Below are 71,514 nucleotides of genomic sequence, written 5' to 3' on the forward strand. Positions count from 1 at the left end.
GGCTCCACATTGTCATCTGAGACTAAAATGACACACAGCTACCTTAGGTGCCCCTTTTCCTTACATCTAATATCAGGCCATAAAAAAGCCTCATTTACCACTAAATGGTAGATTTAATGATTTTTGCCCATCAATTCCCACTAATTGAGAAAAACCCAACTTGCTTGTGATGCTCTAGCAGTTCTCTGAATGTTAACACATTGTTCCTCTTTGGAAAACAATCCAGAACCACTTTTTTCCCCAAAGGTCCTATGCCCACAAATACATGGTTACAACACTTGGGCAAAAAGCATTCAATTGTTGCTAATTCCAACTTTCCTGCATTTCTGATCATCTAATTTGCCAATACCATTGTTTAATTAATCTATGGTCCTAACACATGATATAAACCCTTAATTCTACCTTACTGTTTGCTACCCCAGGGTTTAAGAGTTTGGACACTTCCAGTTGTAATGGTAGATCTGACAAAAAATAAATATTGCCCTACATGATCCAATACAAGCCTGCCTTTAACCAAAACCTCAATTCAGAATTTAAATAAATCTTTTAATGAAATAAGCACCTGTGGCTTTTGGGGAAAGGGAGGGAGGAAGCATTTAGTTAGCAGTTTGTTTTCCAAAGTACTTCCTTAAAATCAAATATAGCAAGACTTGAATAAAGAGTTATGGATAAAAAACTTTTATTCATTTGTAGTTAGGGAAAGGACAATTTCAATGTCAATTTGTCACCTAATCATAAAATTGTAAACTACTTACAGGAATTACTCCACTAAATACACTGAACCTATTGCCTTTGACAACACAAAACCAAATCATCTCCGTTTCCTATGGTTCCAAACAGTTCCTGGTGAAATCCAATTCCATCACTGCTTATAAGGAAGGCTAACTTACTAACAGCAATATGGGGACAAATCAAAGCTAGGAAAATATAAAGCAAATTTGATAGCCCTTTGGAGAATGAGAAAGAATACTTACTCCAGAGGACAGAAGGGAGGAAAGGGGGAAGGAAGGGGAGAGAAACCCAGCAGTGTGGACAAAACCAACACAGATTAGGGTTTAACTTGATCGCATAAAATAAATTTCAGGGATGTAGAAATCATTCCTCTTATATGACAAACTTGCTTCAAATAGGCCAAAAGAACAAACTTGACATTTTAGGTCTAATAAAGATCATAATCTACAGGGGGAATGTATTTGTGGGCATATAAACATTTTTAATACAGACCCTAGTGAAGTCAATTAAATGTCAAGCTAAGATTTGAGTCTCTATACTTGAGAGCTATAAAGGCCAGATAGTATTAGGAAGCCCTCCTAGAACTTACATAGAATGTGTCACATAGATACTGCTTTGTTACTAATTACCACATATACCTCCCCCCCTTTAACTGAATATGGTAATGCTTCACTACTCACAGCACATGCACTATTAATATCATTTAAAAATGGAAAAATAACCTTTATTTAGAATACAAAACAATACATGAGTTTATGGGATTTACTATTATGACTTTTCCTAAAAACTTGCACGACAAAAGCCGTTAACTCTACTAAAGCTTTCCAAGTATGTGTTCCAATAGGAAATAGCTATTTATGGTTTGGCAGTGGCAGTGACATAATGCACTATTTCAGAGTACAATTCATTTACTTACAACTCTATAGTGAAAATCTTGCCCAGATTAATCTTTGATCCAGTTTCAATGGACATAGAAATATGCAATTTGAATTACACTCACATTCAATGCAAGTGTCAAGTAATCATAATAGATGAGTGGATTTTTGTTTTGTCATAAATAGGCTCAAAGCATCTTGTCAACTCATAAAAGCAATTACTTATATTAATGATGCCTTATTTTATGATGTTTAATAGAAAAGGTGTTCCTCTTGAAAATAAAAGTCAAGGGATTTATGGCCCGATAGAAACAATTCCAGCTATTCACAACATGCTGAATAACACTTCTCATCATACAAAGATCCCAAGAATGCATGTGGGGGACAAATACTGTTTAATTGCATGGTAGCATCTATGGTTATTTTAAACATGGACATGAACCTTTAGCATAGACCACTCTCAAGGGAATTAGGAAACTAAGGCAAAGTTTGCTGCTCGCTATTTATAAAGGACCACTGTTTTTCCCCACTGTCCACAACTCCTAGAAAATAAACTGTGCCTCAATTATTGCTTATTTAAAATTACATTTTTTTTACAGAGCTATTTAGTACCTGACACAGAAAAACAATCACAAGTAATTTATTTTTGAGAATCATTTAACATGAAATTATACAAATAAAATTTGTATAAACACAAATCCACATTTGTCATAACACAGATGGCAAAGGACAAAGCAAAAACAAGAAAACTAAATCGGCCGCTATATACAATTGGACACAGTTGTGTCATGTACACTAAAAGTCTTTTACAAAATAGTCATCTCAGATCAATAGAAGACCACTCTCCATTCAATGTCGTCATCCTGCAAGATAGGCTGCTGTAAGCATCTGCACCTAAAATAAAACAGAAGACCCATCAGATTTGTGCAATTGCCACAAGGTTTTAAAGGTCCATTTTCATGAATTGCTTTAAGTCCTCAATTTATTCTTTTCTTCAATAGTTAAAGATCATATGCATATGTACTGGAAAAAAGTTATTACAGTTTTAAATGCTGACCTGGGGGTCTTCAATTCAATGTTATTTAAGTTGTTCTGATCCCAGGAAGAAGAACTTTTGAAATTCACAAGCAATATCAGTATATGAGCTTTATTTAGAAGCATCTCTAGTTAATAAAAATTTTAATAATGTTGGTTAAACATCTACATTTTCAGTAGACATATTAAAATTTGTTTGTGCATATGATCTTTAATTTTTTTCCCCAGATTTAAAAGTTGTTTTGGTTTGCAGATTTCACTATTAGCTATAAAAAGAAAAAGCAAGCATTAAATCTTAAAGAATACACACTTAAAATGAGGCTCCACAATTGAAATACAACACTAAACAGAAGACCAAAATGATTAAGCTGTAAAAAGGCATTTATGTACTTTAACTCCTGTAAAAAACCATTTAAGTTAAGAGACTTAATCTTCAAAAAGATTAAAAAAAGAAGCCAAAGTCTGAAGTTTTCCACTTTAATCTTTACGCTGGTACATGAAGTTGGAAGAGACCATACCACAGGACAGCGTTTTCTGGTGTGTGCCTTGCGCTCTGCCCGCAACGTGCGACCCCCAGAGAGAGACGTGGTCAGGGTGACACACGGCCTGCAATGAAGTTCCCGCTGGCGGGTACAAACAAGGTATAATGTCAGAGTTAGAAGACAACATTCCTGCTTTCCTTAAGTTGTACCCATTTCAGTACTTTACCTGTTAATAGCTCTAAAAAAGTTTAATTATTCCTTTAGACCACCTGGCACACAAAGCGAACAGAAAAACTCTTAAGTTTTTCTGAGTACTAAGGAAAGCGAGATCAGATTTTAAAGTTAAAGATCTATAGACACTTTAAAAAAATACAAGTTTTTTTTACAACAGTTTTAAGTTAAACAAAATTTAGTAAAAAGGCTACATAAAAACATACTTTCACCTATTTTTGTCTATTGATCTTTAAATTAACAATAAGTATTTTATATCTTTCTTGCATTTTCACACGCACCTGTTTTCTCCAAGTCCTCTTTTAATATGGCTGGTAATTGTTTTGGTGATTACCACCTCCTCGGGATGCTTTGCCATACGTGCTTTGTTGACCTATTTTGAAAAGAGCAAAAGAATTAGATGTGTACATAATTGGGTTGTGCATGATTCTACTAACAATAACATTGCTGGAAAAAGTCATTAAAGCACCCCACAATTTTCATACCCAAACATTAAGTAATAAAGCAAAAAAGAAAAAAAAAAAAAGAGAAAAAAATTTTTCATAGTTGCTGCAAACTGTCTTTCAAAATGTGCATTTTATTACATTTAGAGCCATTCACTGTCAATTAATGTATGCATTCTAACATTCTACTGTCTTAAAAGCTCAGTTTTTAGTGGAGCCAAACACTTTGATAAAAGGATAAACCTATGCACCAAAACAATTTCAGAGGGGGATTGTACTTTAAACACTGAATTTTAATGCCAATGAAATTAAGTTAAATATTCTTACCACTGTAGTCTGCATATCCCTGTCCATATCCATAGTTCCCATAGTTATACCCAGTATAATCATATCCGCCATAGCCACTATAGTTTTGATCACCACCATAGGCACTATTGTAATTTCCATATCCTTGATCATAATAGTTATTAAATCCTTGGTTCCAGTTTTGGCCCTGACCTGAAACAATGCACAATGATTGTTAGGAAATAACTTCTGACCCCCAGGTCTAACATAAAATTGAGTGGATTGAATTTCTAGTAAAGATAAATTGTCCCTCATTCTACAAATCTTAAGTGGCAGAGTGGGCACCTTTGGTGCTATCTGCTTAAAAGTTATCTTTCTCATTCGACATAAAAGGGGGCAGAAAGTCCAATTGTGCCAGTATCATGCTTCCTAAATTTAATGGAAAACCAGGACAAAATATAGATGGTGGGCTGTTCCACTTAAGACTACAGGACTCCCCCCCCTCCCAAGGAAATTTCAAACGCCATGGTGTACTTAATAACTTTTACCTTTATCCTACTAGTGATGACACTAAATTTCAGTGCAATTATTCCTTTTAAAAAATCAGCTTTTCAAAAAGTAAAAATAAATAAAAAAAAGTTTAAATCACCCATGGAAACAAGCATTTTCTAGTCTCTCTTGGGCTTGCTCAAAATGGCTTTATATCAAGTCCCAGGGTCTTACCTCGGCCACGACCCCTAGTCCCACCTCGTCCGCCAGCTGCAGCGCCCCTCCCTCCTTTCTGTTGTTGCTGTTGCTGCCTGTATACCTCTTTGGGTTGGGCAACTTTGATTTCACACTGCAGAATAAAAGCAAAAATAAAAAATATTGAAGTAATTCAGGCCCGAAATTATGCATTATTGCTATCCAACTATCAGAAAGCAATGAAAAACTTTCACCAAAAAACTTCAAATTACGAATGATGAAAACAGGCCATACCTTCCCAGAACCAATCTGATGATATCTGTTTTCTAATAATTTCTTTACTGGTTCTTCATCTGTATATGTGATAAAACAAAATCCTCTTCTTTCATTTGTTTTTGTGTCCATAGGAAGTTCAATATTTTCAATCTGAAATCAAAATATGTAGTAAATGAACCCCTAAACCTACTAAGATCCCTAAGGAGCACTAAACTTAATATGAAAATGCATTAAATCCTTAAAAAGCTTTTACTTTTCTAAAGATTGATTTATCTTAAGCGACTTGTTTTTTATTAATGGTATTTTAATTCTATAAAATTTAATTTGGCACAAGCAGCACTATTTTAAACAATATAGGCTATAGAAATTACAATTAAACCAATGAATAAAGGCACTCCAAGTTGTTATAACTATTCCAGAATGTTTCTTCCTTTCTCAAAAAAAAGAGATCCTCCATGTTGCTGTACATGTATTTAATAGCACAGGCTATTAAATTAATGAATTTAAAGTGCAATAGAATCTAGCCTAAATTTTTTTACTGTCAGCCAGTCCCCAAATGATCGATACGTTTTTAAATGCAAAATAAATTCCCTGGATAAAATTTTCAAGCCAGTTTGTTTCAATCACGCATCATTTTTATACACAGGCTCCTAAAGAAAACAATTTGACCATACCTCTCCAAACGCTCCAAAATATTCTTTGATTTGTTCTTCAGATGTATCTGGGCTCAGTCCGCCGACAAATACTTTTTTTGGGGGCTCCTTTCCTTTTAAAGCTTTAGCCCTTTTGGGGTCTATCAACTTGCCATCCAGCTTGTGTTCTTTAAGTTCCAAGACCTACAAGAACGGAAACGTTTATTCTTAGAACTCTGAGCTGCCCGCACATGCCCTAAGACCCCGAAGTACCGCACAAGACGCCCACGAACCTTATCAACACTGGCAGCATCTTTGAAAAGCACAAATCCGAATCCCCTCGATCTTCCCGTGACGGGATCTGTTTTAATTGTGCAGTCTACAACCTCTCCAAAACGAGACAGGTATTCAGTGAGATCTTTCTTGCTCGTATCCCAGCTTAGCCCTCCAATAAACATTTTACTGCAAACAAAGTTATTTGCTTCTTTTACAACACGGCCCACAAAGCCCAGCAGAGTCCTCCCTACGGCGCTCCCGTCCAGGAGGCTCCGCATGCGGACACTCTAAGCCCCGGCGGGGGCTGCGGGGGGGGGACGCCCCCCTCCCCCGCTAGAAATTTACCTACAACCCCCGCCATCGCCCCCTTCCCCGCCCCTCGAGGAAAACCCCGCGGGGACGCACAAAGAGGCGGCGGCGGCTGCAGCATGCGGTGCAGCAAGGGCCCCTCCCCCTGTCGGCTCCGGCGGCGCCTGCGCACCAGGGCCCTCGGGCTCCCGCGCCCCTCCCCCACCGCGCGGGAAGGGGGAGGGGAGCAGGACGAGGTTTTACCCCCGCCCCCGCCCCCACTCCCGTGCCCGAGAAAGGACCGGAGGACACGGCGCGCGGAGTGGGGCGCGCGGGCCGTACAGGCACGCGCAAAACCAGGGACGCCGGGGCCCAGCGGGCAGGGACGGAGGCACAAGAGGAGGAAGGAAGCGTGCTGTACCCGTCGTCCTGCTGGTTCTTGCTCGCGTTGATTTTGGAGCCTTCGGCGAACTCCTCCATGTTGCTGTACTCATTCACATCCTCCATGGCGGCGGGGCTGTCGGCCGGGGGCAGGTGGCGCGGAGAGGGAGTCGCAGCGGCGGCGCGTTGTATGGAGCCGGATTTAAAATGGCGGCGGAAGAGATCCGGGCGCCGCCTGCGCCCTCCCTTTATAGACGCCCCGCCCGCCAATCGGGAGGGCTGGGGGGCGGTGACGTGGCGCGGCGCTCGGCGCGCCCCCTGCCGGGCGGAGCCGGAACTCAGCGACGGCAGCAGCGGGGCGAGCAGCCGGGGAGCCCGGGGCCGCCAATGGGAGAGGCTGCGGGGGGCCAGAGCGGAGGGAGGCGAGGGGAACAATGGCGGCGGCACCTGCGAGAGCCGGGGCGGGACCTCCATAACGGCCAACCCTCCCGAGAGAGGCCGCGCTGCACGGGGAGGCGGCGGGAGTGTCGATTAAAACAAAAACAAACCACCGAGCCGAACCGCCGCACTTAGCGCTCCCGATCCCCGCCGTGGGGCGGGCAGCGGCCGCGGGTACCTGGGTCTGCGCGGCGGCGTCCTGTCCAGCCCACTCCCAGCGCGGCGCCGCACCAGCCCCGCCTCTCCTCCTCCTCCCGCGGTCCCCCAGCGCGCGGCCGCTCCCGCCGCCTGGGGCTCAGCTAGGGCCGCTGCGGAGGCCAGGAGGACTGCGCCAGGGGCCCGCTCGCTGCGGCCGGCGCTAGCCGGCGAGCGCGCACGCGTGCTGGGTCCTCCCTCAGGCGGGTTGGAACTAGCGGCACAGGAAGCGTGCGCGCCCGGGAGCGCTTTTCGGCGGTGGCGCGGCCCGGGAGGCGCTTCCGCTCCCACCTCCCCTCCCCCGGCACGCCAACGCGGCAAACCCCCCCTCCCCGAAAAAGTCCCTAGCCCGGACTGCGGGACCGGGAGGCCTCGCGGGGGCTTTTGACGGGTACGGGGGATTGGTGGGGAGGGGGCCTGTCTGAGAACATGAGAAAGGGGAAGGAGGCGCTAGGCGGGAGGGTCATGGGAGCGTCAGAACGAGGGGAGGGGGGAAGCTTCTCTCGGCACGTGCTCCCAGATAGCTCCCGCAGTCCCACGGCATGCCGCGCTCAGCGCCGGCGTGCTCTTTGTTCCCTCCCCCCAGGACTGCTCTGGGTCGGTCCTCGCCTGCCAATCGGCGCTCCCTCCAGCTTCTCTGTGAGGGCACGCCTCCTTGTCCCACGTGGTCTTGGCCGCCCCGCCCCCTTGCGTTTCACTGCGCCGGCGCAAAGAGTTCTCCAAGCATCCCTGGGGACTTCCCGAGCTCCTCCCGCGTATCCCTTCGCTGCCGCTGCCGCAGCCGCTGGGGCGGAGCCATGGTAGTGCTTTCGGTGCCCCCGGAGGTGACCGTAATCCTGTTGGATATCGAAGGTACCACTACCCCGATTGCTTTCGTGAAGGTGAGGGGCGGCCGGGAGCGGGCAGCGCGGCCAGCATCTAGGAAGCGCTTGCTGTGTACCGAGGGTGGGGGGAGGCATCTAGAAGTCTCTGCTGTTTTTCGTGGGGCGGATGGCGGCGCCGGTGTCTAGGAAGCGTTTGCTGTGTACCGGCACCCTAGAGAGGCGCTAACATCTAGGAAGCGCCGTTGGCGTCCCGGGGGAAGGGCCTAACATCTAGGTAGTGCCTGCTGTGTACCGAGAGCTAGGAGAACAGGCGCCAGCTTGTCAGAAGAGTTTGCTGGATAGTGGGGCTTTAGGAGAAGGGGCGTTCATCTAGGAAGCGCTTGCTCTCTACTAGGGTAGACCACTCCCAGTGCACCTTTCTCCTTCCCGACCTGGAGTGACCTCCCCCACTGACTGCTAATAGGTGCGGAGTCTGGCATAGAGCAGGAACTTAATAAATACTTACTGATTAATTCCGACTTTTGGGGTTAGTTGATGCCTGCGACGGACCCCTCCCCTCAGCTTTCCTCCCACCCTCCAAGAAAACCGATGGATACTTCGAGCTCGGGTTCCCAAAAGAAATTTTCTCTCTCCTTTCCCTGGTGTAATTTCTTGGTAGCAAAAGTCCTGTGCCTCCTGTGTGCCAGATGCTGTACTGAGTTCAGGGGATGTCAAAATGCCCTGCCCTCGAAGATCCATGTGCCCAGAAAGGGGTGCCTAGCGGGGGAGAACTCCGGACCCGGGGTCTGGAGATGGCCGGAAAGGAGCAGAGGGACGGTGGGAGGAAGAGCTAGGAGGCCATTGTCACCAAAGGCAGAAATGCAACCATTGGCGGTGGTTTTCATGGTTCTCATCCCTATACTGGTATATCCTTATGCCTTTTTACTTGAGTTGAACTGTGGAGATTGTAATAAACGCCCTTGGTCTTTTATCGATTTACCTGGCCCGGCAACATTGGACCAGAACCGACTCTCCATAACCTAGCTGTGATTGGGGGACAAGCCTGGATCTCAGCATTCAATGGAAGATGGAGGGATTGGACAAAGTGGCTTCTTAGATCCCTACAGCTGTAGATATTTATTACTTACTGATTATTGAAGGAAGAAATAATGTAATTCACCCTACAGAAAACTAAGAAGACAAAGCCTCTGATACACTTTGACTCTTGCTATATGCAGAGCTCTGGTTAGCTTTGTGGCCCAGTGATCAGATACCAGCACCGTCAGGAAGACTTAACTTCCCACCTTCAAATCTGGCCTCAGAAACTCATTAGCTTTGTGACCCTGGGCAAGTCACTTAACCCTATTTGCCCTCCTTTCCTTAACTGTAAAATGAGCCGGAAAAGGAAATGGCGTATCTCTGTTAAATGGGTCATGGAAAGTTGGACACACCAGCAACAACAAATATGCAGATTATAGGGGAAATCATTTTCATTCTACAAATGAATAGCCTATGTTCCTTACACATAGTAGGTTCTTAATAAATGATGCTATGTATTCTTGAACCATTCAATAGAAGCAAGTTTTCTTTAACTGTTTTATTGATGTTTGGACACAAGGTCATCCATCACCCATACGATTTGTTCTCATCTGTGAAAAAAGTTAAACCAACCTACTCACCATAGTTGAAAAAGTATGTTACTTCTGTTTTTCTCATTTACTTAGAATAAAAAAAAGATTTGTATTTTGACTTGAATAACTTGGGACCACTTATTCCTTAGGGTTGTCTTTATTTAAAGATTGATATTGAGTACATTTTTTTGGCTGGAAGTGGGTTATTTTTATCATGAGATCAAGATATTAATGTGTTACTATCTAATTAAGCAAAATCTTGGTGAATATGATTTGTAACTACATGACTGAGGCCTCAACTAAAAGGACAATCTTCTTGGTCTGTGGTGATAGGATATACATGACCTGATCCAACCTCTCATTTTAAAGATGAGAAAACTATGCGGATTTTTTAAATACATGGTATGCTTTCACAAACATATACACTAAAGAGAATTGCTAGATCGGCACCTGTGTGCCAAATGTTTCATTTTAAAAGACCTGACCCCAATACAATGATGATGAATTAAATTGTCTTTGTTTCAGAAACCAATAGATAATCTGCCCTTTTTAAAAATAGTTTCTCAGGACTAGGAATACAAATTTTTATGAATGGTTTTTGGCCTTCTGGTCAGACCTATGGACCTTTTCAGAATAATATTTTTAAACAGTTGAAGAAAATGTCAAAGTTCAATTAGTCAGTAAACATTTATTTTTGCTTTGTGCTAAGACCTAGGGCAATGATGAAAACGGTGGTAATCATGACTTGGCCCCGATCATTACTCTAACTACTTTAAGTTGTTCCATCCTCTAAATAACCCTGTTCTATAGCTAGTTTTGACCAGAAAAATCTGCGAAACTATCATCCTCTTTTTTTGTGTATGTTATTTCTTTGTGTGTAAAATGAGGCTATTGTCCTGAGTGAACATTGAGGTGACCTGTAATTCAATTTCTGAGCTTATTTCTTGTTCAGTCTTACTCCAAGGAAGAAATAGTGGATGGATGATGCAGAGAAGTTTAATGTGGGGAGAAAAGTCTTAATTGTTAGAGGTATTCAGAAGTATGACAGGCTCAGTTTGGAAAGCTAGTGGCTTCTTTTTCCTTCTTGGAGGTCATCCAACAAAGGTTAGATAGCTGAATTAAAGATGCTGTCATAAAGATCCTTGTTCACACACAGCGTTCTGCCAAAGGTTTGCTGAGATCCAGTCTAGGAAGGGCAAGGCCCCACCAGCGAGCACATAACCATACTCTATTAGCTTCTGGAGGGGAGAATCAGAACTATAACAACATTTCTAATAGAAATGCTTGGGAAGGAGACACTGGTGCAGGGAAAAGAAACAGTTGGAGATGGAATTTGTCATGATAAGAAAAGGCAAAAAAAGAGAGAACACTCCCTAGAAGCAGCTTTTTTTGTATCATGGACCCTCTTGGCAATTTGCTAAGATCTATGGACCCTTTCTGGTGATACTTTTAATTGGTGGTTGGACATCCTGAATTTCAGTTAGAATATAGTGAAACATTGCTTCTTTTCTATTTGCTTACAGACAGACTCCCCCTCTTCCCCAACTCTTTGTGATGGACCAAAGAAAACCTATAGATTTTACCATAACTATGTGGGGAAACAGGCTTAGAGAGTTTGACAAAGAGTCACCCAGTCCAGAGCTAGGATTCTGATCCAGGTCTCCAGACTCCAGGAGCACCTGGATTTTAAGGGGACACTAGAGGGGGCAGGCTTTGTCACCTGTTTATCCTGGTCCTGTTAGCCACAATTTTTCATCACCAAAGAACCGTTTGGGATTATGCTTTTTTTTTTTTTAATTTTTATTTAATAATTACTTTATATATTGACACTCGTTTCTGTTCCGATTTTTTTTTCCCTCCCTCCCTCCACCCCCTCCCCTAGATGGCAAGAAGTCCTTTATATGTTGGATATGTTGCAGTATGGGATTATGCTTTTTGAAAAGAAACCTGCAGATACAGAAACAGTAAATCCTTATAGCCATTTCCCTCCAGAAGCTCATTTCCCTCCCTTCTTCCCCCCAAAGAGAGGAAGTCTAGCTGCCAATCGGGGGAAAGGTCTGGCTGTCTAGAGGGCTGGGGCTAAGGAGACTGAGTGCATCTCCTTCAGTGGTCTCTCTATTGATAAAACCATCTCTCTTGGGATGTCTAATTATCTGGCAAAGTTGAGGGAATTTTCTGCAACTTTATTGGCTGCGGCTGCTAAGGAAGTAGGGATTACAATAGCCTGAGGACTGATCCCTTACATTGGTAGGGGGTGTGTGTGAAGGAGCAGAGTTGGTAGGCTTTCCTGAATATGGATGGAACCCATTGCATAATAAAATGCAGTCTTTATTTAGTAGGCAGTTGGGTGGTACAGTAGATGGAACTCCAGACCTGGAGTCAAGAATCCCTGATTTCAAATTCAAACCTAGATTTTCTAGCAGGGTGACTTCCGGCAAATCATGCTACCTCTGCCTTCAACTATCACATGGAGATAAAAGCAGCTGCCTTCTAGGACTCTTGTGATGCTCAAATGAGATATTTGTAAAATGCTTAGCACATGGTGGGTGCTGTTGAAATGCTTGTTTCCTTGGATTTCTGGAGAAGGACAAGCAGAGTAGCAGGGGGAACTATGGAGGCCAAGAGAGGGTACGAAAGCATAAGGGCTAGTTCTTTAAAGCCATTTCAACATAATTGGTTTCCCTGATGATTCTATGTACTTAATTTGATTGCATGTAAAAACTGTGATGCTAAGAAGGAATCCCAGCACCTTCTTAGACAACCCAGAGAACTAAGGACCCAGCCAGAGAAGGCTTTAAATGCTGGGCCACTCAATTTGTATGTGGTCTAGTAAGTTCTTACTAGAAGCTCCATGTGGAGCTGGCGATTCTTTTGTGGTGGTGAAGAATTAGGAACATCAGTTGGTTCTGTGTCCTCAAATCTTCAAGGCTCCCTTTGAAACACTGCTATTTCCAAGCCCACTTTCAAGAGTGCTGTGTGGTTTAAGTATGAAGAAAATAGATTCTCCCCTTGGAGGTTTTTGGTCTTGATTAGTCAACAAGTATTTCATCCTTCTTGCTCTGTGCTCCAGGCACTGTGCAAAGGGCTGGGAACATGAAGAAAGATGAACGCACAGTCCTGTTCTTGAGGTCCAGTGACATATTCACAACTTTCTTGACCATTCTGTAAAACCAAGCCTCCCCCTGCCCCCATCCCTGGGCCTCAGCTGAAAAAGTTCCTCCCTTCCACCCATCATCCCTCTACCCCCCTCCCAACTCCTCCCCCTCCTCCCACTGGAGGGCGTTACCCCTCAGTAAAGAAAAGCAATGTGTAGATGAAATTCACTTCAACAAATTACTCTGCTAGATGTGGCAGGATTCCGTTGCCCTTTATTTAGGAAAAAATGTTTTCATCTGAAAACTCCTTAGCTCCTTAGTTACTTTGGGCTTCTAGAAAGAGTGCTGGAATCAGAAGAGCTAAATGCCAGCAGGCTATAGGGTGTATCCCACATTTTTTAGAGGAAGAACTGACCCAGAGAGGGTGTGATTCTTTTTTTCCTCATCCCACCTCCTCCAAGTCCACTTATTACTATAATATCTATAATCAATAGCTAACACTTGTAAAGCGCCTGCAATGGGCCGGGCACTGAAGTACTCCACAATGATTATATCACTTGACCCTGTGATCCACATTTTATAAATGAGGGAATGGAGGAAACCCGAGATGAAGTGACTTGCCTACGGTCTTATGGCAAGTAGTAAATGTCTTGCCAAATACAAACTCAGGCTCTAATATACTAGTTGCTCCATCAGCTGCCTCCATTATATTTTCTATTTCTGTCTCTCCTCCCTCTCCTTCCATTTTGATGGGTAATATTCAGGTGGCTATATTTGGCACATGAAAAAAATTTAGCACTTTCAAGTTGAAATGCTAAAATGATGTGTTTTTGCAGCAGGGCTATGCATTTAGGAAAGTTCAAGGAGCCATGTGGTCTAGAATTCTGCAGTAGAAATCAGAATATATATTTTGGGGTTCTACTGTAGATAGACTCCATATGTCGTCATAATTGGGGAGGGAGTGACATTGAATAAAATTTATTTCAGTTATTTCCTAGACTAAAAGACCACAACTACAACACTGCACATTGGGCAGGTGATGCCATGCTTTGCGAAATTATTCTTTTTAGAATTGCCTAAAATTTAGAATTATGAAATGAATTGAGACATGAACTATGTGTGGGAGGAATCTTGTCCAGATGTGTGGTTACTCCCAAACTTCTGATTTGCCCTGTGAAGTAAGTGCTTTGGAAGGCTGGGCCATGAGCTGGCCAACATGTTACAGCAAATGACTGCTTTTAGACTTAGCTCTGGGAGGGAGACTCTAGGTGTTTTGGAAACACAAGTGTTTTATTTCTGAGAGGTTTTTTTATTTGGTGATACAAACACCTTTCTCCTTCATCCCTCTTACAAGCACTCTGTTTATTTTTAAGGATTTAGTTAAGTTCAGCCTTACTTGGGGTTGTCTAAATACTTTTTTTCCCCCAAGGAAAAAAATGATCTGGAAAAACTGATATTTGAAAATGCCAGGAAGGGCACAAGTCTAGATCTTGTGGAATTTATTTATTCTGTTTCCATGTGTCCCAGTGAAGATAATGAAGCTCCTTCATTCCAGACTCCTGGTGTCTGCCCCTGGACAAAGCCTTTGTTTCTGACAGGAGCTGCAAAGTAGAAGAGCTTTTCCTTTGAGGGGAGCTGCTTCCAGGTCAGAATTTCGGTGTCCAAAGCATCCCATCCTCTTGGATGCCTTGTCTTTCAAAAAGATGTTTAATCCTATTCTAAGTGCCCAGTGGTTTTATCATCAGGTAAATCCCTATAAACTCCAAAATATATTAATTTTTTTAATACTGCCAGACACCCACTCTTATCTCTTGATAGTTGGGGAATTCCTTGCAGTTTAAGTCTGAACTCTGGCTGATTGTAGAGCCTCTTGAGAAATGTCCTTCAAATAAGAGTGTCTGACCTACTTCAATAGCCCAGCAATCCACATAGAAGGGGCAGTGGCATCTTAAAGGCTTTCTTGTGTTTTTTAGACTTCATTTCATAGAGCCCTACTTCATATGTAGGCAGGTAAAAGATCCTAAGATTTTCAAACTCAGTTACAGTGAGTTTCCTTGTAGCTCTCCCCCCACCCCAACCCCCCAACTAAGTACTTCCTGCTGCTTTGCTGCCCTTCGCCTGATAATTCCTTGGCACTTATTGTCTCTAGCCCTTTGACAAGACTTTGTTTGCTTAAAGATGGCTAACATCCCCAGCTCAGAAAAAGGTAAAAATAAATCCCTTCAGAAGCTCTGGGTGATTGGGGGTGGGTGGGGGTGGGGAGGGGCTGTAAAGATGTTTTCCATTAACTCCTGGGACTTTTCCTGGTTGCCTACCCTCCTATCTCCCCACTCTTTTCAGGAGATGATTGGTACATTCTTTCTATCTTCACTTTGCCTTCCAGTTCTGTTATATCAGGACAGATTATATATGATTTCTTGGGCTATAGTAGACAAAAAATTTTATGATTTCACAAAATCCAAGAATTTAGAAATTCTATTTCTTTGACCTTTCCCTAGATAATATTTTCTTCTATTTTTTAATCTTTTGATTTTTTTATTCTCATATGAATTCTCTGACTTCATTTGATTTAGGTTAATTTTGAGAGTTACTTAGGTAAGAGTTATCATTTTTTCTTCTAAGCCGTTCACCCCCTTCTGTTCTTTCCTCAAGAGCTTTAATTTTTCCTTCCCTTCTTCTTCTTTTCTTCCTTTCTTTATTTAATGTCCTCATTTCTTCTAGTTGTCCTTGAGAAAAAATGTTGTGGGTTTTTTTTTTCCTTTGAAAAATCTAATCAGTTTTCCTAGGTATTCTCTCCTTCCTTCAGGAAATCTCTGAATTTTCCCCAAATGTTTTATACTGATCTCTGGCATTTTCCCTAGCCCACTTATCTCCAGTTTTTGTTTCTGAACTGGGGCTTTATTCTAGGCCCAACCTTTGTCTTCTGCCATGCCTTTGTTGGTCATGCCTTGGATTCCCATTCTGACTTCTGGGATTGGATCCCCTGCATTTTTGAGGTCGAAGAATTTCAGGGCCCTCTATGGCCTCTCAGGACATTGGAGTGCCTCATCCTGTGCCATCTTGGTCTGACCACTGCCAGATAGCTCTGGTCTTTTGGCCTCTGCTTTCTCAGTGGAGAATCCTTAACTCTTGCTGCTTCTAAATCCAGAGTCCTGCAGGCTACCCCTGTGTCTAGATGAGAGGGGAGGCTGCTGACTTGCTAAGTGCCTTCCTTTCTGTTATAGCCTTTGGACTTAGGATTGTCTTGGAATGAATGCAATTCTGGGTAGGAGAAGTTGCTGTAGCTTTTCATTGCATTTCTTAGTCAGGATCCATAGGGGGTGAATTTCAGGTTTTTGCTCTGGTAGGTTTGTAGACACTAGGCCTCTAGAAGGTTAGGAAAGGTCTAACAGTTTTGGGTGAAAGTGATTTTGTACTTTTTTTCAACAAAATATAATTATTTGAACAAATGAAACATTTGATAAATTACTTTTGTGATTGAAAATTAATAAGTGATAAAAGTAGCTTTTATATAGGTCAGTTTAAGAAACCAAAAATATCGTATGACGTGGATGTTTCAGGCTTTACCTTCCCCTTTTTTGTGGGCTTTATGTCATTCCCAGGGACTTCTCTTTTAGCAGAACTCTCCTATGTATTACAGAAGTAGAATTAAGGAAAGTAAAGCAACACCTTGGCCATGTCTGAAGATGTAAATATACTTTATTTTTTTTAATCATGTGTGCACCATTTCACTATAGCAATCACTTGATCATAAAATCAAATCCTACTTGGATTTCTCAGCCCATGTGAAATAACAGTGCTCATCAGCAATCCTTTGTTGTTGGTGTTTGGTTGTTCCCTTTGGTTGTTTTCAGTCCTGTCTAATTCTTTGTGGTTCCATTTGGGGGTTTTGTAGCAAAGATACTGGTGTAGTCTGCCATTTCTTTTTCCAGATCATTTTACAGATGAGAAATCTGAAGCAAATAGGAATTTAAGTAACTTATCTAAGGTCACACAACTAGTAAGTAGCTGAGCTATATTTGAACTTGGGTCCTTCTGATTTTGGGGTCAGTACTCTATTCATTATGCTATAAGTCCCTAACAGAACTCATTCTGAGATATTTTTCTCTTCTGTCAAATAAATGGTTATTTATGGGAGGCCCTTTCTTCTTAAGGTTGTTGAATTGTAGTCTTGTAAAAAAAAGCAATACTCCAGCCACTTGGCCCAATAGCCAAGGCTTACTTAGCTCTGGTTTCTCCCTGAAAGACCTGTATCTCTTGATTTCATTAGTGTGACTGCTTCTTCCAGTGGCACAGACTGTGTGCAGTCTCTGCTGACCATTCAGCTGACTGATGAGGCGCCTTCAGGCTGGTTCTGGATTCCTGTGGCCAATGCTGTGCCACCATGATTTCTGAGAATTGTATTCCCTCCATGCCCTGAGGAGTTCAGTACTTGTAGTTAGTAGTGAGTCCAATTTTTACATCCTAGGGAAATGTCAAGTATTAGGACCGTTTTGTGCTATAGATAGCTATAGACCTATAGAGATATAGATATATAGCACAAAACTGTCCTCTATAAGTCTACATATCTATGTCTATATCTATCTATAGCACAAAACTGTCCTCTATAAGTCTACACATCTATGTCTATATCTATCTATCTATAGCACAAAACTGCCCTCATACTTGACATTAGATAAAACAAAACTTGCCAAACTCGAGTGTGAGGACAAGGTAGACTTTTAGATATATTTAAAAATCCTAGTAATCCAGAGAAAGATACCAGAGTGACTTGCTATTTCCTTTTCCTACTCATTATACAGATGAAGAAACCGAGGCAAATAGGGTTAAATGACTTCCCAGGGTTAAGTAAGCTAGGAAATGTCAGAGGCCAGATTTGAACTTAGGTCCTCCTGATTCCTGTGCTCTATTCACTGAGCTACCTAGCATTTTAATAGACATGGTATTAGGATTTTTTAAATGATATTCATTTTTTTCTGATAGAAAGCTTTATATGTAACCTTCTTACTAAGAAATAACTTCTTTGAGCCTCATTGTTTAATATTTGTATTCAGGTGGCCATCATTCCTTCTATAAATGGAACCCTAGTCACATTTTTAGTAAATGGTCTCAGTGCTAAACTGAGAGGGTGGAAGAAAAACGTGACTTCACTCCTAAGTGTGAGTGCCATCTTTTTGTGATCTTTTTTTTCTCCATGATTATTTTTGTCCAGGACACGTTATTTTCCTACATTCGGGAGAATGTTAAAGACTATCTGCACACTCACTGGGGAGAAGAAGAGTGTCAACAGGATGTGAGTCTGCTGATAAAACAGGTTTGAAACATGTCACCCCCTCCCCTTCTTGGGCCCCTCCCAACCAGCCAGGTGCCCCACCCAGGGGGTACAGCCAGCACCAGGCTTGCCTGACAGCACCTTCTATTCCTGCTTGTGCCCCTTCATTTTAGTGAATGGCTTTACTTTATATAGCATGTGGTCAACCTGTTTCTCCTCTCCTGCTTGAGACATGTGCTTTCTTTGTTGTGGTCCCCATTGCACCCTCTGGACCCAAACTTTGGACCCTCTCTGTCTTTATCTAGAACTTTTATGTTCACATTCTTATCTGCCCCCTAAAAACATCCTCTTCTTCCCTTGTCTCCCATCCATTACTTTGTTCTTTCTTCTGCTCTGGGGAACTAGTGCCTTATTATAAACAAAAGTTCACTTTCTCTTCCCCTCTCTCTCCCTTTATCTCTCCTCTTTCCCTCCATCTTGCTCTTCCTCTTTCCTTTTCTATTTGTCTTTTCCTCCTTCCCTTTTCCCATTCTTTCTTATCCTTTCATATCTTCCTCTTTTCCTCTCTTTTTTCCCCCTTTTTTTACTCTCTGTGATTTTGTATTTTGTATCTTTCCTAAAATAGGGGAGAAAATGAAGAATAACTGTTCTGTTTCCACTTGGAGTTTCCCAAGTCCTGTCCTTCAAGAGGGCAGTATGCTCTGATAGAAAGACAGTGCTCTCGGTGGAGAGTTGGAAGGCTTGGTCCTGCTGCTGACTGAGAGAAACTGTGGCCCTCTCTGAGCCTCTCTTTTTCCTCGTTTATAAAATGGAGAGTTTAAGTAGATGTTTTAAAGTCTCCTTTCAACTTACAAGGCTTCTAATTCCAATAGAAAATGATGTATTTCCATTTGGGATATGAGACTGAAAGTAAAATTTTAAACTGCCTGCTTTGGTTTTCAAGTTTCATTTTGAAAGAAGTTTAACAAAATAAATCGTTTTTTAAAATGACTTAAAGGCAGAAGAGGATTCTCACTTGGATGGAGCTGTACCAATTCCCGTCAGATCTGAACATGGTGTTGACGACACAGAGCAGATCATCCAGGCTGTGGTGGACAATGTCTACTGGCAGATGTCTCTGGACAGGAAAACCCCAGCCCTGAAACAGCTCCAGGGCCACATATGGCGGGCTGCTTTCGCAGCTGGGACAGTGAAGGCCGAGTAAGTGACTACACGAAGAGTTTTATATTTTGTTAACCTTTTCTCTCCACCAGAGGCCACTTTAAATCACTTCAATGTCCTCCCTACATCAAAGAACATTTTAACCCTTGATATTCCATGGTCCTTGAAGAACTGTGGGTGAAGCGTCCACATTTGGCCTTGTCCATTGCCAGCCTTGGGCTTCAGTCTGCTCAGGACTGCTCTCCCTTCCTCCCCCCTTCTCACCAGCCTTTACTGAGCTAAGGATCTCCCGAGAGTGTGAGTAGGCTCCCTCCCCTGCTATCTATGCTGCGGCCTCGAGATGAACCTGGGACATTGAATCTGGCCTTGGAAAGGTTAGAACAAAGATTTTAGCAAGGTTGATGCTTTGGGCTTGGACATAGCCAGTCATATTAGTTTTGTTTTAAAATCTGCTCCTTCTGGGGGATAGATCATTCCAGATAATCAGCAGTGATGTGATTTCTCTCTGTTTTTGTCCAGTATTGAAGTGAAGTGGTCGCTTTGGCCTGCTGTCTCCATTTAGTTCAGATACAAGAGGCATACCTAACTAGGTCTCTAGGGAGTTTGGGGATTAAAACCACACTCACATCGGATTCTGTAGATAAAGAGATTGGAGCCTCTGAGGACCATTTAGGGAAGGTGGAGCAGCTCCTGGATACAGGCTGTTTTGCAAGTATTGTAATCTCTGGAAAGAGAGTAAACTCTGCATTGGAAAAGGGAGTGCGGTGGGGACAAGAGGGGAGCTCTTTTATGGCAGAACTCCATAAACTTTTAAACTAACATTGGAAATAAACTCCAGGATTTCAGTTTTCTCCTGTCTTTAAGAGAGAGAGAGCTGGAATCAGTCCTGGCTTTGAATCTTGCTTTAAGCCTGTGTGACCTTGAGCAATTTAAGGTCTCTCGAACCCTCATTTCTTCATCTGTAAAATAGAGATAATAATTCATATAACAGGGTTGTTGTAAGGCTCAAATGAAATAATGTCGGTATAGCACTTCAAAAACTCTTATTTGTTGCCCTTTTCCTGGCAGCTTTGCCTTAGAGTAGTGAGGTGGCCGAGGTGATGGGCGCCCCGTGGGATGCTGTAATGATGTAAAGTGGGACCCCTGCACTTCTGCAGACTCAGAAAGGAGAGAAGCACTTGCAGACTCCGTTGCTTCTGCCAGATGTGAGCTGCTGCTGTTAGTGTTTCACTGGCTTTCTTTCTCCTTGAATTACATGAGTCTGCAGTGTTAGAAAGGGAAAACATTAAGGAGAAACTTAGCTCCTGATTAGTGAAACATCTGTTACGTAGGCCCTCCATCTTGATACCAGTGCCTCTTCACCTTTTTTCACTCACAAACCCTTTTTGCCTAAGAAATGTTTATGTGATCCCAGGTATATAGGTATATAAATTAGGAATGCAAAACAAACATTTACTGGTAATAAATCGTCAGGAAATTTATTTTGAAACATCTCTTCAGTATACATATAATTTGACCATTTATTAAAATTGCTAGCAAATTTGCATACAAATGAGATGGATGTGCTTGGTTATTTTTACATAAAGAATTAAGTCTTGGTGGAATAGTTGATACCTTTTACTGTTGCCAAATTTTTCATGACTCCCACATTCAGCTAAGCCGCTCATGTAGTTGAGATCCACAGTTTAAGAAGCTGTTCTCTATTAATACCACCAAACCCAAATAGAAGGATCACTGTGGACCTTTATATTGACTTAGAAAACCATATAGGAACACAGTCTGTGTTCTATTTATTTTGTTACATTACTTGCATTTTAATCTGGTTCTGGGGTTGTTTGAGCACCACATGTTTGACAGCAGTTCTTCAATGCTGATGACCTTTCATAAGATGTTATCAGTCATTTCCTCCCATTGTACTGTTTTCTCCTGTCTTTTGGGTCACCTGTAATACTGATTCTACTTCGACTTGGTATTCAGAATTTAAACAGAGCACCACAAAGTGAATGTGTTAAAAATAAGTTTGAGGACCTAGGAGCAGCTTGAGACTGTTGAAAATTCTATCTGCCAAACATAAGCCAGGATAATTAGCTTGGTATCATCTATAATTGTTTTTCTGGCGATCCGTACTCTGAGTTTCTTGAGAAATCTCCAGAATTTAGGAATGGCTGATGTGATGTTTGTGCAAATTAGATTTCTGAAGGGTTGAATAATTCTGGACTAAATTTGAAGAGACTCTTTTCTAGGTCCAGCCCTATTGAGATCTCTTGCATGATCTCAGGCATTTCTCTTTACTTCTGGTTTCCTCATTTATAACATGAAGACTTAGATGAGATGATTTCAAGTGTCTCTTCCCTTCTCCTGATCCATCTCTTTAAAAGTTCTGTGATCATTCAGTAGAAGAAATATCTTATATAAACATGGCTAGGAATCATGCCTGGGGAGAAGGAATCTACTGGTCTCCACCATGGCCATATTTCCTCTGGCTGCTAATCCCCCCTCCCCCCCTCCTTTCCCCCCTACACACTCTCCAAATCGAACTATTAGAAACCATGCCTGGAAGGCACTAAGCTACTAGTCCTTGAGACCCATGGGGTCTCTCAGATTCTGAGTCCTGACTCTTTTCCACCTGTCCACAGCTGTGACAATGGACTGTCCTATTTTTATATTCATCATCTTGGTTACTCCCTGTACCATAACTCCCTTCCCTGTCATGTATAGGTTGTCTTCCTCATTACAGATTTTTCCCCCTTCTAAATTTGAATGTTTTTTGACATACTGAAGCTGTCCTTCCTAATGGTATCTGCAGAGACAGTAATATATTTTTTCACTCCAATTGGAAATGCAAATTTTGGTAGTGGGAGGGAAAAAATGTTTATTGTGTTGAGTGCTTAAATAACACCATATGATCAGAATAGGAACTATTTGGGGTTTGGGATAAAACAAGGCTGCAAAACTTTCTGAAATTAACTAGTATTAATCTAATTTCACCTAGTCATAGGATCTCAGAGTTGGAAAGAATATCAGAAGCCATTTAGTCCAACCTGTCTATATTGAAGCCATGATATTTTAAGTGACATAAAAATTAAGTGGTTATTCTACCTTTTCTTGAGGACCTTAAGTGAAGGCACTCAGAATTCTTCAAAGGCAGCTTTTCTACTTTTCAGTAGCGCTAACTATTTCAAGTTAAATTTGACCCTACCATTTCTATTTATGGCTTTTAGTTCTGCCCTCTGAAGGCAAGTACAATCAATCTAATTTCTTTGGATATTTAGAGAGTTGTAATGTCCTGTCTCATTCCCCCTTCTCCTCTTCTTCCTCTTTTTTTTTTCCTCCAGTCCAAACGTGTCCCATTTTCTTCTTCACCTGATCTCATTTCATTATCTTGAATCCATCCTTTACAATCCTTGTCACTCTACTCTGGATGGATTCCAGTGTAAAAGTGTCTTTTCTCATGGTAGAATTATTTTGTTTCTTATCCAGGTGCATTTGATCTGCAAATAGGTTCCCTTTTTTATCCCTAATTTAAACAAGCCAGTTTGCTTTCTCCAGATTTTCTCTTTTCCCCTGCTCCTCTCAGCACGCTCAGTAATTTGGTTTAAAAAAGGATCAACACCAAACCAGTCTGAATTGTGGAATAGAATAAATGAATTGAAGAAACAAGGCACATAGAAGTATTCATAGAGAGACCTCCTCATTAAAATAGACTATGTGGTCATAAAGAAGTCCTAACATTAAAACAGGCCACACTTCTATCTGCTGTATTCCAAGTTACTGGATTGTTTTTTTTTTTTTTTTTTTTTTAATGTATTTGTGACCTTTGCTTTCTGGAACATTATCTTCCAAGTTCTCCATCCCTTTATGTGGTGGCTGCTAAAATCTTCTATAATCTTGATTGTGGCTTCTTGGTATTTCTTTATTTATTTTATTTTTTCTTTCTCCTTTTTCCTTTTTTTTTTTTTTATTTTTTGGATGCCTAAAGTGATTGATCCTTCACTTTGGAACTCTGGATTTTGGCTATAATATTCCTGGGAGTTTTCATTTAGAATTTCTTTTTTTATATACGTATATTATTTATTAAAAAACAGAAGAGGAATACAAAACAAAACAGAACATTGTGGAGCACTTAGATGGTGCAATGGATAGAGCACCAGCCCTGAAGTCAAGAGGACCTGAATTCAAATCTGGCCTCAGACACTTAATACTTCCTAGTTATGTGACCCTGGGCAAGTCACTTAACCCCACTTGCCAGCAAAAAAACAAAAAACAAACCAAAAACAGAACATTGTTGTGTGCCCTGCAGAACATCTGGGAAGATTCAAAATATATAACAATGAATTATTAATTCAAAAAAGTATAAATATTAGTAGAAGCAATTATATTCACCATTGTGTCTTTTCTTTACTTCCTTGGAAATTGTTCTTTTGTTCTGTGCTGTGCAAATTTTTTACTTTATTCCTTTTTTTCTTCCTTTCATTTCCCCTACCTCCCCCCAGCAGGCTATAGTTAAGAAAAGATATATTTGTGTGTGTGTGTATAGACACACACACGCACATGCACATACATATACACACGTATCTTTAATTCTGCTCCAGAACTAGCCTTACTATTACTTAACCTCTCTCTCCATCCATGGATTCCTTCCTTATTTTCTGCCTTCACCCTTTGCTTCCCCATCCGCGTATCTCTCCCACCTTATTTCTTTATAGATTTTGGAGGGAACTGTACCCTTTATGGTATGTATGTGATGTTGCCTATTTAACTCATTCCCAATGTGAGTAAGTTTTCACAACTATGAGCCTTCCTTCCTCCTCTGATGCCTCTTGTGCCTATTCCTTTCCACCACATTTTTATAACATGATTGCTATTTTTTTCCTTAACTCTGCTCGCATCTTTCTTTTGAGCTACTCTATTGCTCATGTTAATCTTAAACATATATATTTATTTTCCATGTTAAAAAAAGCATAAACAATTTTTCCATGTTAAGTTTCTTGAAATTAACTTTGATTTTGGCTCTTATATGTTACATTTTCTATTGAGTTTGAGTTGGTTGATAGAAAATCTGCATGTTCATTGAATGTCCATTTTTTCTCATTCAATATTATAGATAATTTTGCTGAATATGATAGTTTTGGCTGCAGAACTAGTTCTTTTGATTGTTGGTAGATATAATTCCAGGACCTGCTGATAAGTTCTGTGGAATTTTCATTGTAACTCCAGTCTATTTGAATCATTTGTTCTTATTTCTTGCAAAATTCTCCCTTTGATTTTTGAGGTTTTGAAATTTGGCAGCAATATTCCTTTGTGTTTTCCACAAATTGTTCAGGTGGTAATCTGTGGATTTTTGTTTGTTTGTTGTTTCCCTTTATGTATCACTCCAGGACAGTTTTCTTGGATTATTTCTTACATTATTTGTATCAAAGTTCCTTTTTTGGTCACAACTTTCAGTTGTTGGGGTTCAAAGGAGATTCCCAAAAGGTTGGGGTTCCAGACCAGTGTCGTGAGGAAGCTCTAAAGGATTTGCAAGCCCAGACCCATTTCCAAGTCAAGGGGCAAAGTTTATTACAATCCTAATGCTAATTGTCTGACGGCTACATTCCAAAAGAATTTAGCAAAGAACCAAGAGGAAGAAGATAAATTTATAGGGAAAAGATAGAAAAATCAGATGCTTCAAGTCACCCATATGCTAATTTTATGGCTAAGAGGTAGAATTGAGGAGTGGTCTTAGAGATGGAGCTGCCAGCAGATGGGGTTAAGAGGTAGAGTTGCACCCCATTATCAAATTCCGTGGCTTAGATTGTCTCAGAAACTTTGTTATCATTGACAATAAATTGTTATCTGAAAACCAGCATTGTGGCACTCCCAGGGTGAGGTAGCCTATGGGTTTTTGCTTTTCTCCTCTTGATCTGTTCTCTAGATATGTTGTTTTTCTTAGAAGAAACATTTTGTTCTCTTTTTTATTCTTTTGCCTTTTTTTCATTATTATTATTTCTTGGTCTCTCGTAGCTTCACTGGTTTCTCCTTTTCCCTTCCCTTTTGCTTCCCCCTTTTCCCTTTCTCCTTTCCCTTTTCCCTTTCCCCTTTTCCTTTCCTTTCTTTAATTCTCTTTTCTTTCATAATGTGTGAGTTGGGGTTCCAGATCTCCCTTATCCAGATTGACTACTCAGAAGTATCTCCAGATACAAACAGAAAGCATTTATTTGGGTCTTGCAACAAGTGGACCAAGCATACTACCTGGACATTACAACATGGTGTGTGGCACATGACAGAAGTGGAAAATGGATTATATAGCAGAAAAGATGTGGGTACTCCCACCCCAAATGATTTTTACATTCATTGGATTTGACAACAAAGCTCTACTTCCTGGGAGTCATGTAACTTCCTGAAACTTAGGCTTAAACTCCTACTCTTCACCTGGTCCCATTCAGTCCCCTCTCTTTTTCATCAGTTTTAGGATTTCTCACCCCAATCCTGATATATATTTCTTCCACTAGGGCATCTCTGTGATCTGGGCCTTCAGGCTGGTCCTCTTCAGTACTAACTGTAATCTGCCCCCTGCCATTTAGAACCAATACCTGCCCATCAGTGGAAGCTTTCAGGACCCACTTTAGCTACTCTTGAACTTGGCTAAATTTTGAACTACTCTAATGAATAAGTGCTGCTTAAAACAATGAGCAGAGACCCCGCTTCCACCAACTCCCACTCTTTGCTTTGGAAATCCTGTCATCACAGAACAGATTGGCATCTGGCAGCCATAGAACTACAGCACTCAGGGCCATTGTCACATCCTTCCCACCTCAAGCAGTCTGGACCCAGATTTACATAAGACAAAGGGAAGAGGGGAAAAAGAGGGGAGAAAATACCCCCTTCATTAGCAGGATCTTGTTCCTGGAGCTATGAGACAGTGTAGGAGCGGGAGTTGAGGAATTAAAGGTTGGGAAGTGCTAACCATGTAGTCTAATCTCCACTCCATCCCCGCTTCCCAAAACTGCATTGTGGAAGTGTTTGGGCAAGATTATGTGGAGCTCCATGTCTGTTGCTGCTTTCCCCATTTCTACAGGTCAGGTAGAATTTGAGTTTCCTTACAGTTCTTTAGCATTCTCTTTTCTTAATCTGATTTGAGATAAGAAAACTTGGCAAACAGAGGAACTCGGGCTATATTGATCTTGTTAGCAATCCCCACAACTGAAATACACTCAGGACTCCAGGGAGTGGAGTGTGCTGAGTGATCAGGGTTATGGAGAGGGTGCTCTCCCAATGGAGCAGAAGGGGACTCCGGACAAGATAGGAGTCAAGGAATGGTTAGCAAAATGTCATGGTTTATCTAGTTTGTTCTTTTGTTTGTTTTTTACTGCCTTCTTTCAGAATGGGACACATTCCTGGAACTATCCCCAATCTCTTGCAGTTTTAAAATGACCAATTGCTAAACTTCCCAATCATTACTTTCAAAACTTTGGGAATCCACCAAGATGTCATTTTAGCAGTTTTAATTATCTAACTTTATTTCTATACCCCCCAACTTGGCCAGAGCTGGGGTCCACAGGAAAAAATTTGGCTTTTTCCCTTTTAAGGTAGGAGTCAAGAGTGTTAAGAAATCTTTCCCAGTGTTCTAACTGTAGCATAAAAGTTTTTCTTCTTGCTGGCTGCATTTTAGTTCTTTCCAGGTAACAAAATCTAGTCCATAGAACAGACATGATATAAGACATTCTTTATAGACACAGACAAAAATGACTTATAAGGTTTGTCCCATCCCCACACAAAACAGCAATGTATCTCATCATTTCCTTTTTATCTTTCTCTCTATACTCTGGTAATTCATATTTCAGATTTTTACTCTGAAAATTTGAGTATGGACTGCGCCTTCCCCTCTCCCTCTGGGGAGAGCAGCTCCAATCTCATGGCTTGAAATCCTGTAATACATAGAACTGATCTCTCGACTCAGATCCCCAAGCCCAGAGGGGTGGCCCCCATCCAGCAGTCACCCAGAACCCCGCTGCTCTGTGCCATTTATCAAGACTTCCCTTTCCTTGTATCACCAAGCCTGATCCCAGGATCTCCTTCAGCCCAAGGGCACAGGCAGTGCTCAGAAATAGCCCTGGATTTTGGGCACACAAGTTACCTGACTGTTCTCTTGTCCTCGGGCTTTGGAGACTTTACTCCTGCTTTCTGTTTTCATTTGTGCCTCTGCCTCAGGCCTATTGCTCATGGAGGGTAGCTGGAAGTCTGAAAGTCTGATCTCGAAGGTTGGAGAAAAAATCTCTCAACAGGCGCCTGCCTTTGATCAGACCCACAGCCCTCTCTCCAGGAAGGTTTGTGATCCCGGATGAGCCCTCATAAGCTGGAGGTGCTAGACCTCCCTTCCCAAATTGACTACTCAGAGGACTACTACAAACAGAAAGCATTTATTAAGTTCTTGCAAGAAGCGGGCCAAACATACCAAGTAGACCAATCCAGCATGGTGTGTGGCACATGACAGAAGTGGAAAATGAATTATATAGCAAAAAAATTGGGAGTATACCACCCCACCCCCCCTTCCTGTTGACTTTTAAATTCATTGGATAGACTGAAAAGGAAGTTACCTGACCAGTGGTCAAAAATGTTGTCCATTTCCTGGGACTCACAGACTTCTGAAACTTAGACCTAAGGTTTGACCTTTTCTGTCCTACAGCCCTCTGGGAATAGGGATCACGTGACTTCCTGAAACTTAGCCCTAATACCCAATTCTATCCTATAGTCTTCTGAAAATTCTTCACTTGCCCCATTCAGTAGCTTTTTATTTTTAAAATAAAATACTTTGTTTTAAAACATTCATCCCTGCAAAACCTTGTGTTCCAAATTTTTCTCCCTCCCTTTCTCCTAGACAGCAAGTAATCTAATCTAAGTTAAACCCAATTCTAATTTACAAAGAGTTATTTTCATCTATGAGACTATATCTCCTTTTCTAGTTGGTTAACTTTTTTTATAATCTTGTTTTTCTTGGATGGTTTTTATTTTATTTTATGTTTTTAGTTTTTCTTCAGTGTCTCAACTTTTTTGAATTCTTCGATAAATTTTCTCTGGGCAGGGAGCCATTTCACATTATGCTTTGGGGCAGAAGCTCTTTTTACTCCACTGTCGTCCTCTTAAGATGAGCTAGTAGCGACCCTGACTCCCCACCTGTGCACTCACTGGGTGCTGATTCCATCTTTCCCAGGGCCAAGTCTCTGTAGCACAGCCAGACCGGGCCTTCCTGATCAACTGAGGTTCACTCTGTTTTCCTAGACTCAGACTTGTGAAGGGGTGGTGGAGTCTGAGGGGAAAGTCTGTGGCAAAAACCACAGATTTAGCCTGGAATTGTTTACATTTCCCCGGCTTGGGGTGTTTCTTCAGATCTTCTTGGGTTGTATCTGGGGGACCCTTGTTCTGCCTCAAGTCTTCTTGATTTTTTAACCTATGTTCACTTTGAGGTGCAAATTTTTTCTATTTGTGAAAGAAATCTGGAGAACTTGAAATTTAGCAACCTACTCTGCCATCTTCTCAGAATCCTCCTAGAATTTCTTTCAGAATATGACTTGTACACTTTTTCAATTTTTATTCTCTTCTCTGATTCTAAGATATTTGGACAATTTTTTTTTAAAAGATTTCTTAGAATATTGTATCTAGGCTTTTTTGTGTGTGTTCATGGCTTTCAGCATTTCAATGATTCTTAGTTTTTCTCTCTTTGATCTGTTTTCCAGGTCAGTTATTTTTCTTGTAAGATATTTCACTTTTTTTCCCCCAGTTTTTCAACTTTCCTTTTAATATTTCTTGATGTTTCATGGAGACATTAACTTCTGTCTTGCCAATTCAAATTTTTAGAGTTTTTTTGTTTGTTCATTCTTCTAACCTATCTGTTGAATTGATTATCACATAATCTTGCTGTTGCCGTGTACAGTGTTCTCTTGGTTCTACTCACTTTACTTAGCATCATCGTGCAGTTCTCTGCAGGCCTCTCTGAAATCATCTTGCTGATTATTTCTTATAGAACAATAATGTTCCATAACATTTTTGTACCATAACTTATTTAGCCATTCCTCAACTGATGGGCATCCACTCAGTTTCCGGTTCCTTTTGGCTCATCTTCTAACACTGGGTAGTGGAAGGTTCTGTGGCCCATGCCCCTGGCCAGTTAACCTGGCCAGATATCTATGTCTGTCTCCCTAAGCTGCCTGAACTGGAAAAATGACTCATGATTTTTTTCCCTTGTTTTTACTAATCAGAATTCAGAATAGTACATTTTCTAAATTGTTTTGGAGATGAGTTAGTATGAAGCAAGGTTCAGTTGCTTCCCCATTCCTCCACCTTGATTCATTACCTTTTGTGAGATGATGTTATGCCCCTTCAAAATCAAGGCTGGTTATTTCATTGATCCGAGTTCTCAACTTTTTCAGTTGTTTGTCTTTGTACTTTTGTTGCTATTGTATAAATCATTCTCATTTTCACTTCATATAGAATCACTTTATTCAAGGCTTCCCAGGTATCTCTTCTCCCAGAATTCCATTTCATCATTTTATAATATATCAAAAAAAATTTTTTTTCCATGTTTACTTCTTTCTTTGATCTCTTTGGAGTATAAGCTTATTGATAACTATAGCTGGGGATCAGAAGGTATGTACAGTGTAGTTAGTGATTTCAAGTACATAGTTCCAAATTTCATTCTATAATACCTAGTACAATTCATAGCTCCTTCAATTGTGTTTTAATATGTATTTTTGGTAGCCCTTCCAATATGTCATTATCCTTTTTTTGATATTTTTGCCTGTCTTGATTAGCATGAGGTGTAGCCTCAGAGATATTCCTCATTATTAATTATTATTTTGTACTTTAAAAAAAATATGGCTATTAATAGCATGGATTTCTTCCTCTGAAAACTTCATATTCACACTCTTTGTCCATGTATCAATGGAAGAATGGCTCTTATTCCTATAAGTTTGCTTTTATTTCTTATGTATACTATGTAGTGCTTGCTATAAAAATTTTTTCCTCTCAAGTAACAAACTTGCAGTGTTTAGTTTATGTAAAAACTTGTTAATTTTATGCAATCAAAATTATCCATTTTATTTTCTGTGAGCTTTTCTGTACATTGGTCATGAAGTCTCTAAATCCAAAGGAAAATTTCATCCTTTTACCCATAGTTTGTTTATGATAAAACCTTTTATATTGAAGTCAGGTGTCCATCTGGAATTAATGTTGTCATGAGATGTTGGCTATACTTAATTTTGATCTGCCCATAGTTGGAGACTGAGGTTTTATTGAACACTAGACTATTAGATTTAATTTGCTTCTGTATGTTTTGTGTCTGAGGCAGATAGGTGGAGCAGTGGTGTAAAGTATCGGCTAGCTCGCAGGAGGGCCTCAGGGTCAGTCAGAGTCAGGATAAATCAAAGTCCTTGGTCTTTAGAGGGAGAATGAAGGAGGCAGGCAAGCTGCCCCATGCCAAAGATGTATCCTGGATTCTGGAGTCCAGAGTCTCCAGCCTTTCTACTCCTCGTCCTGCTGCCAAGAGACTCTGACTCTCTCCCTTCACCCTCCAATCCTTACCTATGATTGCCTCACTACCAAACATTCAGCAAGCACCAATCGGGAGGAGAGCCATCATCTAAATATATGCTAATAGAGCCATTGTCTCACATCGAATAGGTAGCCTTATGTGCTCTCTTGTCTGATTCAGAGTTTCAGCCCTCTGTACAATGGGTAAAGAAATCTACTTGGAATCAGGAAGACTTAATTGACTTAAAATCTGGACTCAGACATTTAATAGCTATGTGACCCTGTTTGCCTCACGTTTCTCATCTGTCAAATGAGATGACAATCACTGCAGTATCTTTGCCGAGAAAACTTCAAGTGGGGTCACAGAGTTAGACAAGACCAAAACGACTAAACAACAACAAAACTATTCCTAGTTTATTCTGTTGTTCAACTTCTGTTTTATAACTGGTATCATATTGTTTTGGTGATTACTGCTTTGTAGTATAGTTAGCGTTCTGGTACCTTTTTTTACATTCTTTCCCTTGAATTTATCAACCTTTTGTTTCTCTAGGTGAATTTTGTTGTTATTGTTTTTAGCTGAACAATTGAATTCTTTGATAATTTGATATGGTATGAATAATTAAGTTTGGCGCATTGTCATTTTTATTATATTAGTGTGGCTTACACATGAACAATTAATCTTCCTCAATTTATTTAGAGCTTTTATGTGTAAAGTGACTTTATAGTTAATCATAGAGTTCCTTTGTATGCTTTGAGACTGTCAAGTATTTCTTACATTCTGTAATTATCTCAAATGGAATTTCTCTTTCATCTCTTTTTTTTTTTTTTTAACTAGAGAAATGGTCAAAGGATAAATGAATAGATAAATAAAAGATAAATTATAAATGATCACTTCTACATCTCCAAGTTAAAGAAATGCGAAATTAAAATAACTTTGGTCTTACACCTACTCACTTGGGAAAAGTAAACAAAATTCCATGGTCATGAGTTTGTGGAGAAACATATTTCTGTTGAAACAAAATTTATGGGTTTATTTTGCAGGAGAGACCGGCATACTTATTTGACAAATATTTTTAAGTGCCTCTAGAACATTTGGCTAAATCTTAGAAGACTTAAAAATTTAGAAAACCAATTGTTCCTATTATGCAGTTTACTATAATATACTGCATGACTTTAAAAAATAATCAGAACTTTTAACCCATTAATCTGATTATTGTAAAAATGTTTTTTGTTAATTGAAAGGGGGGAAAAACATTTTCTTTTCAATAACCACATAATTTGTAATGGCCCCAAGCTATAAGCAACCTAAATGATCCATCATTTGTGGAATGAATCAATCATTCTAATCATTCAATCAATCTAGTGGAATATTATAATACTATTAAAAATAAGTATATGAAATGTGAAGGAAACAAATTTACATCTATTGTAGGAAAAGTGAATAAAAGAGGACTGAAAGATAATGTACATGTTGACTAAGAGAGCATTATGTACACAGAGAGGAATGAATCCAAGAAAAATGAAGCAAAGGGACATAGAGCAAAGTGGGTTACTGCTAGTTGTTAAAGATGTCTGCAGTGAGATTATATAAATTCCTTGGCCTGTCACCTAAAGCCTTCCTTGACATTACCCTCCTTAGTCCACCTTATATACTCTCCATTGATCAGAAGCTACTCTTCAGTATTTTCTGAACTTGGCCTCTTTCTCCTTTACTCCCACCCATGTCCAGATGGTCCCCTAGCCTTAGCTCAAGGGCCACCTACTTTTAGAAGTCTTCCTTTCATCCCACCCTATTTCCCCAGTTATTAGGGTTCTCTTCTTTTCAAATTACCTTGTATATACTTATCTGTATATGTGGAGCTCAAAAGAATGGAAATTTCTGGCCTTAGGTACTTAAGGTCTTTATCTTTGGGGACTCCCCATCCACCACAAGGCCTTCCACTTAAGGAACATTTATTGAATTGGTCTCTAAACTCTCGAATGAGATGATAAAATGTAAAGGTATTCTTCCCTCTTCCCCTTTCCCCCCAAAAAGGCAATATAGAAATATAACATTATTATACTAAAACCTTGAAGAATGAGTTGTTTTTAGGGTTTTCTTACAAATGAAAGTTTGCCTCTTTATAGTGACTGTTTACTATGGAAATTTTTTCAGCCATTTAGTTCGTATTTCCTCACTTTCTTAAATAAAGTGTGCTGAATGTTGTGGTACCTTTCCTTGATTACTCCAGTCATCCTTGGGAACATTAGTAATCGTATCATGTTGCCTTTAGGTACTCTTGAGTAAATGGAGATGTTTGATTTTTATGTTGAATTAATAGTCCTTGTTGCTCTGCTTTTTAGTTCATTTGCTTTAATTAAATTACATGTTTTTCCTTCACTCTTTCCATGTTCACAGAATTTTCAAATTGTAGGGAAAACTTATATTCTGCCATATATATCCAGCAAGTGGTCAACTATCTATAGTAGTGGATTCTGGTGAACTATCTATAGTAGTGGATACATCCCCTCTCAAGATAAACCATTCTAGAGTAGAAGTCTAGTTTTTCTGAAATATTTTTCACATGGTGACCCTAAGTTTGTTTCTCTGCAGCATCACAATTATACCTTTTGGCTCCAGATGGAGCTTAGGTAATCCTTTATATGGCATGAACTAAAGGTCTCTCCTTGCTGTCCATCTGGATGGCTGTAGTGGCTACTTATCCTCTACATGATTTAAATCTACTGTCAACCTGGAAAATATGATTATCAGAGTTGTGTAAAGAGTAAATATGACCCGAGTAAGAGACAAAGGAGCTCTCTTAGTAATAAAGAATATCAGCTTTAGTCTTCAGTTTTAGTTGTGAGGGTTAGGTAAATGGAGCTAGGTAAGAGAGTCAGCAACTGACTCGTGGTATGAAGAGGAGAGAGAAAATAGAATAGAATGGAGAGGGGAAGAGAAAGACTATATATAAAGAGACTTAATTCTGATACATAGGGACCCTTGGAAAGATTTGGCTGTAAAGGACTGTCCTGCTCTTTGTTACCAAGAAACCTCTTGTACCCTGGTTCAGATTGAGAGATAAGACGAGTAGAGACATTCTCAATTGTCTCTTTTTTCTAGGTTTTTTGAAGATGTAGTTCCTGCAATCAGAAAATGGAAACAAGCAGGCATGAAGGTATACATTTATTCTTCAGGGAGTGTTGAGGCACAAAAGCTGCTCTTTGGCTATTCGACAGAAGGAGACATTCTTGAGGTGAGCCACATAACTGCTTTTTTCCTTTGAACTACCAAGTTGTGGATGATTGCATGGTGTAAGGCAGCACTACAAAACTCACCAGAATTTGGAGAGCTGCCTTCACAGCTGCCTTTCGAGGTTTGGGGAAGAAAGAGTAGCAAACTGGTTATGCTTGGCATTCATCGCAAGGGGAGGGCCAAGAATGGGTTTCTGTAGTACCAACATTTTAGATGCAGTCTGCATTTCATTCTGACACAGTGCAAAATTATGTAAGAAAGATCCCAGATATTAAGCCAGCATATAATAACCACCTAGTATGTAGTGGATAGAGCAATCAAATCTGAAAGATCTGATTCTAGATCAGTTGATTAGCTTTCTCTGGGTCTCTATCTGCTCATCTTTATTTTATTTTTGCTGAGGCAGTTGGGGTTAAGTGACTTGCCTAGGGTCACACAGGTAGGAAATGTTAAGTGTCTGAAGCCAGAGTTGAACTCACGTCCTCCTGACTTTAGGGTTACTACTTATTTTATTTTATTTAAAAAAAATTAATAATTGCTTTTTATTTTCAAAATACATTGCAAAAACTATCTTTGCAATGTGTTTTGAAAATTAAAAGCAATTATTAAAAATTTTCATTCACCCTTGCAAAATTTTGTATTCCAAATTTTTCTCCCTCTCTTCCCTCAACTCCCTTCCCCTAGATACATAGCAAGTAATCCAACATAGGTTAAACATGTGCAGTTTTTCTAAACATTTCCACATTTATCATGCTGTACAAGAAAAAAATCTTATCTGTTCATCTTTAAAATAATGTTGAGGGGATAGTACCTGGAACCAGGATGATGGAGTAAAGATAGGGACTTGTCTGTATTCATTCATATTTTCCTCCCCCAAAATAGATTCTGGAGCAGTAGTAGAACCAAGAAAAGGACGGGGTGAAACAATTCTCCAGTCCATGACAATTTAGAAAGCAGCAGAAAAGGTCTGTCTCATTTAGGGTGAGAATAGAATTCAGTCCAGCCCAGGCTGCCCAATCTGGGGGATGGAGGTGGCAAGAGAATCAGCAGCCGGCTTCTGGAATTCTGGGCTCATAGAGCCAGGGATTAGACATCTGGTCAGAAGGGAGCTTTACTGGCACAGCAATCAAACTGATAGGTTGTTCTGGATTGCAGTCCCAGGTAATAGTGAGATGGAGTAGATCAGACCACTTTTTAATGAGTTGTCTTCAGTAGATTTTATGCCTCTTTTAATATTTAGCTTATTCTATTTTTTAAAGTATTGCTTTTTTTCAGTAATTTTTTGTCTTTTGTTTACCAAACTGTTGACTCTTTCATGATTTTCTTATGTCATTCTCATTTCTTTTCCCAGTTTTCCCTGCACTTCTCTTATTTGACTTTTAAAATCTCTTTTTAATTTTTCTAGGAATTCTTTTTGGGTCCAAGACCAAGTCACATCTTTCTTTGAGGTTTTGAATAGAGCAGTTTTGACTTTTTTGTCTTCTTCTGAATTTGTGTTTTGATCTCCCCTGTTACCCTAAATAACTTTCTGTGGTTAGGTTCTTTTTTGTTTGTTTGCTCATTTTCCTAGACTATTTCTTGACTTTTAAACTTTATGTTAAAGTTGGGCTCTACTCCTGAGCTAAAGGGAGCATTATCCCCCGTTTATCTTGGTTTTTTAATGTTGTCTCCATTTCTGTTTCTTCCATCCAGCTTTTTGATGGCCATTTTGATACTAAGATTGGACATAAAATTGAGAGTGAAAGTTATAGGAGAATTGCAACGAGCATTGGTTGTTCCCCCAACAACATCCTGTTTCTGACAGACGTCACCCGAGGTAACTCTTCTCCTTTTTAGATACCGATGTTGTGAGGGACATTGTGAACTTCATATACTTGCAAAGGAGTTTCACCTTGTAGGGGTCTTAGTAAATTAATGCAAATATGTCCAAAGAAATTTAAAAACCTAATCTGTTTAACCACTGAGGTTAGTTCTTATAGTGTACAGTTATGGAATATTGACTTTTTTTATTCTTGATTTCAACTTTCAACCATCTTTCCCCTAGTTCCTTTCAGGAAAGGAGTAGCAAATCTAAGGGAGGGAAAAAAGAACTTAAAAGTATGGTATATGAGGAGTGGGTGGAAAGTTGCCAGGGGTCTTCAATGAAAGTTTAGAAAGAATCTTACCCAAATTCATTTACTTTTGGAACCTTTAATGAAAAGAATCTGGGAGTTGGGAGTAAGTTCTTGGTTCTAATTTTGGTATATTCCTATGCTTTTCTGCTCTAAAGAAAATCTTTTAGGCTTTATTTCGGGGGGGAGGGGTAAGAGGATCACACTAATGCTTTCTAAATTAAAAAAATATATATTATATATTTTTTTTCCAATTATGTGTAAAGACCATTTTTAACATTCATTAAAAAAAAGTTGAGTACTTTCCTACTGAGGACTCTGAAACTTCCAAGGTTTTTCTGATGCCTTGCTCTGGCTAACATTCTTGAGTGTCGTGGATGTTTGGACAACCTCAAACTTTTTTTTTTAATTCCCACCCTAAGCTATCTAGTACTTCCATGTTTATTTTGTGTCAAAAATATTTGACACAAAATAAACTAGCTAGGGTTTCTGTGTCTGGAGAGGCAATTTAATTATATATGCATTGATGCCAGAATTTTTACTTTGGGTTACAGCAATTCACTAATTCATTTGTAATTTTTAGTTTTGATTAGCTTCTCTCCTTGCATACTGTAGCATGCATTATCTTCAAGGCCCAGGGATACATCTCCCCAAATCGTCAACATATTGCTTCCCCTTGACCATACTTTTCACCCTTTTGATGACTTGGCACAAACAAGACCTTTCTCTGCTTAGCAGGGAAGCTATTCAAATTCATTTCTCACAGAGGAGCTGGCTGGAGGAGGGCGGGGGGAAGATGTCACCTTTTTTCATATATTTATGAGGAAGATAAGATGAGTCAATGGACTTTAGTGAAGTGTTAAAAGTGAGGAGGATAGAGGAGGCTTGAAGGATACATTCATCTTTCTAATCAGAGTGCATAGCCTGGGAAATTGGGGAAGAAGACAGGGATTGGGGGAAAGATTACACAATGCATTTTTCCATGCAATACAAGGACATACACAGATGTCTGCCTGGGGAACCCTTGAGAGAAATGTTCCTGTTGCTTTATTGAAAAGACAAATGGTAAATTTCAGTTTTTAAGAAAACCTGTTCTGCTAGTTTGCACATAACAATAGATTTCTTTCTTCAGCATAAAATGGGTCAAATATGTTTCTTGTTTTTAAACACTATGCATTCATAAATATGGTCAACATATAAGGTAGGGCAATAAGTAGAAAAGCAGGTTAAGTGGGTTTTAGGTATAGGTAAAGAATTCTCTTTCTACTACTTGAATAAATTTCTGATGTGGAAGTGTGGAGTGTCTCAAAGCCTTAAAATTTATTGTATGGTGACTTGGGGAAAATGGTGCTTTTTTGAAGACATATTTTTTTCTTAGTCAATCCCATAAGCCTATTAGTTAACACTTGTTTCTCTAAAAATATGTGTATTTTTCATTAGCAAGAATCTTCCTTCTTCTCCCACCACTACTTGAGTACAAAAGAAAAATAAAAGCAAAACAAATATCCATCTTGGCCACATCCAATAAAAATGTCCCTTTCTGTACACTGAGTGCTTCACCTCTCTATCAAAAGGTGAGTAGCATGTCTGATCATTAGTCTTTTGGAATCATAGTTGTTCATGACAGTGATCAGAGTTTTTATTTCTTTCAAAGTTGTTTGTTTTTACATTATTGTTTTCCTTGTTCACTTTGTTCACTCTGCATCAATACATTCAAATCTTACAGAATTTCTTCAAAATCATCTTCTTCATATAATTTCTCACAACACAATAGTATTCTATTGCATTATATACCATAATTTGCTCATTCATTCTCCAATTGGACACTTCTTAATTTTTTTTTTTACCATCTCATAAAGAGCCATGAATATTTTTGTCTACCTTTAGTTAGACTTTGTTTTGATATCCCTTAGTCTAATTTTATTTTTGATTCCAACTCCCAACTATCTTTCCCAAATTTCTTTTCAGGAAAGGAGTAGCAAATCAAATCTAAGGGAAATAAAAGAGAACTTAAAAGTATGAAATGGGGAGTGGATCACAAGCTGCCAAGGGTCTGCAGAGTAATTCAATGAAAATGTAGAAAGATTCCTTTCTAAATTCATCTACTCCCTCTTAATTTTCCTTTCTCCTTGTCCCTGTTGATTCTGATTTATATTTGTACCCAACTCTGTGTCTCGTTGTGTGTGTCTATTCTCTCCTGTGACCAGTTCTAAGAAAAGTGAGGGTAAAGAGTTAGATGTTCCTCCCATTCCCTTCTGCTTGTCTCTACAGGTATATCTACTTGTGCATGCTGATTATGTGAGATCATATTTCCTAATCTTCCTTCTTTTCCTTCCCTCCCGAATGTATTCCTGTTCCCTTCTCCATTCTTTTCCTAATAACATCAAGACATAACAGAACCACTCCCAAGCTTTGGACTCTCTTTCTGATCCCTAGTCATGATAGGGATCAGAGAAGACATGAGGATCATCTCCCTATATTAGAATATAAGCAGTTTAACTTGATCTAATCCTTTATCATATTATTCATATTTACTTTTTTATATTTCTCTTAACTTGTAGATTTGAACTTTAGAGTCTTTATGCAGCTCTGGTCTTTTCATCACAAATGCTTGGAGATCCTCTTCTTTCATTAAAATCCATCTTTCCTCTCTAGCCTTATCATCATTTTGGCTGAGTAAGTTATTTTTGACTGTCAGTCCCTCTCCTTTGCCTTCTGAAATATCATATTCCAGATTGTCTATTAATTTATAGTAGTGGCTGTTTTATAATGTGTGATCCTAACTATGACTCCTCAGTATTTTAATTCTTTCTTTCTGGCTGCTTGCAGTATTTTGTCTCTAGCTGTTATATTCCTCAGAGTTTTCATTTTGAGATTTCTTTCAGGAGACACCTAGTATATTCTTTCTACCTTTCCCTCTGGTTCTAAAAGGTCTGGATAATTTTCTTTTCAAATTTCTTGAAGTATGATGCCTATGGGTGTATTTGGTCATAGCTTTAATTTTATATAGAGCTTCTTGAATTTTTTTTCTCTTCTTGCTCCTTTTTCAGAAATGATTGTTTTTGCTGTTAGATGACATATTTTCTTCCAGTTTTTTGTTTTAATTTTTTTTTTTTTTTTTTTCCTGAGGCAATCAGGGGTAAGTGACTTGCCCAGGGTCACATAGCTAGGAAGTATGAAGTGTTTGAGACCAGATTTGAACTCAGGTCCTCCTGACTTCAGGACTGGTGCTCTATCCACTGTGCCACCTAGCTGCCCTTTTAATATTTTTTTGTCTCATGGAGTTAATTGTCTTTTTTGGAATCCATCTGAATTTTCAAGGGATTTGTTGCTTATGCAAGGTTTTCTGCCTCTTGTGTCAAACTGTTAATTCCTTTTCTAATTCTTTCTACCCAGCTCTCATTTCTTTCAGAAGTTTGCCTTTAATACTCTAATTTATTTAAATATTTTTACACTTTTCTTTAAATGCTTACTTCACATCTTCCAGAAATTCCAGTCCAATTTGCATACCCAAGCTATGAATTTCTTTTTCTTTGTTTTTAAATTAAATTATTTTTTTTTCTGTTATACTTTGTTTCAACTGTCTCTCAAATTCCATCCTTCTCATTTCTCAGTAGAGAAGGCCAACATTTGACCCAGAGGGGTGTGTGTATGTATGTGTGTGTAAAATCATATTATGCGCACTTCTTTTTCACTTCTTTCTCTAGAGGTAGATAGCATCTTCTTTCATATAGGGTCTTTGTACTTGATTTGAGTATTTATGGTACTTAGAATAACTTAGTCGTTTATAATTACTCTTTAAGCAATATTGCTATTACTGTATATAACATTCTCTTGGTTCTGCTCATTTTCGTCTTCATAATTTCAATGAAAATCTTTCTATGTTTTTCTAAAAATCAACATGCTTTTCATTTCTTAGAGCATATTAGTCACATCATAATAATATGCCACAATTTGTTCAACCATTCCCCAATTGATAAACCTTTTCTCAAGTTTTAATTTTTTGCCACTACAAAGAGAAATGCTACAAATATTTTAGAATATATAGATTCTTTTCCTCTTTTCAGTGATCACCTTGAGAATCAGACTTAATAGTGATATTGCTAGGCCAAATGGTATCCACAGTTTATAACACGTTTGACCTTAATTCTAGATTGCTTTCCAAAATCTTTGGATCAGTTCACAGTTCCAGCAGCAATATACAAGAGTTCCCATTTTTCTACATCTGCTCCATCATTTGTCATTTTTCCCTTTTATCATTTTAGCTAATCTGATAGGTATAAGATGGTATCTCAGTTATTTTAATTTGCATTTCTCTGTGATTTACAGCATTTTTATATCACTATATATAGTTTGACTTCTTCATACAAAAATTGTGTGTTCATATCTTTTGACCATTTGTCAACTTAAAATTATCCATTTTAGCACCACATAATTCTGTTTCATCTTTATTCATAAATTCTTCCATCTGTAAGTCCAATTGGTAATATGTTCCATGTTCTTTTAATTTATTTATAATATCACCCTTTATGTCTAGGTCATGCATCAATTTTGACTTTATCATAATAAATGGTGTCAGGTAATTGATCTATGCCCAGTTTCTGTCACATTGCTTTCCAATTTTCCCAACAATTTCTGCCAGATAGTGAGTTTTTTTCCCCATAAACTTAAATCTTTGTATTTGTCGAACAAAGAGTTACTGTAATCATTTACTACTGTGTATTATATGTCTTCACTGATCCATGTTTCTGTTTCTTAGCTAGTACAGATAGTTTTGACAATTACCACCTTATATATAGCTTAAAATCTGATACTGCTAAACCTCCTTCCTTTACAATTTTTCATTAATCCCTTTGATATTCATGAACTTTTGTTCTTCTAGATAAATTTTAATCTTTTTCTAAATCAATAAAATAATTTTTGGTAATTTAATTGGAAAGGTATTAAATAAGTAGATTGGGTAGAATTGTCATTTTTATTTTATTGATCCTTGCCCACTCATGAACAATTACTATTTCTCCAATTATTTAAATGTGACTTTATTCGTGTAAAATGTTTTCTAATTATGTTTGTGTAGTCCCTGGGTTTGTTTTGGCATGTATACAGCCATGCATTATATCGTGGTGGTGTTGCTTTTGTCCTTTGTTCTTGAAGAGGATCATGATATCAGGAAGATGCTGCCATGACATGCAAGTGAATTGGATTTAAGGAAGGGCTGTGCAAGATCATCTGCCTCACTTTCTCCTCCCAAGCAATATGGGTCCAAGTAGCCAGATACAGATCAGGGTGATTGGAGATCATGATGCTGGGAACATTTAAAATAGCATATCTCCTAATCTTTTCTTGGATGGTTTTGTTGGTGATACATAGAAATGCTGATGATTTATATGGACTTATTGTATAACCTACTATGCTAAAGTTTTTATTTCAACTCATTTTGTTGAATCTCTAAGATTTTCCAAGTATATCATTGTGTCATCTTCAAAAAGAGAAAGTGGTATTACCCCATTGCCCATTCTTATTCCTTCCATTTCTTTTACTTCTCTTACTGCTTGTATTTCTAATACAATATTGAATAATATTGGTGATGGATGGACTCATTCCCAAGCTGCGTTTTTCTGAGACTTTGCTTGTAAATGTTTTGAAAGCATTCTTATCTTCTTGGCTTGTGACTTGAGGATCCCCATCACCATGGTGCTTTTGTAGTTTGTTCACATGGCTTGTTTTTGTTGTGGTTTATTCCTTCCAGTCTCCTTCCCAACTGGTGTTGATGTTAGAATTGGACTCTGAATATTTCTGGTGAAAAGATCTGGGCCAGTTTGGTTGCTGCTTTTTTAGAGTATTGAGTATTGTTCCCAGACCTCAGTCACGCTGAGGACCTACAATCTTTTAGTGCTCCGGAGTGGTCAGAGCCAAGGCACGATCAGATGGCTCTCCTCTATACTGAGCTTTGCAAGTTCCAGGCCCGGCTTCCAGTCAGCCAGCTGGAGAACACTGCTGGCCTAGATGGGCAGAACTGCAGGCTCCCTTTTCATCTGGGATTTCTGTCCTGTTTATTCCTCTGCTGGCTTCAGACTAGGCAAAGAGCTGGGCTTAAGACCCTATTCCACTCTGGATTCCAAGCCATATCACTGCCAGTTACTTCTGAATTCCTTTCTAGATCAGTATATTGTGCCAGACGTGCCACTTACCCTTTGCCTCAAAATGCCAGCTCTAGTTGCGAGTCCCTTTCTCAGTCTGCCCTGGATCTGTACCTTGAGCTGGATAGTGAGCCTCAGAGCTGCCACTTGGCCCATGTTGCCATCTTCTCTCCACCTCACTCTGCAGTGGGCTGACCTGAACAGTGTGCTCCTAGAGGGTCCCCTGACCTCTCTCCCCCCATTCAAACCTTCAGTAGCAAGAATAATAATAATAATTTGGGTTTTTTCTTGTAATTTCCCATCAGGATTCAATCTTGTGATATTCTAGATCTTCTGTTGGAGCAGAGATTTTGAAGGGCTAGTTTCCACCTCCAACACTGACTTTTTGATTGCATTTTGACTACAAGTGTTTAACTTATCTTCCTATAATCTCACTGATACATAGCTGCCATAAACCTTCATTTCTGAATATTCTATGTGCTTGGAGTAGGAAAAATCTTGATTTTTTTTTAATTGTATGTTGAATTTGGAGAATTAGAGTGGTTAATTCGGGGAATGGTCATTTAAAGGCCCAAACTTTTTCACTTTTCTTAAGAAAAGGAAGGGGTGGGGCAGCTAAGTGGCGTAGTAGTTAGAGCACCAGCCCTAAAGTCAGGAGGACCTGAGTTCAAATTTGGTCTCAAGACACTTAATATTTCCTAGCTGTGTGACCCTGGGCAGGTCACTTAACCCAATTGCCTCAGCCCAAAAAAAAAAAAAGAGAGAGAGAGAGAGAGAGAGAGAGAGAGAGAGAAAGAAAAGGAAGGGGTTCCTCCCAAACTGGGGAATGCAGTAGGCATGGTTGGCTGACGTTGCTTTGAATAATTTTACTTGTACAATAAGATAGTTAGACTAGCTGACCCCTAAGGTCACTTCAACTCTAATTCTATCAACTTGTAAGCCCTTTTTGGATAGAAATCAGACATAGTCTTTAAAAAAGAAAATAAATGACCACATTTCCCAAGCTTCAAGTTACCAGCTTATTTAAGAGTGATTTGGTTCTAGCCCCATTACAGATTTAGGGCAAATAAACTTTAGATAAAGGAACCTCAGACTTCTGGGAGACCCTCCTGAGAGTTAGATTTACTCTAGGACAGGGCTGATTCTGTCTGTTCTCTACATTGAGACCCTCTTTTTCTTCACTTAGACCACAATGCCCTGTCCCTGCAGCTGGCCAGAATCCTTGTCCATAAGGGACGGACAAGTAGGGCAAATAAAAGTTTAAATCAATAAATATGTGTTAAATACCTCAAAGCCTTATTCTATGCTCTTGAAATGATGAAGATACCTAGCAACCTACTGCTCCCCCTTCTCCAAGTAAGATTAGATAACACAAGAGAAAGAAATCCTCCTGTCATATGTGGCTTATTGGAGCTTAGATCCTCTCTGTGTTGTTGGTTACATTTGTCCGAAGAGCTACAAGCCAATCCTTTGTCCATATCATTTTTCTGCCTTAGACTTCTTTCTCTTGTTAAATTGTAATGTCCTTTTAGACATGTGCTGGGTACTTTATCTTTGTTTATCCATCACTTAGCAGATTCTTGTATATTTAACATTTGTTGAACTGACTTAAAAATGTGTTTGTGTTATATACCCATTGAATGACTTATCTTCTTTATTTCCATGAGCATTTCTCTTTCTTGGCCTCTTCTTTTTCTTATAAATCTTATAAATACTTTAGGTGAACACTTTTCAAAGGTCACAGGATATAGAATTTGTTGAAAACAATGGGATCTATAGATTGCAGAAAAACATCCAAGGCAACTCCTTGTCCTAGTATGATGGTGTAAGTATTAACACCAGTCTGAGTTCTATCAGAACCTGTTGGGAAACTATTAAGATCAAGTCCCAAAGTTTTGTCTCATATGAGGGAAAATCTGATCTGAGTTTCCATGATCCATAGTGACTGGTGCATTCATTGCCTGTTTTACTCTTTACCTCTTTAGCACTTCTTTTTAGGGAGGAGGGAGAGTGGTAGCTCATCGAAATCTTAACTAGGTCAAGCTCCACCTTTCTATCCCAGGCCAAAGCTTTCTTGATTCCTGCCACACTGCCCAGAAGCTTTTCAAAATTTTGCTGTGGTTGACCCAAGCTAAGAGCTTGGAAGGAAGAAGTCATAAGTGATGAGTTTGAAGCAGATCCTGCTTTCAGTATTGTAGTGCCAGGCCCGAGAATACATGTCTGGCTCTTATTAGCCAGGAAGTGTTTTTTGTTCTTAATTTTTGATTGGGGGGAGGAGGTGGAAAGGAGAGACCAGTGGGTAATTTGAAATCTTTGAAGCCCATTCAATTTTGGGAGAATAACATTAGAAGGAGTAGCAGAAGAACAAGGTTTAGTACTAAATTCCCTCCACTTCAAGCCATGGTTTCCCTGAATGTTTCTCCCTTTTTGTCCTGAGATCCATTCAAGATGTCCTGTCTTCATTTTTGCATTTGAAATGAGTGGAGAAAAAGGCAGAAATATCTTGTTTTGTCAAGATGATGAGAGCCCCTTTTCACTTCTTTACAATTGTCTAATATGCTAATTAATATAATCTAAATTGTGACATTCAGGTACAGTTGATTCCTATTGTTCACTCCTCAGTTTTAAGGAAGGTATGGTTTTGTTTTATTTCCCCAGAGGCTAATGCTGCAGAAGAGGCAGATGTCCATGTGGCGGTGGTAGTGAGACCTGGAAATGCAGGATTAACAGACGATGAAAAGTCTTATTTCAACCTCATCACTTCTTTCAATGAACTGTTTTTGCCTTCATCAACTTAGAGGAAGAGGTTTTCTTGTTTTTTGAAAGGAAATCAAAACTATTTTTCAAAATTGTACCTCTGCTCTTGTTTTCTGGATTTATTCTACTGATTAAATCGCACATCTAAGGAAAATTATATATTCAAATCACCTTCCGCAGGGGTCCTTAAGGGAAAGGGAAAAGGGAATTTTAAGTCAATGAGATGAAGGCCTATTTTTAAAAAATTATGAAGATAGGAGTTGTTGAGAGGGTGCATCACTAAAATATTTGCTCTGCTGTTAGGGTGCTAAGTGCAATAGGTATAATTACTGAAAAAAGGGAGACTATTTGTCTGCTTGCTTTAGCTGGCAAATTAGCAGAATGCTAATTTGGAAAAGTCATTTGGAAAGTCTCATTATTCCAAAACCACTTCTTGAAAATGTGCTACGATTTTAGAATCTTTCTACAGTGTCCTGTTTATGGTGATGGGAGCAAATATTTAGTGGTGACCAAAGTGTATCCATTATCACATATAAGAATGCCAAAAGTCTGTTGTTAGGTTGTAGTAAAGAAGAAAATTAAGAATGAAAATCTCTCGCAGGCCTTGCGTAACCAAGTGTTGATGTTCTCATTAGGATATAGCTTGTAATTTCCATGGATCTGACAATGGCCCTGAATAATCTTACCTGTTATTAAGGTGCAAAATAAAAATGTGGTTTTAACCTTTAACTCTTAAGAAATATTAATGTCAGTATCATCCTAGGCTTTAGTACTTGGCACATCATCCCTAAGATCAAGAATACGTTGTAAAGGAATCATTTCCCTCAGACTTGTTAGAGAAGAAATGCACATTGTAGAAGTACTATTTATCCCAGTTCGGTTCTGATATGTGCATTCATGTAATATTTCATATTGTGATTAATTAAAAAAATTTTTTTAATTAATAAAAAATGTGAAAAAAAGTACTAAAAAACCAGTTTCCCCTGCTCATTTATTTATGACCCTAGTGACTGATTGATTTGCGTTGTCATTTACAATCCAAATGCTCATCATGCTAGGCAGTATGTACAGATGCCCTCGAGTGGCCAGTAGAACAAAGGAGAGGCCAGAGTAGATTGGCAGCAGGGGCTGAGGACAGAGCTACTCCAGCAGTCAGAGGGAGTCACATCCTGCTGTCTTGTAGCATTGGGTAAGTCACCTTTTGAAGTACAGTTTGCCCACATGAATCTTTCAATACTTTTTATGTTATGGATGAATCTTTTATTTTTGCTTTGTTGGAGAGAATTTCTCTGAAGAAAGTTGCCCACAGTAATTAAATTATAGGTCTGAACCAAAAAGAAAAATTCCCCATTTTTTAAAATCAGAAAGCTTTATATATTTAGACCCTTGGAAGACGAAGAATTTCACTGGTTTAGATTCTTAATACCAAAGTTGTTTAGTAAAGAGTCTTTAGGAGTTATAACAGGAAAATTGCTCAGCCTGTGGTCAGTGTGCTGATGACCCTCTTCCAAGTGAAGCATCCTCAGGAGACCTTCAGCTGGAGTTATTCTGGCCTGTGGAGCTACCAGAATATATGACTTAAGGGTCACCATCATCCCACAGGAGAACTTTTGTGGGTGACCTTTATACTAAGGTATATTCCATTCCTTAATTTGACAATTAAGCCAAAGCAAATTCTGTAAGAAAAGGAGCTGTGAGTGCAGAATGAACATTTCCTAAATATCTCTAAATATGAAGGTTGAGTGGGGTGAGAAGTATATGATTAAGAAAGAAGACAATGACATTAAAGAAAAAAAGCTAGTGTCCGGCATCAACAAGAGAATGGATAAGAAACATGCCAATTTTTACTAAGCACTTCCAAAGAGACAATTGAATTTTTATAGCACCCCTCTAATTTTTCTTCTCTCCCCTTTTTAAAAAAAAACAATTACACCAAATAAGTTCATATTCAAACACTAGTTAAAGTGGGATAAAATCCCCCAGAAAAGCATCCTTCCCAAAATGGGAGCTACATTGGGACAAATGGGACCATTGAAGCTACAAGCTAATGTCTCCTGCCAGCAGTAGCACTCAAGATTCAGTTAAACCATTGCCATTTTCAAATAGTTCTTGCCTGGCTTTGGGGGTTGAGAGTGGGATGGCAGAATGACATGGGAATCTGATGGCTTTCTGTGGTATTGGATATTAAAGTCTCTCTGGTATTTACATTAAGATTGTGTTGTAAAGATTACTTTTGGAACCAGATTTCTAGCTACTACCTCCATATGGGAAGCCACTGTTTCTGCAACAAATGCCTTAATGAGAGATCTAGGTAGTAGCATTAGGAAAAAGGAGAGGAAGAAACTTAAGGATAATCCATTTATCTAAAAATTCCCATTTTTACAAAATTATGGCTATTTTAAATCTGCCTGGGAAAATGTTCATAATGTAATGCCAAATTAGCACATTTTGGCATTATATTAAACACAATTCTTTATCAACACAACTACTCTTCTCTTCCCCCCTTTCACCTTCATGATAATTTTTGGATATCCATTTATTCCTATTACAGTGATAGAATTTTTTTTCCATTTCCTTGAGCAAAATTAAAAGTTGGTCAATACTTTTAATCCCAGACTTATTTGTAGATATGATATTGGTTACAGTCTTACAAATTAGTAAAGAATAATACATTAGCCTCTACCACCACTTGAAGTAACACTTGCCAAAATGTCCAATCCATCTTTCCTGTTGAGTCACCCAAACCTTGTCCCTCACATTTGAATTCTCTGCACCATTGTTAGCCAGAATGGAAAACATTGCAGTGGACCCTAGGATATTATTTTGATACCATTCTATAAGCATCTCAGTAAATCACATACTGCTTTGGGATTCACAAATCAGTTATCAATGTCAACACCTTTCTGATCAATGAACAATGATTGTCTCACTCCATACAGTTAGCAAAATTCTGGTTGGAGTCCTGAAGAAACCGCAAGAATGGGCAGTCATGAAACTGAAAGGGGGCTTTAGATCACGATGCAATTCTGCAAACATAATCTTTGTTGAATATTACGATATAGCAAATGTATATAGAAAACCCAGGATTTTTATATTTTGGCCACAGACTTCTCGCCCCTGGGATCAGGGTGGGGAAGAAAAAAGAGTTTGTCTCCTGGTGAGGAGGCAAATGCTTTGTATGGTCTGGTTTTGCTCTGTCTTCCCCAAAAATATTCTTTGGTAAAAGCTAATTGGTATTGGTTAAACAATATTAGAGTGCTAATTAAAAGTATAGATGATATTGAGATAATAAATAGTGCTCATTAGATGATATTAAAGAAATTACTTGGTATTGGAGAGATTGCACCAGTAGCACTTCAGACTTACAAAGTACCCACAGATTCTCTGAGATACCTGTAAAACCTTGAGAGGATGTAGCCAGCCAGTCTCTGGTTATCTAACTCATTGGGGTAGAAGTTGGAATAAGTATCTAATTATTGGGTTTTTAGGATCTGTTAGAAAAAAATTGGCAACTATTTATCCACATTTGTATGTGTCTATAGATATCTATATATTATATGTGGAGTCCCAAAGGCCCTAGTGTCATTTTCTGTTATTAAAAGCTTAAAACTGCACCAGATGGAGTGTATGTGTATGTGCACGTGAACTCACACTTTATTTTGCAAGATCGACAAGCTCTTTTTCCAGGAAACAATAATTTGATTGTTTCAGGACTGATTTCTCTTGTTTTGATGGATCCTTGACAAGAATTAATATCGTTGCCAACATGAGAAGTGTGGGTTTTATATCCCTAAAATGCGGATTCCTCGCATCTGCTCAAGGAAGAAGAGAGTTTGATCTCAGGGATTGCTTTTTGGATGCACAAATGCTGATGTTTCTCTGAAGGATGGGGCTGGGATTATAACATTTTCTAGAAGGTAAGCTCTTTGAAGTAGAGATAGTTTTCTCCCCCATCCTAGTCTTTACAACTATCTTAAGAAGTATGAGCCATTTTCAATCCTCACCTTACAGAAGAGAAACTAAGGCAAACAGGTTACATGAGTTGCCCGAGACCACATAGTTATTAAATATCTGAGGAAAGATTTGAATCTAGGTCTTCCTCATTTTTTATTTCTCACATGCTGCCCATTGCACTCCCTGACTATTACTGAAACAACTCTTGAATATTTCCCTCTATACTATTATCTATTAGGTGTCCTTTGCATGTTTCTTACTTATTAGATGTATGTTCTTCAATTATTGAAATAGAATTTCTTTTTTTTTTTTTTATTATAGCTTTTTATTTACAAGTTATATGTATGGGTAAATTTTCAGCATTGATAATTGCAAAACCTTTTGTTCCAATTTTTCCCCTCCTTCCCTCCACCCTTTTCCCCAGATGGCAGGTTGACCAATACATGTAAAATATGTTAAAGTATAAGGTAAATACAATATAAGTATACATGTCCATATAGTTATTTTGCTGTACAAAAAGAATCGGACTTTGAAATAGTGTACAATTAACCTGTGAAGGAAATCAAAAATGCAGGCGGACAAAAATAGAGGGATTGGGAATTCTATGTAGTGGTTCACACTTATTTCTCTGAGTTCTTTCGCTGGGTGTAGCTGGTTCAATTCATTACTGCTCTATTGGAACTGATTTGGTTCATCTCATTGCTGAAGAGGGCCACGTCCATCAGAATACATCCTCATACAGTATTGTTGCTGAAATATATAATGATCTCCTGGTCCTGCTCATTTCGCTCAGCATCAGTTCATGTAAGTCTCTCCAGGCCTTTCTGAAATCATCCTGCTGGTCATTTCTTACAGAACAATAATATTCCATAACATTCATATACCACAATTTACCCAGCCATTCTCCAATTGATGGGCATCCACTCAGTTTCCAGTTTCTGGCCACTACAAAGAGGGCTGCCTCTTTGTCCCTTTCCCTTCTTTAAAATCTCTTTGGGATATAAGCCCAGTAGAAAGACTGCTGTATCAAAGAGTATGCACAATTTGATAACTTTTTGAGCATAGTTCCAAATTGCTCTCCAGACTGGCTGGATGTGTTCACAATTCCACCAACAATGTATCAGTGTCCCTGTTTTCCCACATCCCCTCTAACATTCCACATTACCTTTCCCTGTCACTCTAGCCAGTCTAAAAGGTGTGTAGTGATATCTCAGAGTTGCTTAATTTGCATTTCTCTGATTAATAATGACTTGGAGCATCTTTTCATATGGCTAGAAATAGTTTCAATTTTTTTGTCTGAGAATTGTCTGTTCATATCCTTTGACCATTTATCAATTGGAGAATGACTTGATTTCTTTTAAATTACAGTCAATTCTCTATATATTTTGGAAATGAGCCCTTTATCAGAACCTTTGACTGTAAAAATGTTTTCCCAGTTTATTGCTTCCCTTCTAATCTTGTCTGCATTAGTTTTGCTTGTACAAAAACTTTTCAATTTGATATAATCAAAATTTTCTATTTTGTGATCAAGAATGATCTCTAGTTCTTCTTTGGTCATAAATTCCTTCCTCTTCCACAGGTCTGAGAGGTAAACTATCCTATGCTCTTCTAATTTATTTATAATCTCATTTCTTATACCTAGGTCATGAACCCATTTTGACCTTATTTGGGTATACAGTGTTAAGTGTGGGTCAATGCCAAATTTCTGTCATACTAATTTCCAATTTTCCCAGCAGTTTTTGTCAAATAGTGAATTCTTATCCCAAAAGCTGGGGTCTTTGGGTTTGTCAAACACTAGATTATTGAAGTTATTGACTGTTTTGTCCTTTGAACCTAACCTATTCCACTGATCAGCTAGTCTGAAATACAATTTCTTAAGGTATTATTATTAGATAGGCAGAGTACTCCTATTTTGAAAATATTTCAATATGTCCAATTTCTTACTTAAAAAGGGTAATTTTTTTTCCCTTCTCAAAGGGGAGGAAATATGCCAGAAGGAAATAATAAATATGAGTAATGATAAGACACAAAGGCAATTAATAGATGGTTAGGCCATGGATTTAGGCCTGGGCTTGAAGTCAAGAAGACCTGAGCTGTTCTCTACTTTCAGACGCATTATTGAGCTGCATGACGCTGGGTAAGTGGCTTAATCTCTCTGCCTCTTATTAGTAATTTTATTTATTAGTACATTATTAGTAAATATTATTAGTATTAATTCATTATTTTTAGTAATTATTATTGCTAATAATAATATTAGCAGTAGTAAATAATTTCACTATTATTAGTAGTAGTATTAATAATTAGTAAAATTATTAGTAAACTTATTTACTTATTAGTAAAATGTATATTATGTGTATAACACCTACCTCTCCCACGGGGTAAGGATCAAAAATGAGAGAATGTTTACAAAGTGGTTGACAAACCTTAGGAAACTATATTAATGGTAGCTATTATTATAAATGAATTTGAACACGCTGTCTAAAATGTCCAGGCAGTGCTCTGAAAAAAGGGAAGTCTTATTATGACTTAGTAAGGCAAACTCTTGATTACCCTGTGCTCTCTAAAAGACTACTGATGGAGTTTGATAAGGACCTTATTGCTCCACCTGCCACTGGTAATACCTTTCCCAAGTTCAAATTAGTTTGGTATGGTCCATGTCTCTCCCATGCAGTATGTCAGAATGTTCTGAGATGTTTTGCTCCTAAGGCAGTTTCAGCTAATTGGATTTTCCCCTAATTGAACAAAACCAATAATTAGAGATCCAGGTGCCAGCACTGGCTTTTGGATAGAGGTTAGTTGGTTTTGGGATGGTGTTGGTTAGACTGTGTATAAGCAATGTTATTAAAGAAAACTTCCCCTCCTACATCCCTTATAACACAGAGAACACTTCTGAAATATGGCTAAATTACTATGTTTCCAGAATACTATGAGTAAGCAGCATTAAGGACGTAAGAGAAACGCTTTCTGGTCTAAGTGATAGTACAATTGTTTTCCTATCTCAACCTTTGTTAATGAAATACTGGATAATCCTAAATGCCAGTTTTATTTATGCTTTTTATCAATTGAAGGAAAGGAAATAAACTTACTCTGGAGTTCTCCTTCCTTTGCTGTGGAGATCAGTGACACTTGATAATGAAATATATCATGTTGTACCAGAGAATCTGTTAATGGTTAAAATTGATAATAATTGTAAAATACCTAATATTTATTAACTTACCAATGATTCTCTTTCTGTGGTTCATAATTCTGCATATTTAATAGAAAACTATGAGATGGAATTGTCTTTAGAGATTGTCTATTGCAACCCTCTCATTTTATAAATGTAAGATATTTTCTTGTGCAGCAAGATAATTGTATAAATATATATACATATGTTGTATTTAACATATACTTTAACATATTCAACACGTATTGGACTACCTGCCATCTAGGGGAGGAGGTGGGGTGAAGGAAGGGGAAAGTTGGAACAGAAGGTTTTGCAAGTGTTACTTCTGGGCTTATATCCCAAAGAAATACTAAAAAAGGGAAAGGGACTTGTATGTGCCAAAATGTTTGTGGCAGCCCTCTTTGTAGTGACTAGAAACTGGAAATTGAATAGCTGCCCATCAGTTGGAGAATGGCTAGGTAAATTGTGGTATATGAATGTTATGGAATATTATTGTTCTGTAAGAAATGACCAGCAGGATGAATACAGAGAGGCTTGGAGAGACTTATATGAACTGATGCTAAGTGAAATGGGCAGAACCAGGAGATCATTATACACTTCGACAACGATATTGTATGAGGATGTATTCTGATGGAAGTGGATTTCTTTGACAAAGAGACTTAACTCAGTTTCAGTTGATAAATGATGGACAGAAGCAGCTACATCCAAAGAAAGAACACTGGGAAATCAATGTGAACTATTTGCATTTTTGTTTTTCTTCCCGGGTTATTTTTACCTTCTGAATCCAATTCTCCCTGTGCAACAAGAGAAATGTTCGGTTCTGCAAACATATATTGTATCTAGGATATACTGCAACATATTTAATATATATAGGACTGCTTGCCATCTAGGGGAGGAGGTGGAGGGAGGGAGGGGAAAAATCGGAACAGAAGCGAGTGCAAAGGATAATGTTGCAAAAAAATTACCCTGGCATGGGTTCTGTTAATAAAAAGTTATTATAAAAAAGAAGGTTTTGCAAGGATCAATGTTGAAAAATTACCCATGCATATGTTTTGTAAATAAAAAGCTAAAATAAACAAACAAATAAATAGACAGACAGATAGATAGATGTAGGATATGTGTTTTTTGCGTGTATGTGCAAGTTTTTGGCTCTGAAAGTTCCAAATTGCCATCAAAAGTTGGTGTGTTGCTTCCTCCTACTGGCATCTCTCAAAATTCCTGGAAACATCTGAAGAAGTTTTTTCTTATGCAGGTATGTAGTATTTTGGCTCAGCATTTCCACAGCTAATCTTGAATCGAGGTCATAGGGTTTTCCTTCATGGCACTACCATCCACTCAGTGAGTAGAAGGGTCACATAGGGAAGTAAAATAAGACATAGCAATAAAGTGATTTTTAACCCACCTTTCTTATTTTATTGATAAACAAGTTGATGCCCGGCGAGGTTACTTGCTTAAAATTGCACAAGCTTTGAGGGACCAGAACCCGAATTAGTAAATTTAGTTCCAAGATGCTTTCTGATGTCCCATACTTCATTATGGCCATGGTCTTATTGTGTTACTTTTTCAGCAAAAGCAATGACCTCAAGGCAGATGACTATTAGGAGATTAATGGCAACAGGTTATTTTTCCATTCATGAACAGTTCATTGCTGATCTGGAGGGAAAACATGCAACAATGCAAAGCGCTCCAAAATCCTGGAGACTATTTATGATCCAAAATCTCTGGTGCTTCTCACACACTCAGTGCTGATGGAACCAAGCTGATAACGACAGGATCCCGAAGAGCTGGGCTGAGTGCTATCCTAGTGCTCTCAACAGACCATCATCGACCAAAGCTGAGACTGCTGGTTGTCTACTTCAGGTTGTGCCATCTCTGGCCAACTGAAGAACAGGTATTTAATGTCATTAGGCTCCTCCTGTGTGACAAAGTGCCTGACAGTGATTCCATCCTAGCAGAGATTTACAAGGCAAGGGATCCACTGCTCATACAGAAGCTACTGAGATTTTCCAGATTAAATAATAAGGAAAATTTCCTCAGATCAAAAATGGCTCCATTGTCCATCTCTGTAAAGGAAAAGAAAATAATCTCTCCTATGACACTTACAGGAGGAGATCTCTCAGTTATCATCAGCAAAACAATTTCCAGAGTCCTTCTTAACAGGCTGTTTCTTCACCTGGAAGATGGTTATCTAGTTCAGAGCCATTATGGCTTCAGAATGGGCCAATGAATGGTTGATGGACTCTGTGAAGAGCTTACTTATCAATTGTGAGACATGGAAACACTATCATAGGACTGCCCAGAATAGTATAAAAGGAAATTCTGTACTCTATAAACAAAGCAAGAGTGATAGCACAAAAGAAGTGTGAGTTGTGCAAATCCAAAGACTTCTCCATCCCAAATGTTCTAAGCAACTATTTTTGCCTGATCTGTAATAGAGCCTTCCAAGCTCATATTGGTCTGATCAGCCACAGCCAAAAACATTGTACTCTGACCCCAATATTGTGATATCACTGGTCCTCTGAAAGTGAAGGACAAAAAAAAAAAATGAAGAATAAACAGCAACAATTTCATTATTGCCATAGTTTTATTGTTATTCACTTCTTGATTTTATAGAGTTGTAAAAAGAACTTTCCTTGGACTTGGATTCAAGAGAGAATGGGATTCAAATCTCACTTCTGATATCTGTGATCCTGACAGAGCCAAGTAGCCCTATAAGACTGATTAAAAAATTAGTTGTAAATCTGCTTTAGTGGGGAGATTTTTCCATACTGAGATTTCCATCATGTGCATTTTTTCAAACAACTCTCCATTTGCAATTCCTCTAAGATCTAAGTTTTAAGGAAATCATACTTTTGTTGTAGAAATTTGAGAAGTGTCCAGAAGGTAGAAAAAGGATGAAGCATTTAGTAAGCATCTATTGTATGATGTGCCAGGCTCTGTGTTAAACACTTGACAAATATTATCTCATTTGATCCTCCCAGCAATCTGTGAGTTAGGTATAATTTATATAGTTGAGGAGAATGAGACAGACAGAAGTTAATGAACTTGTCCAACATCACAAAACTTATGCCTAAGACTGGGTTTGAACTTAGTTTTTATGACTTCTAGGCCCTGTAATTTTACATTCCTGTGATTTTTTAAAAAATATGATATTTCAATAGTATTTTATTTCTCCAAATACACGTAGATAGTTTTCAACATTCATTTTTGTAAGATTTTGTGCTTCAAATTTTTCTCCTCCCCTCTCTTTCCTTCCTTTTCCCAGTAACTTAACAAAAGTTAAGTATGTGCAATTTTTAAAAACATATTTCCATATTTTTCGTGTTGTGCAAGAAAAATCAGACTAAAAGGAAAAAAAAAACAAGAGAAGGGGGAAAAAAGGTGAAAATACTGGGAGTTTTCAATTTAGTTTCAAGTGGCAATTGGTGAATTCTTTCTACTTTTACTTTGCTCTCTGGTTCTAATAGTTCTGTGCAATTTTTCACTTAATTGAAATATGGTGTCTGGCTTTTTTGCACAGTCATGATTTTCTCATAATCTAATAATTTTGAAACGTTCTCCTCAACCTGTTATATAGGTCAGTTGTTTTTGAAGTTTTTTTTGTTTTTTGTTTTTTTCCTGAATGTGTTCAAATATGGCTTTAGACATGTACTATCTACATGGCCCTGGACAAATAACTTAATTTGCCTTAATTTAAAATGGGGATAATAATATTATCTATCTTGCAGAATTGTTGTGAGGATTAAGTGAAATAATAATTATAAAGCACTTATCACCTGGCACATCATATGGTAAGTCACTTAATAAATGCTTTTTCCTTTTCTATCTGCTAGAGGCTTTTCTTATTTCTACAATAAAAATATGATTTTCTTAAATGACCTTAAATGTTCCTAATACCTAATAAGTTATATAAAATGTTAGCTATTATCATTATTATTCATTCTGACATGTCTTGTTTTCTCCCAAAGTCACCAATACTGATTTCACCATTTTAATTTTCATGCAGTCTGCTATTTGGGTAAGGTTTCCACCTTTTGTTCTAAGCTATTTATTCCCTTTGTACTTTACCTCAGTGCTTTTATTTCATTAAAAATAGTCTCTTGCTTAATTTATTTTGGCCACTCTTAGAGTGACCTTGTGATCAAATTATATATTTTTTCTCCTGAGGCTTTGCTTTTATTTCTTGTGGAAAAACTTCTTAAAATGCTTTACCTTTTTTTTTTTTTTGAGGCAATCAGGATTAAATGATTTGCTTATCATCCAACAAGTATATATACCGAATATATGTCAACTTTTAGTTGACTCAAGTCACCTGTGATATTCATTACCTATTTATTCACATCTCCAATCTTAGTTTCTGAATTGAGACCATGGCAAAGCCAGACTCATGATTTCCTACAACCTTGGATGAGATATTCAGGTTTTCCACCTGCCCTACGGTTTCTATGTTCAAAATTCTGGCTGGTTTTAGGACCCCCTGAGTGTAGAGCCCCTCTGGGCTAGAATGTTGTGGTCATTTGATCCTCTTTCCCTTAAGCATCCTTGATCCTTGGTCATATTTCTCCCTTCCCTTCTTAGGTCATTAGGGGTAAATATCCTCTGATCTTCTGACCCCACTGAAGCTTCTCCCATCAGAACACTGCAAGTTCAGTTCTTGCCTGTTTTCCAGAGCTCATATGATTTTGGCTGGCTCTTTGTGCAATTCTGAGCTTGATTAAAGGGCTTTTTTTTTGGGGGGGGGGGAACTCGCTCTACCCCATTTTAACTATAAGCCCCCTTTCACCCTACAAATGAGGGAACTGAGACCCAGAGACATGAAGTAATGTGTCTGAGATTTATTATCATACTTATAGTGGAGCTAGGACAAGAACTCCTATCTGATTCCCCAGACTAGTGTTCATTCAGCCTCTCCATCCTGTCTCCCTCTTGCTCATTTTGATCTATGAACAAGCAGGTGCTGTGACTTTTCTTTAGAATTCCCACTCACCTAACAGTACCATTAAATTCTATGATATAGCTGCAGTCATCAGAACTGTTTGGTACTAGCTAAGAAATAGAATGGTGCATCAGTGGAATAGGTTAAGTACTCAAGACATAGTCAGTGACTATAGTAATCTATCGTTTGATAAACCCAAACTTCTGGGATAAAAATTCATTATTTGATAAAAATTTCTGAGAAAACTGGAAAATAGTATAGCAGAAACTAGGTGTTGACCAACATCTAAAACCCTATATCAAGATAAGATTGAAATGAATTATATTATAAGCAAATTGGGAGAGCAAGGCATAGTTTACCTCTCAGATCTTTGGAGAAGGGAGGAATTCATGACCAAAGAAGAAATAGAAAACATGAAATGTAAAATGGATAATTTTGCATTAAATTATAAAGGTTTTGCATAAATAAAACCAATGCAACCAAATTAGAAGGAAAACAGGAAGCTGGGAAACTATTTTTACAACCAGTGTTTCTGATAAAGGCATCATTTCTAAAATATATAGAGAACAGAGTCAAATTTATAAGAATTTAAGTCATTCTCTAATTGATAAATGGTCAAAGGAGATGAACAGACAATTTTCAGATAAAGAAATTAAAGCCGTCTATAGTCATATGAAAAAATGCTCTAAATCATTATTGATTAGAGAAATGCAAATTAAAACAACTATGAGGGTACCACCTCATACCTCTCAGATTGGCTAAGATGGATAGAAATGATAAATGGGGAGATGTGGGAAAATTGGGGCACTAATGCATTGTTGATGGAATTGTGAAATGATCCAACCATTCTGGAGAGCAATTTGGAACTATGCTCAAAGGACTATAAAACTTCATACCTTTTGATCCAACAGTGTCTCCACTGAGTCTGTATCACAAAGGTCACTGAAGAAGGAAAAGGACCCATATGTGCAATAATATTTATAACAGCCCTTTTTGTAGCGGTGAGGAACTGGAAAATGGATGGATGCTCATCAACTGGGGAATGGCTGAATAAGTTATGATAAAATAAAAGTAATGGAATATTATTGTTCTAAAAGGTCAGAAAAGAACTGATGCTGAGTAAAGTGAGCAGAACCAGGAAAACCTTGTACACAGCAACAGCAAGATTGTGTGATGATCAATTATGATACACTTAACTCTTTTCAACAATTCAGGCATCTAAAGCAATTCCAGTATAAACTTGGGTTGGAAAATGCCATCTGCATCCAGAAAGAAAACTATGAAGACTGAATGTGGATTGAAGCATCTTCTGATTATTTTTTTTTTCTTTCTTCTGGTTTTTCCCTTTTGATCTAATTTTTCTCTCCCAATATGACTTATATAGAAATATGTGAAAAAATGAATGTACATGTATAACTTAAAAAAAAATACTTCTCACCCCAGAGAATAATGTGGGAAGCAATCTAGTTGTATCTAGAGTAGGTTTTTTTTTTTTTTTTTTTACCAAGTTTAATAGAAAATTCACCTTATTAAAAAGAGAAATAAAAGAAACAAGGGATCCCCAGATACAACACAAAGATGACATGTTTCAGAACTGGAAGGTGAAGTAGACTATTGTTTTTCCATTCCAAAGTCAATCAATAATGCGCCTATCCCACATCGTCATTGTAAGGATCAGATGAGATAATAAGCACTTAACACAGTACCTGGCACATAGTAAGTGCTATTTAAATGTTGATATTATTATTACATAATTATTAAATTATATGTTGAATTTAAGTCTTTTTAAAAATGATATACTTATTAAAATCAAATATATAAATAATTAAGTAAGTGTTAAAATGATTAAGTAAAGTGAATTTTACTGTGAGTTCCAGTTTCTAGGTATAATAAATAAATGGTTGTTTTGAATCATTATAAAAGAAAACTTCTTTCCATTCAAGGTGAAAAAGAATATCCATCAAACATGTTGCTGGATTAATAGGTAAGAGTGCAGGGTTTGGAATCAGGAGGAACTGTATTCAAATTTTTTGATCTTTGATCTTTGATACAACTGGTTATGTGATCCTGCACAAGTCTATTCTTAATACCTCAGGCAACTCCGTAGGACTTGTCTACTAAATCAGAGAGTGAAGGGAATTTCTAACCAGGAGTCCCATTGCTGTAGTGATAATAATAATAATTAGAAGAAGAACAACATATAATTCTTTAAGGTTTTCAAAGTGCTTTTTGCATACAACTCCTTTTGTCCTCTCTACTACCCTGAGGTAGATGCTATTATTATTATTACTTTACACATGAGGAAACTGAGGCAGACAAGATTGGGACACACAGGTCGTCTCTGAGGCTAAATTTGAGCTTGGGTCTTTTTGAATCCTAAATTCTATCTTCTGTCTGTTTCTCTCCATTTCCCCTTAGCTGCCCCAGATCCCACTATATTTTCAGTTTCTTCTTTTTTTTTTTTTTCTATTTGATCTTTTATTAAGTTTGAAATAAAAACAAACAAAAACCCTATAGAACTAAAAATTTAATCAAATGTACTCACTGTACATTTTTTGATCTATAAATCAAAACATTTACCAATCTAGAGAAAGCCAATTTTAAGCCACATTTTCAGTTTCTTAATAGCAATCACTTTTCTAAGCAAGGCAAGGGGCCAAGTCCATTTATCTTTAAAGGTCTTGCGTTCTGTGACTTCACTCAGAACAGCTGGACTCTATCCTTTAGACCAAGGTTGTACAACTCCCTTAGTCTGGGACATTGGTTTTGTGTCAGTGTAGTTTGTTTTTTTTTGTTACAGAGTATCCACCCAAGTCTCACTCCCTTTCCAAAGGAAGTTTGATTAGGGAGAAGCACTAGGAAGGGAAAAACAAAGCATATTTTGTCATAAAAGCATTTTATTTAGTGGTCCTGACCCTGTGTGTGATACTGATAATTGCTTAGCTTTGCCAGAGGGCACCATTAGACAGACTCTCACAAGCATAGTACAATATCCCACCACCCAAAGTCAGCAGCTTGATCTTTAGTTGTGGAAAGTTAAAGAAGTCATCACACACCTTCTATGTTTTTCTTTGATAAAATTTTACAATATAAAAATGATAAAAACAAAAGCAGTTTTTTTCTTTTTAAAAAGAATAAATGTTACCTTGGAATATTTACAAATAGATGCCCTTTTAATAAAAAGATTATTCTTTGCTTGAAATTTTTCCTGCATGATGCTTGCTGACTTTTAGCCAAAAAAATTTACTTTTTCTAGTTTTTTTTTTTTAAACCCTTTCACAACTACATTTATTCTTGCACCTCATGTGGGTGACAGTCCCACCATATTTAAAATAAAATAAAAATCTCGTTCCTTAGTTTTAGTTTTTGTTCTTTAATGATTTTTTGCTGATGTTTCCTTCATTGGATCCAAAGCAGTAGTTTTTAAAACTGTAAATCTGTGAAATCTCAGCTCCTCTGAGCCAGTCAGGAGGATCTCCAGAACAAAGCGCAGGCAGGATGATATGATTGAATTGTGGCAGCCTCCACCCCCCAGACACACTAGAAGCCATGCATCCATGGAATACTGGGGCACCAAGAAGAATAAGAAACAAAGTCTGAGCATTTCATGGGCCTCTTTTGCTTTCAAACTTGCACTAAGGTAACCTAATGCTTGCCTTTTCATGATGGCTCATCTGAGACAACCTTCAGCTCTTTTTGGTCCTTCTCTATAGCTTATCCTTTCCTATAAGTTATCTTAGCTTCCTCTAATGGAAACCCCCATCCCACCCCAATCCCAGTAAATTAAATCTTCAGGGGATAACATTCTGACTTATTGTGAATGGCTACAATACAAGGCAGACATCGATCCTTTTCTGACCATGAGATGCAAAATGATACTGAAGAGACAATTTTGGGGAGTGAGAGAAACAAAAAATACTATCCAGGATAGACTATAGGAAGTACATTTAAAAACAAAATCACATCTTCATCTTGTTTCACATGAATGGTAGTTCTGTAATCCATCCTAGTAGAGTCTCTCTCTAAAATTATGGAACGTAATTTTTCATTGGACACACATGGCACCACTTTTAAGTCACAATGAAACAAACAAGTGTCTGTTGGGATGGCAGGCTCCCCCAAGCCCCCAATATCTCAGTACTTTTCTTTGGATAACTTCCATTCAGACAAGGGTCATCCATTATGAAGCTCATCTGGGTCAGAACTCTGAAGATTTTGAATGGCTTGTTCCAATCTTCCTTAGACCTGAAGAAAAGCTTGAGGAATTGGTGCCTTCTCCATTCCCCTTTTGAGTGATCCTACCTAATAGTAAAGGATATGAATGGAGAAACCATAATAGGTAAGGAGGGCAGGGGAGTGGGGAGGATTGGGAAAAAGAGACAAGCAAGGGGTGGGGGAGATACATGGTCTTGCAAAAGCTTCTTGGTCTGTGGTTTGTATTGAAGATACAAGAATTTCCATGTAGGGGCTCATACTCTTTTTTTTTTCCCCTTTAAAGAAACAATCCACCCTGAAGAGAGGCTCTTTAGTGATAGTGGCTATGAACATACGTGTGTGTGTGTGTTGGTGAGTGTCATATGTCATATGTGACATTTTTTGCCTGTGTCAGCCCCTACTCCTTTCCCCATGGTCACCATCATCAAGGTCAAAGTAAGTCAAATTACACTTGGTCGGTTTGATACTCAGATGCTTCTGATAGGCTTTCAGAGAAACTCAGGAAATTCTCTTGGTACTCGGAGCAAACAATCTCATAACGGTAGTGTCGGAACTCCACGGCAAAGGTGCCAAAGTAACACAGGAAGCACATCACAAGGCCCCACTGAATCCGGGCTGCATACATGTGGATTTCTTGGGCCATGAGAATGAAATCTGGGGGAAGGGAAAAGTCAAGAAAAAACACACTGGGAATTGTCAGTGGACACCTTAAAGACAGGTGGGTGTTGCACCCTCCCTTTCCCACTATCATAATTTGATAAACTATTCAAAGATCAATAAGGGCTAAGCCTTTTACAAACAGGGAAAAGTAAGGGTAAAGGACTAAGTGTCTATTAAACACTTACTGTGTGCTAGGTACCATACTAAGCACTTTATAAATATCATCTCATTTGATCCTCGTAATAACTGGAAGGGAGGTGCTCATTTTTATTTCCATTTTGTAGCTGAGGAAGCTGAGACAGGGGGCAGTTGGGTGGTACAGTAGATAGAGGAAACTCAGTCTGCGAGTTTTTATCTGACTTGGGTCACTTATTATCTGTGTGACCCTGGGCAAGTTAGTTAACCCTGTTTGCCTCAGTTTCTGCATCTGTAAAATGAGATGGAGAAGAAAATGATATAAAACCCTCCAATATCTTTGTCAGGAAAACCCCAAATGGGATTGCAGAATCAAACATGACTGAAAAACAATTGAACAAAAAGTTGAAGCAGACAACAAGAAAATAATTTAAGGGTGTGGGGATGGGAGTGGAGAGAAGACATTTCTAAAATTTGGGTGTAAACGAGTCACAAGCCAAATCTAGAAGTTCTATCAAGTTTTACACTCAAAGTGGGAAATGGCCCCTTCTCCCTCTTTTATTGAGAAGCAGAGAATATACTTTTATTCTTCAAGGGCCACTTTTATCCTTCTTTGCTATGAACTATGAGAGGAAAAAGAGTTGGGACCTACTAATGTTCCCAAATCCCATGGATATTTTTTTGTATGTTCACAGCAGAATTCTACAGAAAAAACAAAGAAGGGTAATTTTTATTTAAAAAAATCAAATAAGCCCTCGAAACTGTTCTTTTTTCTAAGATTACACTTAATTATCAACATTTAATAACTCAGAAATCACTGGCTATGTACTTCCTCCTCTCAGTTTTAACATGGGAGACAGGGGGAACAATTCCCTGTGGCATTCCAAAATGGAAAAAGAACAGGCAGAACCACATGGGTCAAATCAGAGTTGGTATGTCTGCGTCTATCCATTTAGTATAATGAGAAGATTCTTGCCGTTATGGGGAACTTCTAATAAACAGCTTCTTAAGACTCAGATGGAATTTAGGATAATGATTCTTATTGATCTTCTTCTGATGGAGTGTCCGCAGATATAAGTATAGCTAAGACCTTTATGCTAACTTGGCACTAAATAACTTAGATCAGGAAAATCTGCAGAATAATTAGAAATGGACTTTTCTCCAAGGGTATGCTGGTAAATGTCTGACAATTAGCCCTTGGAATACATATTTAAGCTTAATTTTTATTATGAACATTTCCTCCATCACTTTCTTAAGTCTAGACAATCATCAAAACAAAAAATAATTTATAATATTTATTGATTTGAGGTAGAAATATTCACACTGAAAATTTAACAATTGGTTCTCCAAGCCAGAACATCCCATCTCCTCTCCCACTCCTATTTAGCTTTTGACAATCATCAAAACAAAAAAAGCATTTGTAGTGTTTCCTGATTTCTGAGGTAGAAATGTTCACATGGAAAATTCAACAATCAGCTCTCCCAAGCCAGAACATCCTGCGCCCTCTCCCTTTTTTAGCTCTTACAACAACGTAGCAAACTCTTAAGCACAGAGCTTTAATCTGTTAACCACCAACTTTTTTTTATAATCAACCTGCAAAGGAGGGGCAAATATGGCCGCTTTGAATTTCAGTTTTTTTAACTTTCTCTGACCCATTTGACTAGTAAATGTTACTGATGATTAATTAGTGAGATGATCAAAGGGCAGGTGGTCAGAGAAAAGAGATTTAAAGGGCTTGGAAAGTTCACAAACTAGAAGAAAGAATCTCTGAATAAGAAAGAGTTGATTTTGTTGCTAAACAAATTGCTACAACACATACTGTATGGTATTAATTGTTCATTCTGTCCAGGATAACTAAATGTACTATGTCTTGAGTTTACTTCTTGGACTAACTAGTTACTTTTTTCCGGAAAGATATAAATTTGCTTGCTTTTTGAACTTTTCAGATAATTTATTAAATAAAACAATTGAATCATCCTACTAAATCAATGGAGTGTTTTTCTTTGTTTTGTTTTGGGGTTTTGTTTATATTTTTTTAAGGGGAAAAGCAATTACAATACTTTTGTAGTTCAAAATGTTTTTGTTTTTTCATTTTTTAAATTTTTCCTAAAAGGGGGAAATCTACCATCTTTGTTTTGAGAGAAGGCATTACCCAGTTCAAAAAGTTCTGGAAAGTAATATATGACATTCTAACTCATCATCCCCTTTGGAGCCTGACAAAGCTGAGGATAAAAAATCAGGATTCCTGCAGAATCAAAGCAAACCTCCCCTTCTTTGTTGATAATTTGGTTGAATTTAGGGTTAGTGTCACTATCTAGACAGTTAAACTATGTTTGCTTTGTATTCAAACCTCCCTAAAAGAAAAAAAAAAACCTTTTAAAAAAAATATTCAAAGGATACAGAGGACCACACAGAGAGTAATAGATGCTGCTAGTATCACCCTTGGAATCCCAATCTTCCGACCCTCATTCTTGATGTTGACTTTGAGCGTCAGAGCAGCCTGGATCCAACACGCCAATGTACCAAATCCAAAAGTTAGGGAAGTGCCCACATTATGGATTTCTTCATCGTTGGTGAGCTTGGAGAAGAATAAACAATATAGCATATGGAGGCTCGTTTGTAAAAAAAAAAAGAAAAAAAAAAGAAATACAGATCTCTAATGATTATAAAGTCTTCTGGTACCACTCATTCTATTCCTACCCTGAGATGGGGGAAATTGTCAGGAAGATGTGAGAGAAGAGAGAGAGAAAACAGATTATGAGAAAACATTAAAAAAAATTAATGCCCCTTGACTACGCCATCAAATTGCTTTCCAACTTGTGGGTTGGGTCCCCAGCTGGTGGCTGCTCCTTTGGCTTCTAGGATTAACACCGGGGTTACCCCTTGCTAACAAGAGAGATTACAGATGTGTTTCCCAGAAACAGTGAGCCAGTAGATATAAGTACTTCACAGCTAAGATATTTAATAAGATGACAAACAGTAAAACATAGTAACTACAAACTATTCTTTGTGCATTCTTCCACAAACATGCTTTATTGTTCATACTTTTTTCTCAAAAAGAACCAATAATATCAAGAGGTTTATATCTTGGGTTGCAAATAACCCAAGTGAGGTAGGGCTGTGCAAAGTCACCAGCCCCACTTTCTCCTCCAAAGTCACTGGAGTCTAGTGGCAAGACATAGGTCAGGTTGACCAGCTGGCCCCATATGCAGTGGGAGATTTTGGCTTTTAAGAAAGTCATAGTAGGTTTTTCCCCAGCTTTCAGTCTGACTGAGGCAACACACCTATTTAGTACTTAAATTTAAATTTATAGTTATAAATACTTGATTTTGGCCTTTCAAATTGATGTGATGATGGGAAAGTGAGAGTAGAATTGGTCATTGACCAATTCCCTTCTATAAGAAAGAAGATAAGGTTCTGGTCTTTGAGATAAATTTTAAATTTAAAAAAACCTGTATATGTTGGAGAAATATACAAAAGTTCCTTCCATGATTTAAAAGAAGACACCTTCCACTATTTTCTTGAATGAGAAATGAAATTTTATAGTTACCTGTATATTCACAAAGGAAAGCAAATACTGAAGGATCAATATTTTATTAGCATAGAATATTAATGAAAGCTCAGGGTTTTTCTTAATTTCTATGTAGTATGAAAAAAATTAGCCATGTGAATAGATTTCTAAAAAATATTGTATTAAGTGTAATTTTCATAGAAGTAGCCTTGTAGCAATTGGAGACCTACATAAATGAGAAGAGAGAATCTTAAGATACAGAGTTTTCTTGAGGGGCTCTTTGCTAGGTTTGGTCTAGGAAGTAGAAAATTAAAATTCATATTACTTGGTAGAGTAATGCATGGTGTAATCATTTCAATTATTTCCGAGAAACTAAATCAATTGATTGGACTGCCATAGTGCATTAATTTGGCTAAGGAAATAAAATCACAAATCACTGGAATGATCATGAAAGCTCCACATTTTGTGTTTATTTTATTTATCTCAGAATAACTTTCAAAGGAGATGAATGGTTATATCATTTTCAAATATAGAAAACTTCTATATTTAGAGTTATATAGACTAAATATTCTATATTTAATTGGGCCAATCTGGCTGCTTTCCCCACCTTTGTTCTTTTTCAAAGAACATTAGCCAACACTAAAAAACATTTTTTGAATTGAATTTAATGTTGAAGAATGTATATCTGCATTGGGTAGGAAGATGACCTTGGAGGTGTCTGTAAAAGCACATAACATTAAGGTCTCCAATGTGTTGTAAAATATTAAGAAAAATTTATTATCAATGTCCTGATCTGATATGCCTAGTGTCACTTGAGTAACAAACCTGTATGATAGTCCTTTCTTGAATAGAAGATAATCTGTTTTTAAATTCTTATAATTTATTAATTTTTGTTAAATTTTGAGTTCCAAATTATCTCTCTTCCTCCTTTCCCAACCCCATATTAGAGAAGGCCAACATTATTATAGATATATATGTGTAACCATACAATACATATTTGCATAAACAATTTCTCTGAAGGCAGATAGCATTTTCCTTCATAAATCTTTCTTGGTTAATTTGAACTTTCATAAGACTTAGAACAGTTTGGTTATTCACAGTTAATCTTCAAATTTAAAATTGCTATTATAATGTTCTCATGGTTCTTCTCATTTCACTGCAAGACTTTCTGTGTTTTTCTAAAATTAACCTGCTCATCATTTCTTACAGCACAATAATATTTCCTCATAATCATTTACCACAATTTATTCAACTATTTCCCAAATGATGGTATTCCCCTCAGTTTCTAATTCTTTGCCAGCACAAAGTTGTTATAAATATTTTAGAACATATAGGTTCTTTTTCCCTTTTCCCTGAGAAGATTTAATCAGTTTAAGGGAAAGATCTTAATTTCCTGAAACTATGAAAGAGTCTTTAGTGACTCAACAACTAGCGGGAATGCCTTTTTAAAAAAAATCAAATGACTTAAATCTTCCTGTATATCTTTGAGCAAAAAAGGGGATAAACTCTAGAGGGAGTGGTCAAAAAGGAAGTTAATTAGTTTCAGGGAAGTATTTCTTCAATATTACTATTGTTCATTTTAAACAAATTTAAAAAAAGAACAACTAAATCTAACCTACATACTTTTGTTTTACTTCTGTGGAATTTTATCTTTTATTTCATTACAGTAAGATATAAATAGACATGTTTCATAGGTCAGAGAGAATTCCAATGAAGAGCAAGAACTTTTGAATAGTTGAACCTCTCTCCTAGTGAGAATGTTTGTTGTATATTACAAAGCTATTTTGGACAGATTTTGCCTAAAATGTAGAGAATAGAATTTTTTCCCCACAATTAAATGGCTTTAGTTGGTGACAACCTCTTTGTTCTTGGGAATTCCATGAACCTTGTGGCTCTCTGTCCAAGGCATCAGAACTGGCAGATAAAAGTAGCAGATTTAGTCCCTGCACTCTTGGTTCAATCTCTTCTGTCTTCTAGGACAGATTGAGTTTCATCCTCTCTGTACCTCTATCTGTCCCTCTTTCTGTTCCGTTTCTCTCTCATCTTCAATCTCTATCAAGTTTATGTACTTTTCCTTGTTTTCTACAAACATGTCTGTGTTTCCTGCACTGTTAAAAATAACAAAAAACCCTCTTACTGGATCCTACCATTCCTGCTGCTGAGTGAGCACATTATATTTCTAGTGAGTGATCACATTATATCTGGTCACTGGACCTCGCTGGTTCTGGAGGGGAAAGTGAGGCAAGTGATCTTGTATGGCCCTCCTTCACTTAAACTCAATTCCTCTGCATGTCGTGGGTATCATCTCCTTTATGTCATAGTCCTCTTCAAGAGTAAAAGACAAACAACAGCAATCATCTTAAAATTCTCTTACTTGCCAAACTCCATGCAAAAGCCATCAACATTCAGAATCTCCCTTTTCTCTCCTTTCTTTTCTAAGAAAGAAATCCTTTCATTCTGTTTTTTGCTCAGTCCCATAGGACATATCCCCAAGGAAAGGAGATGTCTCATGAAAGCCAAATTCAGAGAAATGCTATCATTCTTTGGAAATGATAGAGAATCATGTATATATAATACCATTAGATGGTGAGGTAAAGGGTGCATTTTGCTAGAGACAAGAACTGAGTTCAAACCCTGCTTCACACATTTACTATCTGTATCAACTTGGGCAAATCACTCATCTTCTTCTTCCTCAGCTTTAAAAAGTAGTGATAATTACAGCATCTATCTCCCAAGATGTCATTTCTTCCACCCCTGCTTTCCCTTCATTGGTTATTTTCTATTGATCTTGTCTAAATCTCATTTGTACATAGCAGGTTGTCTCCCTCATTAGACTTTAATCCTGTGCAAGTCACTTACCCCTGCTTGCCTCAGTTTCCTCAACTGTAATATGAACTGGAGAAGGAAATGGTGAACAACTCTATCTTTGCCAAAAAAAAAATCCTCAAATGGGGTTATGAAGAGTCAGCCTTGTTCAAAAAAATTAAGAGTTAATTTTAAAAACATTCAAGCCACAAATAGCCTGTCCAGAAAGGTTTCTCAGAAGTACAGTTCAAGGCCATCCTGAAAAATATCCAGGCAATTTAGACACAGAAGGCGTAGGCTGATTCCACAGACAATGCTATGGTCTTTTATTTTTCACCTCTTCAGGCTGTGGTTCTTGGAGATATTTTAAATTTTCTAGGAAAACACAGACAATGAATAGTACTATTTCCTGCTGAGTGAAGAAGCTTCCATTTGAGAAGTCCTATCTATTTTTGAGAAGCTGGGTTTTTCAGTTGTTGTGATTAAAAAGCAAATGCCTTAAAAAAAAATCAATGTGGAACAGGAAATAAGAATGGCCATGTCCATTCTGATCCCAAGGTTTGAGAAGTTGTGCCATGTCCAATTACTGAGACCCAAGGGTATAATAAACTGAGAAAGACCTTCCCCAACATCAAACAGTTATAACTTTCTTTGACTACTTCCTCAGCTTCTATTGTCAGTATAGAAGACCTTGATCTTATATAAACAAGACCTGTTACCATCTAAGGTGGAAGGAAGGAACTTCCTTCCCTTGCTCCTAGGTTTCAGGGCATTGGGGCAGGTGGTGGTGCTACAGTCCAAAACTGGTTGGTAGGGTCTCAGCCAGGAAAAACACATTGAGAAACAGAATAAAGAGAACAGTATGCATCATGAATATTTTTAAAGATATGTGTTCTACAAAATCTAGATCAAATTTGAAGTATTTTTATTATTAAATCCCAACTGATACTCAGTTCTAACTAATATCCTGAAAACATTCTAGTTACCAAGACTTTCTTTGATTTCTAGGGGAATATTTAGAAAATTATCTACAGCCTTCTTTACAAATTAGCGAGGAAGATAGGGTAGAGAATATTATAGAGCCAATCACAACACATGTATCACATAATCAGCACTAAAAATGGTAATGTTCATTCATTTAGTCAAAAACACCTGCAACTGAATTCGGAATCCCTTCTGACCAATGAAGATGGAATTTATTCTTGGAGGTTCTCAGTTTGGTAATACAACAACTCACATTGTGCCTCCCATCTCTAATGCATTATTGATAGATTTGTGAACTGACCCAGCCATTCTGGAGAACAACTTGGAACTTTGCCCAAAGGGCTATGAAATTGTGCATACTCTTTGATCCAGCAGTGTTTCTACTGGGTTTATATCCAAAAAGATCTTAAAGGAGGGAAAGGGATCCACACGTCCAAAAATGCAGCAAGCCCTTTTTGTAGTGGCGAAGAATTGGAAAACAAGTAGATGCCAATCATTTGGGGGGTAGCTGAATAAGTTATGGTATATGAACATAATGGAATATTGAAATGATGAACAGACTGATTTCAGAAAAGCCTGAAAGAATTTACATGAACTGATGCTGAGTGAAACAAGCAGAACTGGGAAAACATTATACACAGCAATAGCAGGATTGTGTGATGATCAACTATAATAGATTTAGCTCTTCTCAGCAATTCAGTCATTTAAGGCCATTCCAATAAATTTTGGATGGAAAATGCCATCCACATTGTTCTTTATAGAGAACTAAGGCGACTGAATAGATTGAAGCAAACTTTTCACCTTTTTTCCCTTCTGTTTTTTTTCTTTCTTTCTTGTGGCTTTTCTCTTTTGTTCTGATTTTTCTCTTCCAGAATGTCTCATATAGAAATATGTATAAGATGATAAAGGTACATGTATAACCTAAAAAATTTAATAAAAGAAAACAAAACTATGTGCCTTTCCTAGCTATACTTTCATGAGGGAAATCTGGGTCCTGACTTATAGGGACCAAAAGGGATCCTGGGAAGATGCACGTGAGATTGAATAATCTTCTGTAACTTATTGGAGTTTGGTGCCCTAGGAGAGCTCTGCTGATTCATAAAAAGTGTTTTTAAAATAACACCAGAAATTTGATATGGAATATGGAATTAGAGAACTCACTGATCTGTATTCAATTTGTTCAATTGTCAAGCCAGAGATGAGTATATATAGTTGTAGGACATGATAACATTTGCTATCTTAGACAAAGAATAGAAAGGATAGTCCTCAGATGAAATTTATAGCTATAATGAAACAATCAGGATAGTGTTTCAAGAATATCCATTTTGTAATAGCTATGGCTATTGGTCAGCTGTCTAGAATGATAAAATCATACTTCTAAGGATCATTCGTTTGTCCTTTGAAGGGAATGTCCAATACCAGATAGTTTTACTGATCACCTACTACAGCTTAGCCTACTGGCTTCTTGAGGTGGTGGTTTTGAAGTCAGGAAAAACTGAGTTCAAACCTTGCCTTAGATAAGGCAAGGATGAGAATCACCTTACCTTTGTCTGTCTTGATTTTCTCATTTAAAAATTGGGAAGAGTTGTTTTTCAGTTGTGTCCTACTCTTTGTGATCCCACTTGTGATTTTTTTGGAAAAAGATATTTGACATTTCCTTCTCCAGTACATTTTACAGATTAGGAAACTGAGGCAAACAGAGTTAAGTGACTTGCCCAGGATCACCCGGCTAATAAATTGCTAAGGTCAGATTTGAACTCATGAAGATGAATCATCCTGACTCCAGGCACTGAGCTCGCTGCACTATGGAGCCATCTAGTGTTCTGTTTTTAAAACTACCTTCCAGTAAACAAATGGAGAGCCAATGTTGGGGAGTACAGAGATTTCAGTCTTAAATTAAGCCCCCAAACTCCTGGGGACAGTCTAAATCAGATTCAAATGTAACTGGGGAAATTAACAGAATAAATAAAAATACAATTCAACATGGATTTTGTTAATTTGAGGTTTCTAAGTCATTAGGCAGCTAGCAGTTTGATACCACTATATAGTAAAAGTGCACTGAATTTGGAATTTAAGGACCTGAATTCATAATCTAACTCTGAACTTTCCTGGTGGGAAGTTGCTTAGAAACTGACTTTATTTCTCTAGACTTAGTTTCTCTATCAAATGAAGGCGTTGGACTCTG

General features: G+C 38.1%; 3 protein-coding genes across 12 annotated transcripts in view; 1 reads left to right on the forward strand and 2 right to left on the reverse strand.

Annotated features, from left to right (window-relative positions):
• Positions 1–2,231: 2,231 nt before the first annotated feature.
• On the reverse strand, positions 2,232–7,322 carry HNRNPDL (heterogeneous nuclear ribonucleoprotein D like). 3 transcript variants are annotated; one of them, XR_007948102.1, is made up of 9 exons: positions 6,661–7,322; positions 5,969–6,137; positions 5,718–5,879; positions 5,062–5,193; positions 4,807–4,921; positions 4,126–4,296; positions 3,637–3,728; positions 3,161–3,265; positions 2,232–2,501 (listed from the first exon to the last, which is right to left on the reverse strand). XR_007948102.1 is itself a non-coding variant. In XM_051964733.1 (8 exons), the coding sequence occupies exons 1-7, from the start codon at positions 7,092–7,094 to the stop codon at positions 3,658–3,660; spliced, it is 1,254 nt and encodes a 417-aa protein (XP_051820693.1). In that variant the 5' UTR covers positions 7,095–7,313; the 3' UTR covers positions 2,232–2,501; positions 3,637–3,657. The 3 variants fall into 3 exon arrangements, 2 of the variants coding, with proteins under 2 accessions (XP_051820693.1, XP_051820694.1); XM_051964733.1 differs by lacking the exon at positions 3,161–3,265 and having other exon boundaries at positions 6,661–7,313; XM_051964734.1 differs by lacking the exons at positions 3,161–3,265; positions 4,126–4,296 and having other exon boundaries at positions 6,661–7,317.
• A 155-nt stretch (positions 7,323–7,477) lies between these two features.
• ENOPH1 (enolase-phosphatase 1) lies at positions 7,478–45,936 on the forward strand. 4 transcript variants are annotated; one of them, XM_051964742.1, is made up of 8 exons: positions 7,478–7,644; positions 7,840–8,134; positions 17,995–18,096; positions 19,052–19,254; positions 33,824–33,956; positions 35,648–35,771; positions 37,507–37,640; positions 44,865–45,007. In XM_051964742.1, exons 2-8 carry the CDS (start codon positions 8,051–8,053, stop codon positions 44,907–44,909), a joined length of 825 nt encoding a protein of 274 aa, XP_051820702.1. In that variant the 5' UTR covers positions 7,478–7,644; positions 7,840–8,050; the 3' UTR covers positions 44,910–45,007. The 4 variants fall into 4 exon arrangements, with proteins under 4 accessions (XP_051820702.1, XP_051820699.1, XP_051820700.1 ...); XM_051964739.1 differs by lacking the exon at positions 7,478–7,644 and having other exon boundaries at positions 7,651–8,134; XM_051964740.1 differs by lacking the exon at positions 7,478–7,644 and having other exon boundaries at positions 7,651–8,134; positions 17,995–18,075.
• A 13,962-nt stretch (positions 45,937–59,898) lies between these two features.
• Positions 59,899–71,514, reverse strand: part of TMEM150C (transmembrane protein 150C) — a 57,686-nt gene continuing 46,070 nt past the window's right edge. For all 5 annotated transcript variants that reach the window (XM_051964046.1, XM_051964050.1, XM_051964049.1 and 2 more), the window contains 2 exons: positions 64,430–64,607; positions 59,899–61,888 (listed from right to left, as the gene is read on the reverse strand). In XM_051964046.1, the coding sequence (XP_051820006.1) occupies positions 61,680–61,888; positions 64,430–64,607 (387 nt within the window). In that variant the 3' untranslated portion in view covers positions 59,899–61,679. The remainder of the gene's footprint in view (positions 61,889–64,429; positions 64,608–71,514) is intronic.

Source organism: Antechinus flavipes, chromosome 6, assembly GCF_016432865.1.
Source record: "Antechinus flavipes isolate AdamAnt ecotype Samford, QLD, Australia chromosome 6, AdamAnt_v2, whole genome shotgun sequence".
Taxonomy (NCBI): Eukaryota; Metazoa; Chordata; class Mammalia; order Dasyuromorphia; family Dasyuridae; genus Antechinus; species Antechinus flavipes.

Coding starts and splice junctions, on each gene's coding strand:
- HNRNPDL (XM_051964733.1), bottom strand. CDS start 7,094: ATGGAGGTCCCGCCCCGGCTCTCGCAGGTGCCGCCGCCATTGTTCCCC. Junction 5,194..5,717: donor ATTTTGGAGCGTTTGGAGAG/GTATGGTCAAAT, acceptor TTTTGATTTCAG/ATTGAAAATATTGAACTTCC. Junction 3,729..4,125: donor GGGATATGCAGACTACAGTG/GTAAGAATATTT, acceptor TTTTCAAAATAG/GTCAACAAAGCACGTATGGC.
- ENOPH1 (XM_051964739.1), top strand. CDS start 7,796: ATGCCGCGCTCAGCGCCGGCGTGCTCTTTGTTCCCTCCCCCCAGGACT. Junction 18,097..19,051: donor TGAGTCTGCTGATAAAACAG/GTTTGAAACATG, acceptor AATGACTTAAAG/GCAGAAGAGGATTCTCACTT. Junction 19,255..33,823: donor GCTGGGACAGTGAAGGCCGA/GTAAGTGACTAC, acceptor TCTTTTTTCTAG/GTTTTTTGAAGATGTAGTTC.